The sequence below is a fragment of the Callionymus lyra genome, chromosome 15, assembly GCF_982586985.1.
Source record: "Callionymus lyra chromosome 15, fCalLyr1.hap1.1, whole genome shotgun sequence".
Taxonomy (NCBI): Eukaryota; Metazoa; Chordata; class Actinopteri; order Syngnathiformes; family Callionymidae; genus Callionymus; species Callionymus lyra.
The window spans coordinates 11792187-11848150 of NC_141832.1; the positions used below are offsets into that span (position 1 = coordinate 11792187).

The window sequence follows — 55964 nt, forward strand, 5'->3', positions numbered from 1 at the left end:
ACCGCGCAGGAAAAAAGATTAACATTCTGTATACGTCTTTCTGAAATGATTCCAGCTGGCCTCACCGAGGTCCGTCTGTGTCAAAAAGTCCATCGCATTTGTTCAAATAGACATAGTGTTTCTGGATCAGTGAAGCCTATTTGTGCGTCATTCGCTACACAATTAATGAACTGTACAATAATGGCGATCACTGGGTGGGGAAGAAAAAAAAAGCTCGTCTGACTGTTTCAGTGTCGACTAATGGAGTGTCTTGGCAGCCAATTACAGCTCATGTTGTGTAAGCGGGGAAGTAACTGACCACATGTTGTCAGTTACTCTTACTGAGAACTATAGTGCTTAACATATTCTTATAAAAGCAGAAGTGGTGAGGAAGTGGTAAAAGAAGAAGAACACGAGGCTTTAAGGCATTTCCAGAACTGGTCATTGAAAGAAAATGATGAAGGACGTTGTCAAGTGTTGCATCGATGTTTTAATTCTGTCTTTAGATTCACTTCATTGATCAGATCGACCTCTTTTACCGAGTTCGTTCCCCTTAATGTCCGTTAGGCGTCGTTGTGTTCTGAATTTAATGAGATTTGAATTATTCACTGTACATGATAAATGATTCATGGGCATGTTGTGTTCTTGCTCTGGCAGCTGACAGCAAGTGAGAAGATGAACGAGGATGTTCAACTGCAGATTGTTTTACGCTTTCCTTTACATAGTTTGGGTATTTAAAAAAAAATACAGAATCAGTCTTATCTTGACGCTATACATCCAGGTGATAGAAAGATAGAGAGACTACTTTGATATTGGCTTTACTATTAGGTGTAATTAATGTATTTTCTACCATTTGTTTTGCCACATTTTCTACAATCCAGAAATCTACAACAATTTAATGTTGTTAGGACCAAGGTTTCCGTCATTTCCTCGCTCTATTAGCATATTTGCTATATGTGCTACGTCACATGAATACCTAATGCTACACCAAATGTATATACTGTTGCTCCTAAGCTTTGGAACCATCTTACTCTCTCTTTGCGCTTGATGGATCTACTGACTCCTTCAAGAAACATCTTAAGACGTTTTTATTTGTTCAGGCTTTTCCTTGATTTTCTGGAACTCCTGTTGTGTTATCAGTTTTATCTTGATCTTTAAAGTATATACTTTATTGAGTATTGTTTTGATTGTTTAAGCGCTTTGTGACCCTGGTCTGGAAAAGCGCTCTATAAATAAAAATGACTTATTTACTTACTTACATTTGTATGAAGTTAAATACATATATCTACACATAGGAATACCTTTTATTCAATTTAAAATGTGAAAAAGGAAAATCTTTCTACTATCGTTCTGTGTTGTTGAGGCTTATAGACAGATGAGGCTTATATATGTACTCATTTTTCTTTTCATTTTAATGGTGTGGCTTGAATTAAAGGTGCACTCTGTAGGTCAGTCATTATTATTATATATATATGACTTGTTCTTGGAATATTGATTCAAGTGCGATAAAAAATAATTATATATTTTTTGTTGCCTCTTCCAAACAGGCTGTGACGTTGACTTTCAATGTCGGCAAACAAGTCAAGTGCGGTATGTTCAGGAGTTTTACCGTCCTTTTGTAAATACGGTAAATCATTATTGTGAACTCGGCAAATCATTACGAGAAGAATTACATGAAGAATACTCTACCCGAGATGTCCCGTTTATTGATTGAACCTCCTTCATAAAACTCCAACCCTGACCTTATTCTGACAGTTTTCTTGTCCTGACTCGCACCTGTGACTCCCACAGGAAATCCAATGCTAAGGTTGTCAGGAATACTTGCCCGGGTTTTTTTCTTCCTTTTTAAACAGAATGGCCTAGATTTTGTTTGTGAATTTCAAAGGCATACTTTTTATGCTCACAATACCATACCACAGAACTTGTATTATGTTAACTCAATGCTTGATCTTTCTCCTCTCTTACCTTCTTCTGGAAAGAGGATGCAGTTTATGGAGCATGTGACAAGGTCCTTTCGGTGAAACATTACCTTTGCACTCAACCCTTTTATCTGGACCTGATTGATGGTTCTCCAGGGAGGCTTGAGAGGCTTCTAAAGGTCCCGTGTTGCCCACTAATTTCAGATTATACTTCCACCATCTTTAGGGAAATGTCGGCGTTAATTAAGGAATCCGTCCGTAGCAGAACCCCTTGACCTCGCCGGGTGCTCGTGGGTTAATTGAGGAAAGAATGTTATTGTATCCATTTAAACTAATTCCGCGTTTCTGGAAGGGAGTTCTTTTGACTGGGTTTTTTGAAGTGCTATCAGTCAGGGTGACTGTGGCAAGACCCCGGGGTGCAAAGAAAAGAGGAAGCTTTAGATTTGAGCCTGTCAGCTTAGATTGTGCTGCACAGTGCAAGATTTAGCCGTCAAGAAATAACGGGGAAAATACATTCTAGCAGTGTGAAAAGATTGGGATTTACATCTGTAAAAAAAGGATAGAATCTTCACATGGATGTATATATCGAAATAAACATAGACATTTTGTTCAGTACCTGTCGATTTAGCTGGATTAGTGATGCCTGGAATGGTTTTCATTTTGGATGTTTCCAAATTTTCCCCTGGACTTGTTTGACACGATAAACGGAAGCTGAGTCCAAACAGTCCCTCGACGTTTTTCTTTTTAATCAGCCTCTGGTGAAACAGTTGGAAATAAGACAAGTTTGGTCTCTCGAGATGTATGTGGATTCTTCAAAAAAAACACATATCTGTGTCAAGTTCATGATTGCAAATGTGCTCAACTAATACTCAAGTACTACTCAGTTTACTACTTAATAGTAAGTACTACTCAGTTTAAAAATGTAGTTAGATAGTATATCACACTAAGGCATGTGTTTTTACTGTTGGTGAATTAGTTCCTAATTTTGACGATTGATAAGGTAAGGTAAGGTAAAACTTTATTGATCACTCAGGAGGTCTCCTTCGGGAAATTGTTTAAGTTATATATTATATATATGTTGATATTAAGTTATTTAAGTTAAGTTATAAGTTATCACTTATTGTATTAAGAAGAACTTTTTTTTTGCATTTGGCCCACGCTCTTTTTTTTCCCCCTGGTCAAAGGTTAGGACACCCCCCCCCCACGCTAATGATTCGTGCAATAATTCATTTCACCACTCACTTTATTTGGGTTAAAAAGGAGTCAAAAAAGTTGTGTTTTAATGCTGCTAAATAAAAAGAAGGTTGCAGGTTCGCGTCCAGGTCCAGAAGGAGGCAACTGTATGGAGTTTGTATGTTCTCCCTGGGTTAAGTGGGTTTACTCCGGGCACTCCGGTTTCCTCCCACAGTCCAAAAATATTGGTTGGTTGGGGAAATCTTCCTTTAGATATGAGACAGACTGGTGTCCTGTCCAGGGTGTCCCCCGCCTCTCACTCGATAACACTGGGAAACCTCCATAAGCGAATAAGAAGCAGAAAATGAATGAAAGCTAAAAAAATAATATATACATCAGAATTAAAAGGCTGTTTATATTTGTATGTTAGGTTAGGTTAGGTAGAACTCCCTCATGTATGTATGTGGTGTAGAATTATTATGTCACAAAAACATCATCATATTCCAGAACTGTATAATGAAAAACATATATTCTGCCCTGATGATGATCAAAGTAACTAAATACACTTTTATTTAACAGGATAGAAGTGGACTTCAAATGAATCGAATTTCAAAGCTTTGGCGACGAAGCATGATCGTGATGCATAAGGTGAGTAATGAGAGGCTGTTTTCTCTGTGTGAGTGTTGGTAAAAAATGACTAATCTTGATAAATTCCAGAGAATATTTGATGTTCAAATGTGCTCCCAGGGGTGAGACAGGACTTTAGGGAGACTTTAAAGAAGCTGTTTTTGTTTGTAATGAGTAAAAAATGACTCAAAGATTACTTTATATCAATATTAAATAGGGTTTTTTTTCAATGACAGTAAACAACATACATTTTAATTTAAATCCCCATTAAAATACCAAGTAGCTAGAAAGTAAGTAAAAAGTCGAAATTTTCTCTGTAAATAAAAAATAATAATAAAATAGACCCCAAATAAAGTGTCATTCTAACTTCCAATATATGAAAACTAAAATGTACATATTTTATAAAAGTTTTTTTTTTATAACTATTCGGATTAAAAGCTTTCAGGGAAAATAAATCTGTATATACTGTACATATATTTAATGTTTACATTGTGTTCCAAATTATTAATCAAATTATATTTTTCTCACATTTTTCTAAATATTCAATGCATGACAGTCATCATCATTTTCAAGTCATCAACTGTTATTTAATGAATAACAATGTTATTAAACAAACCTCCCAACAATAACTGTATTTTTTTAAGAAATCTTTTTTTTTAAATGCACTGTTGTTAATAACTAAAAATGCTTATTTATATATATATATATATATATATATTTTTAATTTGCAGCATTAGCAGGTCATAGTTACTGAAATCAAAAGCTATTTTCCATCATGACTTTAATTAAAAACAAAATATGTAATCTTTATAAAACTTGAATACAATTTTCGTAATAATTTGGAACACGGTGTACTAACAGACTTAAAAGCATGAACATAATACATAATAATATGTATTTTATTACATGAAATAAAATGTACTAGGAATTTGCCTGAAATATTGTGTTGTATATATTATTACACCCTAATATCCATTTTCCCGTTAAAAATATAGTTATATTTAGGGGTGTGAGAAAATATTTAACAGTACATCACAATATTTTTATTCTTGACATTTATACGAAAGTCAACAGCACTGTATACATTTTTTTATGTATATATATATATTTATATACATATATTTTTTTTACCATATTTCGAATGGTTTATATCTGTGTTATAGTACAAATAATTTGGTTTTCTTAATTTACAATTAACATACATATATTTAGGGAGTGCATTTCTGTGTTGCAATTACACTTGGAATATTGAAATCCTGTGCGATCCTGGTGATGTCTGGGTACGAGAGGATACAGTCAACTCCAGCAGCTTTTAAAGCTAAAGACATTTAGAGATATTTTGGTTTAAAAAACAAATGTAATCATACAAAAGTTGATTGGGGAACTTGGGGAAATTGTAAGTATGAGTGTGTGTTTGAATGTGTGTCTTTGGGTGCTTTGCGACAGATCCTTTTTAGGGTGTCCTCGCCCAAAGAAACTCCTCTGTGACCCCAATAGAGGGAATACACAGTGAATTGATGGATGAATGAATGAAAGCAGTTCGTCAAGAGTCATGTGGTCTGTAAACTCTGAAACACCGAAGACAAGTACTCGGCTGTAGTACAAAATATATGGTTACAGTATCACGATAAATTGAGTTGTTGACCCTGAGCCAGCCTTACACCCCAGCTCGGGCTCTGAGGTCTGTGGATCAGAATCTACTAATGGTTCCTGAACACGGTTCAGGACCAGAGGAGAGAAATCCTTCCAGACTGTTGCTCCTAAGCTTTGGAACGATCTTCATCTTCCTCTTCCTCTGTGTTTGATGATCCACTGACTCCTTTAAGAAACATCTTAAGACGTTTCTATTTGTTCAGGCTTTTCCTTGATTTTCTGGAACTCCTGTTGTGTTATCAGTTTTATCTTGATCTTTAAAGTATATACTTTATTGAGTATTGTTTTGATTGTTAAAGCGCTTTGTGACCCTGGTCTGGAAAAGCGCTATATAAATAAAAATGACTTACTTACTTACTTACTGTATCGTGATACAACTATCGCCCGATTCTTGCACAATACACACTCGTAGTAACTAGATTAAAAACCCCCAAGAATCTCCTACATGTTTGTTTAGTGTTAATAACGCCCTTGTACTACACGTTTATACATCATCCATGGACACCCCTACTATTAACTCTATTACCACATTTTACAGCTACAATTGTGGTCATAAACATTGGTTTAGTCGGTGCTATTATTAAAATAAAAGACTGTAATTTAGGGGCCATTTGGGATTTTGCTCTCTCTCTCTCCTGGGAACGTGAAGATAACGCTTAGTCACCACCGGTGTCCGGGAGCAGCAGCGCCCCCTAGCGTTTACACACCGGACCCGTTGATCTTGCCGGGGCGCTCCTCCACTCCACGGACGCGTCTCTCCAGGGCGGGGCTCTCACTTCTCCAGCTCCTCCACGAACCGGCCAACGGAGGGAAGGGGGAACTTCACGCCGGGGTCGATCCATGGAGGATCGTGGGAATGTCCTGTCTCGTAGGTTTGGGGGGAAGAAGCTCGCACACGCGGACCTGCTGGGCTTTGGGTTTCGGAACCGTGTTCGCAGTCCTTTTTCTTGTTTTTCTTCCGCGGCGAGCGGTGTGACTGAGAGCGGCGGCGGTGGCCGAGTTTGACAGCGAGGCGAGCGGCTGGTTCTGGACAACATCCGCGCAGAAGAGGAAGAAGAAGAAGAAGAAGAATATTCTTGCTATTGGACTGAAGTATGTGACTGAGGAGAGTCTGTACTGCTTTGAATTCTGACACCCACTGCTGGACGCCGTCTGAGCTGAGGTTGGTTTTAAGGGTAAGTTTTTTTTTTTTTTTTGGAATATTCTCAGGAATCTGGATCGATTGAGAGAGTGAATGATGGTCAGTTGTTTGGAGAGCAAACCCTGGGAATATATATATATATAGTAGTAAACATTGTGACACTTCTGGTGGTTCTATTTTAAAGTGTCATGGACGTGTGTGTGTGTGGGTGTAAAAAAAAAATGAGACATAACATACTTATAAAATGTTTAAAAAAAACAACAACCAGGTGCGTTTAAATTGACCTAAATATACATTTTCATGATGTTTTTTTTTGTTTTTAAAACTGTGGTGTTGAAGCAGTTGTGCAACAAATGATCTCGTCATGCTATGACTTCACCGTGTCTTGTCATCTTTCTTTTCTTCTGCTAATCCACATCCCACCCTCAACACCACTGGTGAGGATTGACATGTTTCTCAGAGGGGGGGGGGGTCGTTTTATAAAGAAAAAACAAAACGACTCAAAGTATAAAATCAAGCTTAATATTGTATTTTACATATATATATATATATATTAGGAGGGGAAGGAGTCTGACACTTCCACCTCTACAGTGGATAACAACACTCTGACACTTTCATCTGCAATAACGTAAAGTCACTTCGTTTAGTTTATTTTATTTTATTTATATTTTTATTTAAACTGTCGTTATATTCAGTTACTGTTTTGTTATTTAATGCTATCGCCCTCTTCTGTGTGCTTTTTGGTTTTTCTCTATTCCTTCTGTGCTACTGGAAAACAGAAATTTCCCTGAGAGTGTCATCTCAAAGGGATCAATAAAGTGCAGTCTAAGTCTAATATATATATATATATATATATATATATATATATATAATTCACTTAAAAAAAGCGTCATTACATACCTGTCCCGAAATGATTGACGTCCTAAAACAGAACTCTAAAGTCATATTTATTCACCGACTAGTAATAGAAAAGTAGAACTAAGTACAAAGAAATGGGTTGGTGACTACATGATCTTTGACCTCATGAGGGTCACATAAGTACAGTCAAAAGGCTGCAGGGGCACCTGGGCCACACTATCCCCAGGTCTGCTCAACAATCTCATCTTCAAAAAAAGTGTGATAAAAATTAAAGCATTTTTTTTAAATTAATGAACAATATGTTACTATTTTCCCACATATATATCATGTAATATTTACAAGAAGAACATCATGTTCTCACCTCAAAATTGTTGCGTATCTGCGTTTAATCTCAGACGAGACTTTTACTATAAGCATGTTAAATGTGCAGAATATCCCTCCGCTGCAGAGTCGTACGATAACCTGGACGGAGTGAAGCGAGAGGCGACAGACAAACTGCGCTAGAAACTGCTGAGTTATTTTGGCAGACGGGACATTAGAGCACATGGCCCAGTTTGTGTGCCCGGTATTCCTGAAACCTAATCACATGGCATGGAGTCTGAGAGAGGTGGGCTGGGCGGGGGGGGGGGGCTCATCATAACTGGAGGTGATGTAATCGCACCAATAAAGCTGAGCCCCTGATGTGTGAGAGTTGCATCGGCTCCAATTATAACCCGCGTTGGGAGTATTTCTCGATGTGCATGTTTGGATGTTTACGTGGGTACATGCAGGGTATATGTGATACTTGGACGGGGAGGCTGTGATGGGCTCTGCTGAGGCAGGTGGACCATTCAAGGCTAGCCAGTGTTGACTGGCGGGTATGTGAGTGTTTCAAGGGGGGCGGCGGGGTGGGGGGGCTACACTGTAGTCATGCCTGCATGACTCATGGCGTGCTGTCTGTCTGCGTCGCTCTCCGTCCGTCAAGCCAAACTTTTGAGTGTGTCTCAATACTAGAGAGGCTCGTCTTCAGCAGCACTGCAGTTATGGATTAAAAGCGAATTGAATATCGATGTACTTATATCGTTGTGTGCAGATGGGAGTCAATATTTTATCAGCAGTATAAGTCAACAGTTGAGTCATTTCATAGGCAGTTAAAAGTGAATGTACTGTAACGGTTTTCATCTTGTGAAGCGGTGTGTTCACAGTCAGTAAGTAAGTAAGTAATATTTGTATAATCGCTTTTCTAGACCATGGTCACAAAGCGCTTATACAATCAAAACAATACTAAAACGATCAAAACTGGAGTCCGGTCCCGTCGCTCCAATACGCCGTCACTTCCGGTTCTTAATACTTTGCTTTATGGAGAGAAAAGGTCAAATGCAGAGTGTAACGGGTTGTTTATTCGCCGCTTCAAGTCAAACAAAATACAAGCTTTACGATCGATCTGACACGCTCTCTCAGGTCGATGGCCCCGGGAGAGACGGGTCTCGAACTGTAGAAACATCGCTATTTTTAAGGCAAATTTCCGGGCCGAGAGGTCAACCCTCTATCGCCCTATTGGTTCCTTCAAGCTTCCTGTGCCACGATCTCCTGTGGAGATTCCTTACTAATTTGTTTCCTTTTCTAATCATTCAAATGTTCTTGGGTGGGGGTTCCTGTCTCCTAGCCCCCCACCCCCCTGACGGATGTGTCCCTGCTTCATTCTTTTGATCCACGACCCAAGGTGTGAAAAGACAGACGAACAGATGTTTAAATAATCCGGTGTCATTTCTCTAATTATGTTCCAAGCTTGCCTTGAGACAGTGTAAATCAGTCTGAGTGAAATGTTGATTGTGAATGTGTATTCAAACGTTTAAGCTCTTAGATGAAGCTAGTAATTTATACTTTATATTTTGATTATCTTATAGCATTCATTTAAGTATGGCGTATACGTATAGTGTATAATAATTTTTAATCTACAAATACCCAATAAAATATATGCTTAAAAGATCAAGACACCACTGAGACAAACACAGTATCAACACATAAGTTAACAGTGGGTTTGAGTCATTTCAGTGATAACATTGACCGACATACAGTACTAGAGTTCTGTAACGAAAATAAAAAAAAGTAACAAAACTAAAAAAAATAAGCGATTTTTCAATCGATTCTATCATATTGTTTTCGGATACGACCAATTTTTAAAATATCAAAACTTGTTTTCATGGTTGCACTTTCTTTCTTTTTCTCCATTTTTTTAAAAAATTATACACATTTAATATGTAATTCATGTTATTCAGCATTTTTATTGTTGATAAAAACTATTTCTTTAACAAATGTTGGTACTGGGTTGAAAATGTTTGTGTCATGATAACCCTAGTATGTACTGAACAATATGAATGTGCCACTTTTCAAAACAAAACAATTTCTGATTATACAAAACTAAACAAAAACATTTGGTCATTTTCAATCATATATCACAGGGTTAATATTATAGAAGTACGTTTTTTACGCTCATAATGGAAAATACCGATATTATTGTCAGGTTTTGTTGTTTGACGACTTGCTTGGTTTGTTGCTGTTGCAGCGAAATCCTGCAAAAGAAATGTTTTACACCTTTAAAGGTCATTAGTAAGGTTGAGATAATGTATTATGTTGTTTGTTTTTATCAACAACAGGGATGTTTCCTAAAGAACTAGAACACGGCAGTAAAACAACAACATTCATCCGAGATTATTAGAGCATGTTTATTAATCAAACACAAGGCCAAGGCAGTTCTAAAAACAATTAATACTGACCTAGTTTTTCATGAACTGTGGTGAAAAAGGAATCGTGTGACATTTCTTTCTTCCTATGTCATTTTAAGTAGGAAGTAGATCAACTTATAATCAGTAGCTCGACCCATCCACGAGCAAAGTGTCACTGTCCGATCTGATGTCATTCCCTGTTGACGGTATTAAAAACTGTAGCTCCGGCGATCGGTCCTAACGCTAATAATGTTTGATTTCTACTAATAAAGTCTGTAGTGGCAGGATTTGTTTGTCACTGTTGAAGATAAATTGCCTGCAGCCCCATCTGGAGCATAAAAATGTTTTCCAGATGTGGAATAATCACTGTAGCCTGACGTCTCCACCAGCTGGCCACTAGTATTCAAGGCTGACTGGATTCTTTATGTGTTCCTCTTATCACCCTCAGGCAGAATTGTCTAAAACAATCTGAAGAAAAACACTTTTATTAACCATCAAGTAGGTCAAACAGTTTGATCTGTAGATACACTTTTCACTCACGCATTAAAATACTATTAAGCAAATCCAGAGAAGCTAAAAAAAATGGCTCACTTTACAGTCTTATCTTCCTCCTAAGATAGCTCTTTCAGCACGAGTATTATGTAAAATTGATGTATGAATAAGTCATTCACACTCCGGGCAGGGTGTTAGTGCGGACTGTAGACACAAGTACAGAGATATTACACAGCCAGGATGTATTTCTGTCGTCGTATCCTTTATCCGTTTATATTTATATCTGTGAAAGTGACTTCACATTTGTTTATCTTCTTCGCCTCAGTTACACCATTAAGGACGGATTAATGTCTACTGTGTTTCCTTTAAGCAGCTCCAACCTTTACTAAGTCCTCGAGACATTATGTTTAAGAATAGATGACAAATGGTTCACGTTATTTGTTGTCGGGTAGGAAAACGTGTGATAATGGTGCTGATATGCCCAGAAAATAATTATATTTTTCAGTTTATTTTAGAGTTACTTTGAGCCCTTGTGTGACCTTACCTTTAATTAATGAATACTCAATTAAAATATTACACTTAATTAGTTAGGATTGTATACATTTTTTTAAAATTTAAAGTTATATTGCTTCTAAAAGTTTATTTAACATCATTTTAACTTCGATTTTGACCCAGAGGCAACACAAGGGACACCACGGGGTCACCTTGACCCTGAGATTACACAAGGGTTATTACAAGTATATAAACATCAGGACTTTCTTTTTATTAACCTTTTTACTTAATTAAAATATCATTTAAAAATGTTGTATGACAAGTTTATGACCATACCTGCCTTTAGAAAACACCTGCTTCCTGTTAAGAAGCACTAATCACTCAATAATTGCACACCGTAGAAACTTTAATCGGTTAAAAAAAACAAAAACGCATGATTTATTTTTGGTTTCCACTTAGCTTATCCTTCCTCTGGATGTGTGAATGTGAGGCGGGGCGACGGTTTTCTTTTTTCCCGAAGAGGTCAACCATGTACACCGACTCGTTCTGCCGCTTCAGAGTCGACGTGTTGACGGAGGTAAACGGATATATCGGTCACAACGGTTCTCACGGGCTAAACCCCGGGCCAGACGGTGGAAGCATGCCAGGTATGGTTTTTTTTTTACGAGGGATTGATGGCGAGAAAGCCCCAGGGCGTCGACTGATCCTTCGACTCTCCTCTGACTTTAAAGTGAATAAGTCATCAAAAACAGGAACTAGGATTCCTTATGTCAAACACTTGTGCTCCATTGTGCGGGGAGTCCTTGGGAGTCTGCAGCGCACATGTCAAGAGGAATGTTTCTTCTGGTCGTAATTATTTGATTTTAATTATACAGGATGTGGGTTTTTTTTTCCTGCCATCTTGGATCATCTTAATATACCTTCATGACAGGGTTTTTGTCGGTGCTGGGAAACCGCACACACATCAGTATTATCTTGCCCTTTAAAGTATATACTTTATTGAATATTGTTTTGATTGTTTAAGCGCTTTGTGACCCTGGTCTAGAAAAGCGCTATACAAATATAAATTACTTACTTACTTACAATTCTCGCCTTCACGTTGTGTATATCCGACCCCTGGTTCTAGTCATTCCCATGAATTGTGTGTCATCGCCGAATGGAAGTCATTTGTGACGTAATCTCTGATCTCATCGAGTCACCAATTCAGAAACAGAAACAGTCTCTGGAGTTTATACTCAAAAGGATGGCTAAAACATAACCCGCAGGTTAATATTTAGGGTTGATCTGACATGGTGTCTGTGGCTGGTTAACCCTTCGGGGCAAAGCTCATTTCCCGGGCTGTGGGAATGTTGTGAGATTCTTCCCGGAAGGCCGCTGCTAATAGAGAGGCACCAACTGCTTGTTGAACTTTGATCGTTGTCTTTGAATGTGGAAGGCTGTAGGTGTGTGTGTGTGTGTGTGTGTGTGTTTAGTACATATATTATTTCAAAGGGCACACTGAGACTGACTCCTTTGTTTTTATAGAATCAAGGAAATCCCCTTAAATGCATTTTTTCTATATATTATGGAAGTGGAATCTTAGTAAAGTAGTAAAATAGAAACATTTTTTGCTAATAGCTGGACTTTATTTACAAATATGATGTGGTAAAAATAAGTAAGTCATCATAAACCGTCAACATTATGGTATTAATACAAGAAATTCTATGATAGTATAAGTACAGGGAGTGTAAAAGTACACGGATACTCGCAGTGTTGCTTGTCAAATACTTGAGCTACAGGTTTGAAGTAAAAATGGAATCGACAACCAATTTCACAGCTTGTACAGCAGCTTCATCATCTGCATTATGTAAGATCATATTTGATATTCTTAGTGATCAAAAATGGCAGCTAAGCTCAGTCAGACATGCAGCAATCATAAATGACTGCAGACGTTCTACAAGAGTAGGTCGTAGTAGATTAGGGACTTAAATTTGACAGTGTTTGTGTTTTAAAAAAGAGACATGCCCTTTTCGGTCTTTAATGGTCCTTTTAACCACATTTTTTTTATATTTTACTCATTTTTAAATCAAGTTTAATGTTAATTTAATGGTTTAATTGAATTTCCTTTCGCTTCTTGAGCTCACTTTGAATTTGTGTGACATTCATTCTCAAAAACATTTTTGTGCTTAATTATATTTGGTTAAAATGGAAACAACCCGTCACACTCACCCTGACCCTTTAACATGAGTCGACACACACACACACACACACACACACACACACACACACACATACACAGTTCCCTCTGGATAGTTTCGGTTGTCCCACCAGCATTACATACCATCAGAAAAAACTCGAGCAGCTTTCCCAGAAACAAGGGTGTGCTTCAAACCCCAGTGGCTTTCTTAACTGCTTTTTAAACTGGAAGAGGTGGATTAAGATTGACTTTTCAAAGAAGATTTATTTAAAGCCTGACGCGTATGGAGGGAACTGTTTTGGATGCTTTGCTAAGCTTGTTTGCTGTAGGTTTCTCTTCACATTTTTGGGGTGAGATTAAATGGTTATAATAAATACGAATAGACTGTAGTGTTTATTTATTATTCTTTAACATGTTGAAGAAAAAGCCTGTTAAGCATTTCTCTCACTGTTGGAGTTTAAACTGTCGTGTTGCTTACGATGAACCCAACAGTCTAACATCTTCAGCTACAAGTAATTCATTTCTATCGCAGTTCCTGTTTCTTAATCTTTTTTGTAGCTCGACTCTAACACTATGTTAATCACACATAAAAATCCTTCCAGGATGTTGCTCCTAATCTTTGGAACGATCTTCCTCTTTCTTTGCGCTTGATGGATCTACTGACTCCTTTAAGAAACATCTTAAGACGTTTTTATTTGTTCAGGCTTTTCATTGATTTTCTGGAACTCCTGTTGTGTTATCAGTTTTATCTTGATCTTTAAAATATATACTTTATTGAGTATTGTTTGATTTTTTTAAGCGCTTTGTGACCCTGGTCTGGAAAAGCGCTATACAAATAAAAAATACTTACTTACTTACTTAAATAGGATGTTTTGTATGCATTCAGGACTAAAACCAGTTTCTAGATTTTGATCTAAACTCTTTTTTAACTCCTGACATCAACGTCTCTGATTCTCTTCAACTCAACTTTCCATCTCGCACGCCAGCGGACAGACCTTTGGAGGGTGGAAAAAAAAAGAAAAGAAAAAGGTTTCATTTATGTCGCCCAAATGTTCACGCCCGGTTTTAGTGCACGAGTCAATCTCAAGAACTTAATGTGTGGTGAAGTGAGTTTCGTGAACAATGAGGGAATTTTTCCCTTTTCGAAAGTCGCTCAGCTATGGCGACACGGAAACGGTTTCCGTCAGTTTCACTTCTCTCTTGTTCTCAGAAACAGACGTTTTGTCTCCCTCCCTTCTACACGGTTCCCTCATTATATTAGGATCAGTCGTCATCTATTTTTTCCTCTTGATCCGAGCAACAACCGACTTGTAGACTCCATCAGATTGATGCCTCACTGGGATGTGGGTCGTCCCCCCAAAGGACCAGACATGGGTTTCCTGTGCCTTTTGTCAGAAGCTCTTCTCAGATCTTTTGGCCCAGCTGTATCATGACTTTCTTCCTGCTTCCTCCTCGTCATTCTGCCTTTTACATCTCACTAAATACAGAGGCCTTCACCTCGGAGTGCTCTCAAGCTTCCGAAAGGTTCTATTTTAGATTCTGCAAATACGTGTCTGTGGTACAAAGCAGTGACTCGTTCTTTGATAATTATGTTACACAGCAGAGGCTTTAGTTAAGTATACACTTGATTTTATGTTTTTATTATCAAGTAGACCTTCTCGTAGGTCAGCAATTTAAAATATTGTAATAATGTTCAGATGACCCATTTAAATGACCACAACAAATAATTACTGTTATTTAGTGATGTATTTAGGGATATTTTAGGATGGTAGCCTTCATCTGATTCAGGTGTTAAAGTGGCTAAACTTTTCTATTAAAGGTGTATATTGGCAAGAATGTGGAGATACGATACGTATCACGATACAGGGTCAGTGAGAGGATTTATTGCAATAAATTGCAATAATGTAGGAACAAGAAAATGTGTAGTATTGTCTGAGTACTTGACTCCGGCGTTGAAGAATTTATAGACCGCATGACTTCCGACCATGTCGTAACTTCCCTCCTTTTTTTCTTTTAAATCAACAGTTGGATGTATCCTCTCGCCCTCAGCCATGACCAGGAATCATGCAGGATTTCATTGTTCCTTTTAGTTTCTTTCCAGTGTCCGGAAGTTAATTATTAACACAAACATGAACTTCTAACACCATGAATATAACGACAAGCAGGTTAATTGTAAACAGAAAATCAATTTATTTTATTTGATATACACATTATTTAAATATGAACCCCAAAATAACTATTATAAAAATAAAATATGCTTTGAAACCCATCAAAAATGTAAACAATCGATAGTGTTTTTGAATATCGATACAAAAAAGTGATATTTTGATGCATGTGTATCAATATCTTCTCTTACTCCTTGTTTCCACAGTTTTGCACTTTGTCTTATTTGTGTTCACTCAGCCTTATCTTTGAGGAAAAGGTTTGTCTAGTGAGAAAGACTGAGTTTGAATTCTGTCAGTATAGGTTTGGCTCTTATTTTCATCCGTCGTAACAGACTTTGTCAGTTGGTTTTGCCAGGAAAGTGCTGATGCAAGGGGAAAAGTGCGTGTTGCAATAATACTGTCATGAGTTTATTTTTTAATCCTTTATGAATGTTGGTATTTGACACATAAAGGGAAATGGCACCGACGTTAAAGTGAGGCACGAAATAAGGCTCCGAAATTGTTATTGAATTTTGGTCTGGTTACCACAGTGTCAGAACTGGTGCCATTATGGTTTATAAGTGAAGGTAAAATTAAAAATATTTAATCTGTTTAGTCAAGTCACATTTCATCTAAATTGATGTGGCCTGGAAAGGTTCCAAAGCGATAATGAATGTGTTTATACGCTTGCCAATGATCGTGAGTGACTCACGCCCGAGAATCCTCCTATTAATTTGAAGAAAACACACAGAATGCGTTACCGCCAGGGAACATCACTGAACTCCCTACTGGGGAGTCATATGTCAGATGATTAGATTTCATTCTTGCCCTTCGCTGAAATAATTCAGTGAGCATTGATTCAATGCATGCAGGATTGAGTCGTGCGCCTGAGCGTGACCACGAATACTTTATTTTGTTATTTTCATTCCATTTCTCTGACACTTGTTTTCAAAGGGACTTTTTTTTTCTCTCAGGAGTGTTTGCTTTCGTTTGAAGAGGCGACTTGAATGTGATTTGATTTAGTCGTCGTGTTCTGAGAGCGTTACCCGGCCGCTGACCTCGAGGTAACCTGAGGACTAAATGAGTTACTGTGTCTTGTTGCCTGCAAAACAAAAATCGAAACTCCTGATCTGCACGGCGTCGCATTTCTGCGCCCGTGACGAAGAATGTTACACTTTGTTTGTTTTGGTCCTCGCGGGAGCGGCCGGTGCAACGGCCGATATCCTGTCTTTCCTCATTATTTGTGTGACGTTAAGCTGCTCACACCTGAGTTTACCGCAGACATTTACCACTGACACCCGACGGGGTTGAAAATCAATGTGGCAAATCAATAATTGATGTGCAGGTCTTTAAAGAAGGCATTTTCAGAGAGACCTTTTGAAGATAAGCTGCCATCTGAGGCCAATTTGTGCAAGTACAGTATATAACAGAAGAGGTTGTTATGCTCTTGAAGTTGATAAACAAAGACATAAAATCTAATTTAATAATGGAATTAAGTTTAGTTATTAACTGAATTACATTAAGCTCTCTTGTGAGCAATGCTTGTCTTTCATTTTTTTTGCAGTTGAAAACGACAAACAATTTCCTATATTAGTTTTATTAAGGGGGATTTTCTCAAAAATATCGAACTTTGTGTAAGTTTTTGCTAATGCCGCTTCCTTTTTCAAATGTTTATTACAAAGATGGATTAAATATGGATTCACAGGCAGTAGTTCACCCAAAATTTGAATTGTAATCACCCTCATGTCGACTAAGGGTTGCAATTATTTTTTAAATAATCTGTTTCTTTTTAGAGTAATAGGCAGAAATTCAAGTCCTTTTTGACATAATGACTCTTTGTCTTAATCTTCATCCAAAGACACTCTTAAAAACATTCAAATACCTCAATACCTGTGACCTGTGTAGCATGTTAGCCTTTTAGCTTCTGCTACAAACCAGCGTAATATATAGAATTATTTTGTTTATTTATGTCAAAGCTTCAATGTAAGATGAACGTCACCGACGAGTGTGGAGTTACTTGCATGTTTCGTCAAGTTCGTCATTTTACACGAAGATGAAGACGACGACAACCTTTTCTCTTCAAAGCCAAAAAGAGATTACTCAAAATTAAATAATAATCCAAATCCTTTAACAGTTAAACCGTGTCCATTTGTGGCCCTTAAAGTAAGTAAGTAAGTAAGTAATTTGTATTTATATAGCGCTTTTCCAGACCAGGGTTACAAAGCGCTTAAACAATCAAAACAATACTCAATAAAGTATATACTTTAAAGGTCAAAATAAAACTGATAACACAACAGGAGTTCCAGAAAATCAAGGAAAAGTCTGAACAAATATGTGTCCAGCTGTCTCGGTTATAATCTGTACTATTTACCCAAAAATAAACTGATTTGTAAAAATCGGAAAACTTTTCCCTGTGCACTCGCTTCCTTAAATCTGAAGATATCTGAAGATAGACGTTTCTTTAAACATTAACATCCCAGATAAAGTTACTCTGAATAACTATTTCTAAAGAAGTTTATTTTGTAGATTTATTTGCATTGGCTTTAAACAGCAGTCAGTACTGGAGCCCCAATAAAACAAAGCAAAACAAAGAAGAGGAAGTGAGTCTGAAGTTGAGCAGGCAAATGTATAGAGAAAAAGTTTAGGATCCTGGATCCTCTTGTCATGATGAAGAGGCTGGAAGGCAAACCTCTTGACGTAGGTTCCCACACACAAAGTCATAAGACCTGGGTACAGAACAAAACAATAAAATTGCAGATTATAGCATCCAAAATTAGCTTTCTCTTCGCTCAGAAAAGGTTTAAAAGGGGGGGAAAAAAAACCCTTATCCTGCATGAGGTGAAGCCAATCGAGAAAAAAAAAATGGCTAGAGAATTGAATCAAGCTGCCCCTTTGGTTCTGCATGTACTGGCAGGAGGCCCTGGGGCAGACCCAGGACATGCCACAGAGTATTTATCTGTTGATGTGGAGTTTCCTTTGGAGTAGGTTTGCTAACGGAGGAAAGCCTATTGAGCGTCTGTACTGTGGCTTGAAAGAAAATGGGTTTACAAGGTTGGGTATAAATGAAGGGTTTGGATTCACAGAGTCTGGTGCTAAAAGTTAACGTGTCTGTTTCTAATGAATGGTTTACATTTTAAATCTCATGTTAGTATCAAGTATTTTTTCAATATTGCATTAGTTTGGGTTTTTAGAATACCAATTGTTCAACTCAATACCCATGAAAATATTCAATACTCAGATACCACAAGGATAAAAAAAGACGTCAAACAAGCAAAAGTATGATTAAAAACAAATGTTCCTTTCTTGGCTATGATTTACATGCATAACAATAAGTTAAAGGTCAATATATTCATCGATATCGTATCTATACCTTTTCAAAAATCTGTATTATATCCGGGTACAACATTTTATTATATCTGGTGACCCTTCTAATTCACTGTTCCATTGTAAGTCCATCTTTACTGTGATGTAATGGAATCTTTCTCGAGATTGTGCGAGCCAGCTCTGTGTTCCGACGTCGCACTGCAGGGACGACTGACGCTGGATGTGTCAGCAACTGCCCCGAGATAAACGGCTCCTATTATCGCCTGCCCCGTGACGCCCCCTGCACCGCAGTATAGGGGGATTTGTATGTTTACAAGTGTATTCCTGCGCACGTGAGTCCGTGCACGTCGTTTCCGCGGTCGTGTGGGCCGGACTTGAAAAAATGCCGTCTGTTTCCTGCCATCATTTGTCCCTCCTTCCCACCATCCCCCCCCCTTTTTTTTTTTGGCTGCACTTCCTTCCCTCCAGAAACTTGACCCCTCCATGCTGGTGGTCCGTCAGAGAGGATGTGAGTTGACAGGATTGATGTCTTGCCACTGTGAAGTATTTTTAAACCCCCGAGGATTGATTTGATCACCTGACGTTTTTTTTTTTTCGCAAACCAGTGTCGCCGTTTTACCTCTTAAGTCTTAAATTTGGACTTAATCCCTGTGTAGAGCATCTGCCAATTCACCTTCTCGCCGAATTTTTCCTTTAAGTCGGGAATCCGCTCACGCCGGCGTTTCCAATTGACGGCAGAAGGAACGTATACTGCTCTTTTCTTATACCGCCATCACAATGAACCCCAGTCCGATCGGGAGCCTACAATGTACTCTTTTGTAGGCTCGGATTTAGTCTGATATCATGCTGGAAACTATTTTAATGTCTGTGGCATGTCGGGGAACACTGTCTCTTAGATTCTTACTCTCTTCAGGAGGAGAATGTCAAACCTCACTCAGACAATGACACCCTTGTGTGCAGTCTCGGGACAATCCGGAGCGCCGTGGATAGTGGACGTCCATTGTTATTGTCCAGAAGTCCTCTCGTTTATTTTAACAGCGGGGCTGCGCAGTCTCAGCAAAAATTCAGATTAAGGCATGACACTGTGGATTCTGATTTTTTATGGGATGAGTACTGATACTTTGTAGTGGTTCTAAAATAATCGGGAGTAACCATGATAAAAAAAACATAGATTTTCTTTTTGGTTTTGGTGTCATTATTACCAGATAATCTTTTTTGTCTCATATCCAAATGTATTTTAAAATATTGTCACGATTGTGATTGTCAACATTCTCACACCGTATCAGAACTTAGTTACCCACAATCCATTTGAAATGGAACTGCCAGAATGCAGCGTTATCTGGTAGAATTTTCAAAGTTAAACCCAAAATAATACTGACAGAAAATAATTCAGACAAAGTGTAAACATTTAAAATATTGTAAATGTAATTTTGGCAAGAAAAAATGTAGTATTCTTTTAATTTTTTAGTTTTCTTTTAAAGTAGTTTGTCCCTGGTCCTCTTGTAACAATGTTATACTACTTTAGTTTTGAGTACGGAATGTAATATTAACAAAATTTAAATCCTAACCCAGAGGGGCAAAACTCAAGGGGCCAAAATCTTAAAGCAGTCCAAGTCATTGTTTTGTTTATATCCATTATATATTTTTATTTAACAGGACGTTGGAGAATATTGTCTTTTCTTTTTTCGGCTCAATTCATTGTCCTTCACCAAAAAAACCCTCTAGTTTTATTGTTTTTTCATCCATTATCTTATCTCTAACAATAGACTGAGTATAGGTCACTGTTTCAACATTAAACTGATCAATTTGTTGATTTTGATTTTCATAAAATGACTCGGTTGGTTGGCCCAGATTTTGCCCCAAGGACCATAAGTTTCAGATTCACGACCGTGATTGTTGCAGTTTTTTTCTACCAGGTTTCAATCTTTTCACAGTGTGTTTTGTTGAATGGTAGTTTTTACCAGGTAGCTCCCACTCACCCTTAGTAATTAGTCTAGTTCCTGCCACAAACACTGTGGAGGTGTGATCCAGATTACAGGAGCCTCTGGGTTTTTCCCACTGTGGGGTTGGCCCGGGGATTCTTTTTTTAAGTGAACGGCCCGGAGAAGATAAACCCTCACATCTGAGGTCTTGCAGCTGCAGTGTGTGTATAATTAACCCCTTATCTACCTCTTTTTTTTTTCCCCGAAAGCGAGGAGTTCACCGTGAGTTGACTTAACTTGGGTGTGACCACACGATACTGTCGTGGGCACAGACTTCCCTTTGTCACCTGCTTCCTCAAGATTACGAGCGCCACACGGCGTCGAGAGACAAGACACAGTCCCAGAGTCTGGAGAAAGACCTTCTTCCAGGTTCCACTGGGATGTTCTTTAACAAGATTAAAACACCACTGTGAAGGAGACCTCTGTCTTCGTTCCTATGCTCCTGAACGGTGTTGTAAATAATTCACCTGCAAAGACGGGTTGAATTATTTAGAAGCCAAATTGACATGGTGTTTTGAAATTCTGCCTTTTTGGCAAAAAAAAAAAAAAAAAAAATGGTTGGAAAATCTCACGGTTTTCTTTGAGATAAGAGCACGTTGATGAAGGTTAGCGCCGAGGTCAACGAGTTTGAGTTCATAATTGAAATACTTTAGATTCTTTCTGTTCTTCCTTCATACTTTGAGAGCGTCTGACTTTTCACAGGCGTCTCGAAATCCAACATTAAACACTTGACGCAACACGAGAGTCTGGACCAGAATAAAAATAGCTCAGAACTTCAGCCCAATCTTAAAGATCTCTTCATCGACGGATGGCATATTTTTTTATTTATATATTTCAAAGCCCTTTTTGATTCATATTTAATCTGCAGAATCAATAATTTGGTTTATATTTGTTTTTTATGTATTACTTTATATGTTTCTTAACTCATTTATTCTTTACAATTGCTCATAGGAATTGATACAGATCTTGTCGCCACTATGCTATATGCTATGTTAAAAATGATCATTTTTGTTAGCGTTAGCATTGGACTTAGCTTCATTTGGAACCATCATTGGACCAGCACATATTTCTTATCAGTGTCCTCTGGATTATTTTGGTCGGAGCCAAGATAGCATCTCATAATAATAATAGTAATAATATAATAATAACGGCTTTATATGTCATCCTGCATCCAAATAAACCATTTGGACTATTTGGCAAAAATCCAAAGTAAAGCATATTATTAAATAATAAAGATAAATAAATAAAACTTACTTACTTACTGTTAAATTATGTGCCACGGAAGCCTTAACTCTACAATAAAAGTATTAAACTTTAACTGTAAACACAATTTTTTTGTGGACGTTTCTTAAATAATTACCACCATTATATGTTTTTCCTCAAAAGAAACACATTTCTTCTTCTCACTGTTCAGTATAAAAGTAATTAAACTTTGTATGACACCACATTTTCACTCCTTTATTTCCTGCGGAGGATATTGCACTGCCTGAAGAGGTGTGACTGTGACTGATAAGTGAAGCAGGTTCTCCTTTTTTTTTTCTCTTTTTATTGTCACACATCCCGGTTATGAATACCGTCTTCGTTGTGCTGACAGGATATTGACAAAAATCCAATATATCGATCCAGGCAACATTTGATATTTTTCAAAACAAGTTTGTCCTTTATCTCAGGCAAGGTATTATTATTTTTTTAAATATTGTTTGTCTGATGTTTCAACCCGCAGCAAAAATATTCTATTAATAAACCACGTTGAGCCACAGGGCGTTTTTTACTTTCATGATCTATTCATGTCTCTGGCACTCATTTTGTAAACACTGATGTGACAGCGAGAGCCACACTTACAAGACACACAACCATCATTGTGTTCTGAAGATCTCAGCCGTTAAGAATGCATCATTTAAAAAAAAAAAAAAAAACACTGAAGGTGCAGGTTAGTGGAAAAAAGGGTTGGAAGAGGCTGCTCCACCCTTCTGGGCCACAGGTTTCCCCACTCGTGCGCACCCTCTCCACCACCCTCTCCACCACCCTCTCCACCACCCTCTCCACCACCCTCTCCACCACCTTCTCCACCACCTTCTCCACCACCCTCTCCACCACCTTCTCCACCACCCTCTCCACCACCCTCTCCACCACCTTCTCCACCACCCTCTCCACCACCCTCTCCACCACCCTTTCCACCACCCTCTCCACCACCCTCTCCACCACCCTTTCCACCACCCTCTCCACCACCCTCTCCACCACCTTCTCCACCACCCTCTCCACCACCTTCTCCACCACCCTCTCCACCACCCTCTCCACCACCCTCTCCACCACCCTTTCCACCACCTTCTCCACCACCCTTTCCACCACCTTCTCCACCACCTTCTCCACCACCCTCTCCACCACCTTCTCCACCACCCTCTCCACCACCCTCTCCACCACCTTCTCCACCACCCTCTCCACCACCCTCTCCACCACCTTCTCCACCACCCTCTCCACCACCCTCTCCACCACCTTCTCCACCACCCTTTCCACCACCTTCTCCACCACCTTCTCCACCACCCTCTCCACCACCTTCTCCACCACCCTCTCCACCACCCTCTCCACCACCTTCTCCACCACCCTCTCCACTACCCTCTCCACCACCCACTCTGACACTCGATCTCAAGGGGGTCAGCTGTGACCAGATATTTCTGCCGTCTGTGCGTGTCTGTGTTTTTAATGTCATCCTGGTTTGCTGTGACGGGCGGTCACATGTCGCGAGGGTCCAATCGGACGGCTGCGTCCTTCACTTGTGTCGCTCACGGGCTGTTGTCTGGCAGTGTGACGGGCAGAGCAGCGACACACACACACACACACACACACACACACACACACACACACACACAGCTTCATTTGTTGCAACAATCGGCGATTATGTGTGTAGGAGTGCTGCGAAAACCACTGGAAAATATGAAACACGTGAAAACTGTTTTCTATTAGTGGCAAGACTCCCAATTCTATTCACATTAACAAGCTTTTCAGCCAGATTATGATCCAATTATATTAGTTAAATAGGTGCTAATTTAGGTAGGTCTTAATAAACTCAAGTTTTAAATTAAAACACTTATGTATTCACTCGTATGGCACTCATGCACTGCCGCTACGGTGGCCCTGAATGGCAAAAACCCAAACGTATATAATCGAATCACTAAAATAAATAAACTTTAATATAACTTTCTTGTTCGTCAAACAATATTACAAATAGATCCAAGTTCCTACATTATCAAAATATCTCACAATAGATCGTATTGTTGCTCCTGTATCGTGATATGCATTATATCGCCAATTCTTGCCAATACACACCCAGTACAAGAACAATTTAAATCCATATTACCTCCATGTAAGGTGTTGGATTCCTACATTGTATTACTTTTTAAAAAGCATGAGAAACATTTTAAAGCAAAGGTTTTTTCTTTATATTAAAACGAATACAGCGCATTTTGTAAGGATTACACAGAATAACTAGAAAAGAAATACTACACTTTTTAAGTGTATTTTTTGAAAGTATATCATAGATTAAAATAATTTCTAGTCAATTTAACTTCATATTATGATGTTATTTTTTAATGAAAATATGACTATTTTGTGATTGAAATTTGAAAAATACAACCTAATTAATACATTATAATTATGTATAAGAAACATACACAAAACGTTATTTGTAGTTAATTATTCCGTATGTGAAGTACTGAACTGGTAAAATTGAATGTATTTATTTAAATATAATCTGGTCCTTGTCACCAGTTTTAGTTTAAGTTTTTAAACGATCCTACACATATTTGTTTTGTAAACACACATACACAAAAAATGTAGTATTTTAAACTACGACAAACATGTAGTCAACCAAATTATCATTTCCAATCAAACATTTTTTAATTCATCCAACCATTTTTTTTAGCTGATAAGAGAAGATGTTTTTAAAAAAAATAAAAACAGGACCTTGGAGAAGAACGATTCTCATTCATAACCAAGTGTCAAAATAATGTTTTAGTTTGAACTGAAACACGAGATAAAAGAAGAAGAAAAATCTGTAAAGTTGCATCATGGGTTTATATCGTAGCTCTTTATATTGCGTCCTTCTAAAAAGTCTGTTTGAAGAAGCACTATCGACTGAGCGCTTCTTTCGCAGATGGATTCATCTTTAAATACTTTCTATTTAAAGATCAAATGCAGCACGGAATTTCATTTTTAAAAATGGGTCGTGCGTGCTTTTACTGGTTAATAGGAAAATGGCGCCAAAGACCAAGTTCCTCTTTCACGAGCCATACACTTTTTAAAAAAGAGGAACAGGAATTAAAAGTAATTAGAAACTTTTTGTTTCATTTTTGTAATCATACTTTTCTTCTGTCGTTTCAAACTCTTGTGGATACTTGAGAGAGTGGAAAAGCTTGTAAGGCTCCATGTGAGCGGCGTAGTTTCCCTTCATTGTTTGCAGCGTCGCAGTTCGCCTGCAGCAGGCGGTGAGACACAAAAAACAATGGATAGTGGGAGAATGTAGAGCGGTGACTAACCTTTAGGGAATGGGGAAACCCAAACAAGATTTTTATTGTGCCATGACTTTTGCAGCAAGAGGAATCGCCTCCAAAGTGAAGTCGTTTTTAATGATTATTTAATCGGCTATAAACGCTGACTCAGCGGCTGGATTGAGCGAAAAGACGGGTTGCGGCTTCTTCTCGATAAAAGAGGGTTTCCTACATTAATGAGGTCGTACATCATCAAACCCCTCGCTATAGGAGCAGCGAGCGGGGGGTCCGGGTTGACCAGCCACCCACCCTCAAGTAAGGCTGAGGCCGCCTGCCGCCTCCACTATAGAGAAGAACACTCAGTACCCGGAAACCAGCCAGCTCCTGTCCGTAATGGTTAGTTCTTCATGTGGTTTCCTGCTCTGCCTTTTTTTAAAAGCTCGGTTTGAGCCAGGGATCGTTCGGAATGTGTGCGTGGCACGCCGTGTGATTAGAACCAGCCCCGGAGAGTAGAAGTCGACTAGTATCATCGTACTAGTTACTTATGGATTTGCAAATCAAACAGTCGCCGGATCTCCATGGTCTAGCAGCTTGTGCTGCAGTGTCCATGTTTAATTTATGATGCATGTTTAATAGCAGGAGCAGGATGAGCTTCACTAAACAGTTGCATCTTGTTTAGTTCAAGAGATATTTTACTTTGCAAAGTTTTTTTGGTTAAGCAGCTCATCTATGACGAGGCAAAGTTTTGTATTTCGCCCCCCCGTAAAAAAGGAAGCATACAATAATAATCGAATAGGAAAAAATTATAATAAGATACATTTTGTTATAGTTCAGGGGAGGGAAATTAAATGACCAAAAGGGCCAAAATGTGACTGTTAAAAAAAGTTTCCTAATATGATCAAAGATCAAATGTTTTAGGTAAGGATTTAAATAATTGTACCAGAAAAGTTTAGGTTAAAACTTCCTCTGATTGTATATTATTTCATTGTTTTTTAGAAAGATAAGAATTGAAGTAATCATGATAACTTTTGAAAAAAAAAAGGAAAATACTCACAGAAATTACATTTAGATTTCAGCCATTTATGACAATTTTTATTAAAAAAAGTTAAAATAATTCATTTCATTCTTACCTAACTAGGTCGACACTTTAACAAAAACAGTAAACTGGCTGCATGATGCCTCGATGCCACACACTATATATATATATATAATATTAGACAAAAACCTAATATTTGCTTCACAAATTACCCTGAAATCAATTGTCCTAATACCATTTAAAAAACTTTTTTTTGTCCCAGTTTTAATCGTTTCAACTTAACTTCAAGATCTTATTATAAAAAAAAAAGCATCCTGAATATAGGATGCAACATGGATGTTTATAAAATACACTCAAACATTATTACAACAAGACGAGACTAAAGATGATAGTACAAGTAGAATGGTATATTCATCTTAGTAAAACAATACTAAAAACTCCAAATAGGCTCTGAAAACCACTTACATTGTCCAAAATAATCGAAAATCCCTGGAGAAAAGCTAAAGCTCTTTATATTAGCAGTAAAACGCTCAATTATTTCCTTATTCTGCGACCATAACAATGGGAAGTCCGAGCTTATAAATACATTACCGTGGTTACAATAAAACTTTTTACACAAGCTTATTTGTAATCCATCCTGTTATTTGAGTCTGGAGTTGAAAGTTAAATCTTAAATCTTTGCTTTTCTTAAACAAACGTCGTGACAGCTTCATAGCCCAAGAGTTTAAGACGGCCAAGTCTTTTACATCTTTGGCTGCTGTCGGCGAAAGCTAGATTTATTGTCACGGCTCTCTTGAAAGTACTGGAGTACTAAGAAGTTGTACAAAACCTCCACTTCTGTCCTCACCTGGGACGGTGAGATGGTCTGTTGTCACGAGCCAGTGGCTTCTCTCTGCATGACTGGAGACCATTTAGCAAATAATTATATGAAATTATGCGGCCGGAAAAAAACTTCAGTGAGTTTGTGTCGGGGACACAATGGAAGAGATTGGTGCTCCCCAGACAGAGGGAGTTAGTTCTGCCTGTCCAACCCCTGTCTTTATGGACCCGGTGGACCTCTTTGTGCACCTGGAGGGACGTCATGGAGGGGTGGCCCTGGTGACGGCTCCACCAGAGATATTGTGTCTAAGATGGAAGTTTTGTCTTCTCAAGAAAAGGACAACAGGAAGCAGGACACATTAGTAGCACGGATTGGTTAGATGCGATTCTTCTCCCTTGCTCTGAGATAACAATCTTCAAGTCTAAACATTTTTGATAGAATCACAGGAGTCTCAAATCACCGGGGAATGTAAATAATGTGGGAAATGGTAACGTGCGTGAAATTGCTTGCATACAAGATAGCGGTCTGAAAAGAGACAAACTGCTGGAAGGTACGATAAGGGCTAGAGGCTTGAAGTGGTTTTTAAAAAGTCCCTTCATCCACGAGCATTGAACTCGACCATGAGAAGATAACACGAAGGAGCAAATCAAATAGCCTGGATTATTGCCAACGTTCACTCAGTCGGCTTCTCCATCTCTCAAGGATGTTCCTGCTGCTGAAGGTCTTTTGGTCTATGAAGTGCAATCTGTCCTCGATGAGGACTCGCCTTGAACCTTTCGCTGTGTTGCAAACGAGTGTACAGTGCAAGATATGAGTCTATATATTGTGGTCTTATCAACAAGATGGAATGCTAACCTGAATTATACATGCTGCAACAATCGCCTCGAGGATATTGTATTTATATGGTTCAAAAAAGCTTCTATCTTTCTCTGATTTACTTTTTTAATCTTGTTCCAGATGATCTAAGGAGCTACTGAGCCATATATATAGTCCAAAAATACCCTTATCTTTGATACCGGTTCCTGAATAAACTTTTTCGCAATACCAATTTCATAAAATTAATTTTAACAAAAATATAAAAAAGACATTACATAGAGTACAAAGTGAAATCCCAATTCAATTCGTTTTCTTACAGAGAAAAAACCTAATAATTTTCATTATATATACTGTATAATTAAGCACCTTTTAAAAAAAAAAGAAAAAAAAAAAGGCCTAATTTTAGAATTTAATTTCAAATTTAAAAAAAAAAAAGTAAAGTTCAGTAAAAACAATTAAATTCAATACTTATAATCTGGTAAATTTGGCATTGAAATGTGAAGCATGTTAACATACTCGGTACTACTGAAGTATTTCGGTCGGTGCCACAAAAGAACTGAAGCTTGGTACCCATCCCTATATGTGTTATGATACAAGTGCAACGACTGCAAAACTGTAAGAACAATGATATATTTGAAGTATTACCCGAGTTCCTTAACTCTGACGTTACAGACCGCATGACTCTTGACGAAGACTTAACTGCTTCCAAAATATGGCCAAACATCAGCTTTAAAAGCTGCTTTAGTCAATGTATCCTCTCGTCCCCAGTCATCGCTCGGATCTTGCGAGTTTAGTTGTAACAAAAAATGTTTGAACGCTATGAATATTTGCATGTGAATTGTAAATTAAATAAATCTCCATTATTTAAAATGCACTTTATTAAATACAATATTATTACCTATACAAGGTATTGAAGATGTCCTGTAGAATATAAAAAAGCTTATTTATGAAATGTTTTATCAAGACTTGTGATTTTAAGGAGCTGCTTAACTTTGACAGCAGGACAACAGAACAGATGCCTGCAGGTTTGATAAGAGACTAATACCTCAGTACAGGGTTAAATTCCATGCAGCAATGTTTGGTAGGAAACCTCAATCCAAGCCTTGGTAAATGAGCTTATTTGAATCTTATGAGTTGCACATCAGGAACTCTGATGTTTGAAACAAAAAAATCTTTAAAATCGGTTTGGCCTGAGGGCAACAGAGGGTAGCTGGGTGTTGTGCACCGGCTGTCAGATTATTCCTTGAAGGAAAATGTTCCGATAACAACAACACGTGGAAATCTACATCAAATCAGGCAAACCTGTGATAATAAAGTTCACCGTCCAAGATGACATTTTAGCTTTTTTCCATTGGTATCTCTTTGTCATGACAACTAATATAGATAAAAAATATTACATTTATTTAACGACCTTTGTGGAATAAATAATTCAAGCAGCATTATGTAACAAATAGACTATTTTTTTAATTCATTTTTCCCTGAAAAACACTGGGGGGAGCCATAAACAACATTTTAAATCTAACGTATTGCTGCTTTAGGTTCTTGTGATACATTTTTCTCAAATCTAGTCGGACATGTGAAGGTCAGAAGTTGAGTTTATTGTTTGAGAAAGGTCTTTGATTAAATGTCCGTCAGTAAAATAAAATAAAATAAATAAAATATTCCCATGATGCACTGCAACAGTTGGCTCGATTATTTTCATCATTTATTGCTACTGTGAATAAACAACATAAAATAGGAATAATATAGTGAATGTGTGCCGGGCCCAAGCTTTTATATATGATGGAGATAAATAAAATAACAAATATCTTTAATAAGTGTCGTGTTACTGGATTATGGATGCTCACAATTTCAAGATAGCAACATGTATTCGTCATCTTCGGATTCAACCTCGTAATAAATAATCTCACATTTTATTTTGAGGCGCCTTCCTTGTCAAAGCCATCTTACAGAAGATATATTATTTTAATGGTCAATTCAGTCAATTTGTAATCTAATAAAGAACATAATATCTATGAATACTCAGTCAGAGGACATTTTTTAACACAATAATTAAAAAGCAACTTTTTAAAAAACCTGTCACTTGGATCACTATCTAAACCGTCACAGTTGTCACTTCTTTTAAAATCACCTGCTGCTTCTGAGACATTCGCATTAAAATAAGCCGGCGTTTGACCTTTGCTGCCGCCTGACCTTTTTTTTCCCTTCCGTCGCCGCTGACAACACTTCCCATCATCGCTCGTGCTAAAACAGAAACCTGCGGTGCACGAAGTACGTGAACAACATGTGGTTGCAATCGACTCTGGAGCCACGAAAAGAATGGGACGTGACCTGTTTGTGTTCGGCTCTAAGCTCAGCGTTACCAGAGCCCATGATACCGTCCCACTCAGTGAGGCCCTCAAGAACCCACGAAGAGTTTTATTTTGTTTAATTTTGTTGAGTTATCTCAGTGGCTGTGAGAGATTGGCTGTTGGGTTCCTTTGCGGGGAACAAAGGGACAGGAAATGACTTCCCAGGTTTGGGACCCGCGAGGTGACGATCATGCGGGCCAGAGCGTCGGCGTTGTACGCCACCTGTGGTCAGCCCGGCTGTTTTAAACGAAACAAACACCAAGTCATTAGATGGATTTCATCTGGAAGCCGGTCAACTCTTAACCACTGAGGGGGTTTAAGGTTTGGTTTATGCTCCAAAATTAAAGGGATTAGTTTCAAAACCACCGACTTCCAGAACCAATGCGTATTGTATTTTCTTTAAATTGCTCTGTGGAGGGTTTCTGTGGAAAAGTTTAACAGCTGGAGATCGTTTTTGTGGGTTTTTTTTCTCATTGTAAGAGGGAAATATGTAGACGCCCAAGTTGACGTGAAAGAAGGCGCCTCAGCTCCCTCTTGTGTATGAACGCGGTATTACACCATAACTTCTTAAAAAAAATGTTCCTTAAAATGTTTTTTGTGTTCTAGCTGGCAGGCCTGGGGTGGGACAGAGAACATGGCTGAACTGAGGCGGGAGAGCACCAGCAGCCTGCAGAGGAAGAAGCCTCCATGGCTGCGACTGGACATTCCCACGACTCAGATGTCCCTGGACGAGCCTCCCACTTTCGTTCAGGTGCGCCTCAGGTGATCGTCTTGTGGAAAACTTGTCGCTCAAACACTTGGTCCCTTGTCTGTTGGCAGCCGGTGAAGAGGCAGGGCTTCCTTCGCAGCATCAGCATGCCGGTGGAGACCACCCATCTCCAGTCCCCGCCCAGGGACTTCTTCGACAGCCGGCGGCCTGTCTTACAACGCCAGTCGTCCATCACTCAAACCATTAAGAGGTAAAATCAGGTTAAAGACTCTTCCTCTTAAAGATGAACTGGTTAGTTTTTTTCTAGCTTTAATTTAGCGCTTATTAAAAATGATCTTATTGACTTAAACAAGTACAATTTGAAGTTGCTTTTCTTGTATGGTTTATTATTATTCATGTAACCTTTGCACCGAAAGTTTATTTTCTCTCCTTTTTTCAATTTTTTAAAATATAAAGTTTTATATTATATACCTTTTACCCAATAAATTGTATGGTTTTACCAGAATTCTATATTTTGAAGTTTAGATTGTTCATCTTTGAATTATTATGTTAAATACATTATTACTTATACTTTGAAATGCAATCCTTCACTTCTTGAGGTATAATTACATAAAATAAATATTACAAAATGATGAGGGGAAAATGTATGTGAGTTTTACATAAGTAAACACTATTATATATAATAAACATATATAAACATATATATTATATATACTGTATATATATATATATATTTTTTTTAATAATTCATGTTTTATGTGGGTTTTATTTTAAAAAAATGTTTTGATTAAAAACGGTCATAAATTAGTTTTTATTTAGTAAACTATTATTATATTTAAATATATATATATATATATATATATATATATATATATATATTACGATTATCATTTCATGTTAAATTTTACAATAGTTTACTAAATAAAAAGTTTTTAATCTTCATTGATTTCCAAAATGTGGAAAGCGTGTCCCAGGGGCCCCATGAGGTCAGATTTAAAATATAAAACTGACTACGTAGAAATTTTGGACAGCTTACTTAAAATCCAATATTATTGATCACTATTTCAATTCTAAATAGATAAAAAATATATATTTTTTTCTCCTTCAACTAAATAAAGTATTTTTAAGTTTAAGTTTTAAATTTGTATTATAAGAATCCAATTCTTAATAGATTATTTATTGTAGGACTTTATTAACAGTGTCTATCAAAAGAATTAAAAGGAAAATACTTAAATCAATTGTTTTATGTCATATTGTAATCTTTTTTGCATATATTATTTTTTTATGAAAATATATATTAAAATAACTTAATTATATAGTTGTTTTTTTTTTAAATCAATATCACCTGATTTGATCCTTATCTATCTATAAACGTTATGGTCATTTTATCATACTTTTATTGTTATTTTTCCTCGTCCTGATTATTTAACTGTCATAAAAAATGAGGAACTTAATATACTTATTAAAAAATAACTTAAATTCAGTTTTTTTTAGCTTCTAAATATGAACAGAAAGGTTGAATAAAGCAGAATTAATCGAGAAATAGTGACGACATTCAACAGTTAAATTGAATATTTTCACCTTCACCTACTTTTCAATTCCTTCCCTTGTTTTTTCTTCTTACTTTTCACTAACAATCTTTGCTTCTCCTTCTCCAGTTGCACTTTCCTATTCTTCACCGTCTGTCTTTTTTTCCCCCCTTCTTCCTCCCCCTTTTTCTTCCTCTCCTCCGGTGCCCACCCCTGCCTGGCCTCAGCAGCAGGAGGGTTCACTTTGAGCGGATTAACACGGTGCCCATTAAGGGCCAGCGCGCTGCCCGTCGCGGCCCCAGGAAGCACCACTCCCTCTCCAGAACCCTGCTCAGGTACGACGGGCGGAATGTTAATGACGGCAGCGACACTCCTGAGAGTCCTTCCTTAATCCTGAGCAGCTTTAATGGGAAGTGACTCATTAAGTCTGAAATGGATTTTCACATTTTCAATCAAATGTTTTTTTGTTTTTTTTTATTAAAACCAAGTGCAGCCTCTTAACAAATGTGAAAGAAACAGTTTAGTTTAACTAGGTTAGTAAACTAAGCTTAAATAAGTCTTTGAAAAACATTTTAAAAGATGTGATTTTGAAAAAACAGTAGAGCCACTTTAAGTTTGTTCATTTATAAACGCATTTAAAACCCAAAATACAGATTTACTTGAGCAATAATTACCTCTGCCAAGGAGCGACAAGCATTAAATACATCATTCAATGTATGTTTTTTATTCAAACTAAGTGCAGCCTCTTAACAAATGGGATAGAAAAAGTTTAGCTTAACTAGGTTGGTTAACTAAACTCAAATTAGTAATAAAAAAACATATTAAAATATGTGATTTACAACAAAAAAAGGGTTTAAAAAAGAAAAGGTAAAACAAAATCAGTAGAGCCACTTTAAGTTTGTTCATTTATAAACACATTTAAAACCCAAAATACAGATTTACTCGGGCAATAATTACCTCTGCCAAGGAGCGACAAGCATTAAATACATCATTAAATGTATGTTTTTTCTCATTCAAGTCATCTTAAATGAGCTTCTTGGCAGAGGTATGTGCAGTCTCAGTGTTTTTTTTCCCCATAAACTTATTCAAAACATCTTATAAGTTTGTTCATTTATAAACGCATTTAAAACCCAGAATACAGATTTACTCGAGCAATAATTACCTCTGCCAAGGAGCGACAAGCATTAAATACATCATTAAATGTATGTTTTTTTCTCATTCAAGTCATCTTAAATGAGCTTCTTGGCAGAGGTATGTGCAGTCTCAGTGTTTTTACCCAATAAACTTATTCAAAACATCTTATAAGTTTGTTCATTTATAAACGCATTTAAAACCCAAAATACAGATTTACTCGAGCAATAATTACCTCTGCCAAGGAGCGACAAGCATTAAATACATAATTAAATGTATGTTTTTTCTCATTCAAGTCATCTTAAATGAGCTTCTTGGCAGAGGTATGTGCAGTCTCAGTGTTTTTTTTACCAATAAACTTATTCAAAACATCTTATAAGTTTGTTAATTTATAAACGCATTTAAAACCCAAAATACAGATTTACTCGAGCAATAATTACCTCTGCCAAGGAGCGACAAGCATTAAATACATCATTAAATGTATGTTTTTTCTCATTCAAGTCATCTTAAATGAGCTTCTTGGCAGAGGTATGTGCAGTCTCAGTGTTTTTTTTTTTTTTTTACCAATAAACGTATTCAAAACATCTTATAAGTTTGTTCATTTATAAACGCATTTAAAACCCAAAATACAGATTTACTCAAGCAATAATTACCTCTGCCAAGGAGCGACAAGCATTAAATACATAATTAAATGTTTAAATGTACGTTTTTTCTCATTCAAGTCATCTTAAATGAGCTTCTTGGCAGAGGTATGTGCAGTCTCAGTGTTTTTTTCCCAATAAACTTATTCAAAATATCTTATAAGTTTTTTCATTTATAAACGCATTTAAAACCCAGAATACAGATTTACTCGAGCAATAATTACCTCTGCCAAGGAGCGACAAGCATTAAATACATAATTAAATGTATGTTTTTTCTCATTCAAGTCATCTTAAATGAGCTTCTTGGCAGAGGTATGTGCAGTCTCAGTGTTTTATTTCCCAATAAACTTATTCAAAACATCTTATAAGTTTGTTAATTTATAAACGCATTTAAAACCCAAAATACATATTTTCTCGAGCAATAATTACCTCTGCCAAGGAGCGACAAGCATTAAACGCATAATTAAATGTACGTTTTTTCTCATTCAAGTCATCTTAAATGAGCTTCTTGGCAGAGGTATGTGCAGTCTCAGTGGTTTTTTTTAACCAAAAAACTTATTCAAAACATCTTATAAGTTTGTTCATTTATAAACGCATTTAAAACCCAAAATACAGATTTTCTCGTGCAATAATTACCTCTGCCAAGGAGCGACAAGCATTAAATACATAATTAAATGTATGTTTTTTTCTCATTCAAGTCATCTTAAATGAGCTTCTTGGCAGAGGTATGTGCAGTCTCAGTGTTTTTACCCAATAAACTTATTCAAAACAACTTATAAGTTTGTTCATTTATAAACGCATTTAAAACCCAAAACATAGATTTACTCGAGCAACAATTACCTCTGCCAAGGAGCGACAAGCATTAAATACATAATTAAATGTATGTTTTTTCTCATTCAAGTCATCTTAAATGAGCTTCTTGGCAGAGGTATGTGCAGTCTCAGTGTTTTTACCCAATAAACTTATTCAAAACATCTTATAAGTTTGTTCATTTATAAATGCATTTAAAACCCAAAATACAGATTTTCTCGAGTAATAATTACCTCTGCCAAGGAGCGACAAGCATTAAATACATAATTAAATTTACCTTTTTTCTCATTCAAGTCATCTTAAATGAGCTTCTTGGCAGAGGTATGTGCAGTCTTAGTGTTTTTTTCCCAATAAACTTATTCAAAACATCTTATAAGTTTGTTCACTTATAAACGCATTTAAAACCCAAAATACAGATTTACTCGAGCAATAATTACCTCTGCCAAGGAGCGACAAGCATTAAATACATAATTAAATGTATGTTTTTTCTCATTCAAGTCATCTTAAATGAGCTTCTTGGCAGAGGTATGTGCAGTCTCAGTGTTTTTTTCCCAATAAACTTATTCAAAATATCTTATAAGTTTGTTCATTTATAAACGCATTTAAAACCCAGAATACAGATTTACTCAAGCAATAATTACCTCTGCCAAGGAGCGACAAGCATTAAATACATAATTAAATGTATGTTTTTTTCTCATTCAAGTCATCTTAAATGAGCTTCTTGGCAGAGGTATGTGCAGTCTCAGTGTTTTTACCCAACACAGTTATTCAAAATATCTTATAAGTTTGTTCATTTATAAATGCATTTAAAACCCAAAATACAGATTTACTTGAGCAATAATTACCTCTGCCAAGGAGCGACAAGCATTAAATACACAATCAAATTTTTTTTTTTTTATTCAAACTAAGTGCAGCCTCTTAACAAATGTGATAGAAACAGTTTAGCTTAACTAGGTTGGTTAACTGAGCTTCAATTTGTCATTAAAAAAACATTAAAAGATGTGATTTACAACAAGAAAGGGTTTCAAAAATAAAAGGTAAAACAAAATCAGTCGAGCCACTTTAAGTTTGTTCATATAAATGTATTAATATATATATATATATATATATATATATATATTTAGTAAAACTGAAAATACAGATTTACTCGAGCAATAATTACCTCTGCCAAGGAGCGACAAGCATTAAATACATAATTAAATGTATGTTTTTTTCTCATTCAAGTCATCCTAAATGAGCTTCTTGGCAGAGGTATGTGCAGTCTCAGTGTTTTTACCCAATAAACTTATTCAAAACATCTTATAAATTTGTTCATTTATAAATGCATTTAAAACCCAAAATACAGATTTTCTTGACCAATAATTACCTCTGCCAAGGAGCGACAAGCATTAAATACATAATTAAATGTATGTTTTTTCTCATTCAAGTCATCCTAAATGAGCTTCTTGGCAGAGGTATGTGCAGTCTCAGTGTTTTTACCCAATAAACTTATTCAAAACATCTTATAAGTTTGTTCATTTATAAATGCATTTAAAACCCAAAATACAGATTTTCTCGACCAATAATTACCTCTGCCAAGGAGCGACAAGCATTAAATATATCATTAAATGTATGTTTTTTCTCATTCAAGTCATCTTAAATGAGCTTCTTGGCAGAGGTATGTGCAGTCTCAGTGTTTTTACCCAATAAACTTATTCAAAACATCTTATAAGTTTGTTCATTTATAAATGCATTTAAAACCCAAAATACAGATTTACTCGAGCAATAATTACCTCTGCCAAGGAGCGACAAGCATTAAATACATAATTAAATGTTTAAATGTACGTTTTTTCTCATTCAAGTCATCTTAAATGAGCTTCTTGGCAGAGGTATGTGCAGTCTCAGTGTTTTTACCCAATAAACTTATTCAAAACATCTTATAAGTTTGTTCATTTATAAACGCATTTAAAACCCAAAATACAGATTTTCTCGAGCAATAATTACCTCTGCCAAGGAGCGACAAGCATTAAATACATCATTAAATGTATGTTTTTTCTCATTCAAGTCATCTTAAATGAGCTTCTTGGCAGAGGTATGTGCAGTCTCAGTGTTTTTACCCAATAAACGTATTCAAAACATCTTATAAGTTTGTTCATTTATAAACGCATTTAAAACCCAAAATACATATTTTCTCGAGCAATAATTACCTCTGCCAAGGAGCGACAAGCATTAAATACATCATTAAATGTATGTTTTTTCTCATTCAAGTCATCTTAAATGAGCTTCTTGGCAGAGGTATGTGCAGTCTCAGTGTTTTTACCCAATAAACTTATTCAAAACATCTTATAAGTTTGTTCATTTATAAATGCATTTAAAACCCAAAATACAGATTTACTCGAGCAATAATTACCTCTGCCAAGGAGCGACAAGCATTAAATACATAATTAAATGTTTAAATGTACGTTTTTTCTCATTCAAGTCATCTTAAATGAGCTTCTTGGCAGAGGTATGTGCAGTCTCAGTGTTTTTACCCAATAAACGTATTCAAAACATCTTATAAGTTTGTTCATTTATAAACGCATTTAAAACCCAAAATACATATTTTCTCGAGCAATAATTACCTCTGCCAAGGAGCGACAAGCATTAAATACATCATTAAATGTATGTTTTTTCTCATTCAAGTCATCTTAAATGAGCTTCTTGGCAGAGGTATGTGCAGTCTCAGTGTTTTTTTTCCCAATAAACGTATTCAAAACATCCTATAGTTAGATGAGAAATCAGTCACTTCCTTGTCAATCGCTCGATTTGTGTCACACGCCCCGCGACGCTAAGTGTAAAGCGACTGGTTTTCCTAATTTCCCATCCATTTGAGCCGTAATGAGTGTTTTCGGAGGTCGATGCTAGCTAGCGCCGCGGCGCTGCTTCTAATTAGTCCAGATTGTGTCTCCGCTCTTGCTTTGAAGAATGTTTTCCACTTCCTGTCCCGCGGCTGTTTGCTCTGGTGCTTGTTAGGGTTCTACTGCGAGTGTGACTGCATGTGCAAACAATCATCAGCCCTGCAGGAGTCTCGTCTCAACGCTCTCGTCTCAACGCTCTCCAGCAGAAACCCAGCATTGTTGAGCGAAACGCTGTGACGTGATAAGAAACTTATGCTGTTGATGCCTTTGAACTCCAGCTGATTACACTGTGTGTGTGTGAGTCTGTATGTGTCTGTATATGTATGTGCTTATAAATGTGTGTATTCATGTATTTATGTTTGTGGGCATTTCTGTGTGTGTGGATAGGTGCGTTTGTATGTGAGTGTGTGTATATATGTATATATGTGTGTGTATATATTTGTGTGTGTGTGGCTGTGTGTGTTTGTATGTGTGTGTATATATATATATATATATATATATATATATATATATATATATATATATATATGCATACGTTTGTCTGTGTGTGCCTGTGTATATATGTGTGTGTGTATATACTGTATATACAGTATATATATATATATATATATATATATATATACGTACGTGTGTATGTGTCTTTGTGTGCGCGTGCATGTGTTTGTATGTGTTCGCACATGTGTGTGTGCATGTGTGTTTGTGTGTGCCTATGTTTGCGTGTATATATGTGTGTGTATATATATATATATATATACGTACGTGTGTATGTGTATGCACACATGTGCGAACAGATATATATATACTGTATATATATATATATATATATATATGTACGTGTGTGCATACACATACACACGTACATATATATATATATATATATATATATATATGTACGTGTGTGCATACACATACACATATATATATATATATATATATATGTACGTGTGTATGTGTATGCACACATGTGCGAACAGATATATATATACTGTATATATATATATATATGTACGTGTGTGCATACACATACACACGTACATATATATATGTACGTGTGTATGTGTCTTTGTGTGCGCACACTTGTGTATGTTTGTCTGTGTGTATATATGTGTTTGTATGTTTACGGACGTGTGTCTGCGTGTGAGCACGTGTGTGTGTGTGCGCATGTGTGTTTGTGTTTATATATATATATATATATATATATATATGTAAGTGTGTGCGAATATGTGTCTTTGTGCACATGTGCGCATGTGCGCGTGCACATGTGCATATGTGTGTCTTTGTGCACATGTGCGCGTTTGTGTTTGTATGTGTATACACCCGTATACACATACAAACACATGTGTGTTTTTGTGTGTGTGCGCACGTGTGTGTGTGTTTTTGTTTGTGTGTATAAATGTGTGAGCGCACATGTGCGCGTCTTTGTGTGCGCGCATGCGCATGTGTGAGAGAGAAACTCTACCTGTCCTCTACTGTGGAGCAGAAACATGTCCAGGCCTGTCCCTCACGAGCTCCAGACCTCAGTTCCACACGAGACTCATTATTGTGGATCATGATCTCACTCAAGTTCTCACTCAAGTTCTCACTCAAGTTCTTTCTGGTGAACTTCACTCAAGTCCAGCTCTGCTCCCCAGGGGCACTGCAGACTGGTTCGGGGTCAGCAAGGACAGTGATGCGACGCAGAAATGGCAGAGGAAGAGTCTCCGCCACTGCAGCCTGCGCTACGGGAAGCTGAAGCCGCAGGTGATCCGGGAGATGGACCTGCCGAGTCAGGACAACATCTCGCTGACCAGCACCGAGACTCCGCCCCCTCTCTACGTGCCCTCGTCGCAGCACGGCATGCAGAAGGTAAACTCATGCACTAATGTATGGATCCTTTCTTTTTAAAGTTTATTTTCTCTACTTTTTTTCAATGTTTTATAATGTAAAGTTTTATATTATATACGTTTTACATAATAAATGGTATAGTTTTTATCAGAATTGTGTAGTTTGAAGTTTAGATCGCACATCTTTGAATTATTGTTAAATACATTAATATTGATCTACTTTGATAAACTTCTTAAGGTTTAATTACATAAAATAATTATTGCAAAATGATGTCTGGAAAATGTATGTGAGTTTTACATTAAGAAACACTATTATATATATATATATATATATATATATATATATATATATATATATATATATATATATATAATAAACACTATAATATATATATATATATTTTTTAATAATTCACGTTTTATGTGGGTTTTATCTTTAAAAATAATAATTTTGAATAGTTTTGAAATAGTTTTTTTTATTTAGTGAACCATTATAATATATATATATATATATATATATATATATTTTAATAATGCATGTTTTATGTGGGTTTTATATTTTTTTTTAAATATTTTTTTGATTAAAAACAGTCATAAATGTGTTTTTTTTAATTAGTAAACGATTATTATATATATATATATATTTATATATTTTACATTATATTATGATTATAATTTCATTTTAAATTTAGTTTACTAAATAAAAAAAGGTTTTTAATGTTCATATATTCATACTTCATACTTTAATACTTTGATATATATATATATATATATATATATATATATATATTTTAATAATGCATGTTTTATATGGGTTTTATATTTTTTAAAATATTTTTTTGATTAAAAACAGTCATAAATGTGTTTTTTTAAATTAGTAAACGATTATTATATATATATATATTTATATATTTTACATTATATTATGATTATAATTTCATTTTAAATTTAGTTTACTAAATAAAAAAGGTTTTTAATGTTCATATATTCATACTTCATACTTTAATACTTTGATATATATATATATATATAAAAACATATACTTGTATATATATATATATATATATATATATATATATAAGTAACAAAATACCATTGAATCGTTCTTTATCCGTCAAACACCTTTATTATTAAGTGATACAGTTAAGGAATGTATTGTCCTAAAATAACTTGATTATTACAGCAACAATTTGATGTAAATGTGATCATTTGTTTTAGCTTACATTTCAATTCAACAGTATTCCCAGCTACCTAGGGCAAGAGGAGAGGGGTGCCCTGGGAATGTCGCTAGTCGGCACAATCGTACTATAACTAGTTACAACATTTATATGAGGAAGCAGTGATTTGATCGAATAAACGGTGGAATGTATGTTTTCTTCCCAGATCGTGGACCCGTTGGCAAGAGGACGAGCCTTCCGTATGGTGGAGGAGATAGACGGTTACAGTGTACCCCAGACCCCCATCACCCCGGGCGCCGCCTCGCTCTGCTCCTTCACCAGCTCCCGCTCAGGTCTGAACCGGCTGCCTCGCCGGCGGAAGAGGGAATCCGTGGCTAAGATGAGCTTCCGGGCCGCCGCCGCTCTGGTTAAGGTCAGTGGACCCCCGGGGTCAGGGTTCAAGTTTTTAAAAAAAATCTCTAACGTGTGATTTTTTTCACACGTCAGGGTCGATCCATACGAGAAAGCACCTTGAGACGGACCAATCGACGCAGCTTCACGCCCGCCAGCTTCATGGAGGAGGACATGATCGACTTCCCAGACGAGCTGGACACGTCCTTCTTCGCCAGGGTGAGGATCTCGGCCTCACTCTTTTACCAAAGTCAAAAAGTTGACCTGACTGTGTTTTTTCGAAAAAACAAGGACATCATGATGCACGAGGAACTGTCCACGTATACCGACGAGGTGTTCGAGTCGCCATCGGAGGCGGCCATGAAGGAGGCGGAGTCAGGCGGCGGCGGCGGCAAGGATGATATCGAGCTGACGGGCAGCGCTCTGGACAAGACGCTGCTGGAGAGAAGTCACCTCATGCTGTGAGTTCAAATGACAACTTTTCCTGTGAAAAAAACCAACAACATGTACTATATTTTATTTAAAGTACTTGTTTTTAACACATGTCCTTGTTAAATTAACTCTGAAACAAGAACCTATATTTGAATTATTAGGAAATAAAACATTGTGAGAAATAAATTGCCCCTCATTCATTCAAAATAATGTTAATTATTTTCTTTTTATATATATACATTTTCGATTTTGGATTATGAAGTATCCTGAAAGCAAAGATTTTGCATTCAACGGTTTTTGTAAAGGAAAAATAGATTACATTTTCACATGCATATTTCACATTTCCCAATGAATTGCTTTTACTTTTTAATTATAAGATAAATCATTTTTCATTTTGATGTTGTGGATTGAATTTATTTTGCTATATAGATATTAATGTGAGAGTTTTCCCGTTTTTACATGTTTTAATCAACAATAGACTTGTTCCCCCCGTGTCTTATTTTGTAATGCTATTTGCACAAGCTGGCCTTATAGATTGTTTCAAAATAGTTTGTATGACTCATGTTATATATTTGATATGGTGAATGTGCAATTTAGGGATTTTCACACTCAATTTATGAAGCAGAACATTTTTACTAAATGCACCTATTTGCTTTGTTCAATCAATCAGTATATACTGTATGTGTAATTGTGCACACATTGGCTGCAGTGATTGCAGTAAGAGTTGGAAAGTTAAGTTGGAAAACCTTTCGATGATTCCATAAAAACCCAAATTGAATACTTAAATACTTTCATATTTGCTTGTTAACTGATTATTTCTGCTTCATTACGTTAAAAAATATATAAATGAAAAATGTTAAGCAATTAACCATGAAAAACAGTCAAATATATGCAGCAAGAATGAGATTTCTTTATTGCAATAAAACAGGATGAGTCTGGTTTTGCTCAAGGATTCTGCCTCTTAAAAATAAGTATTTGCTCATTTTAATTCGCTGAGACCCGTTTTTTGTCTCCACTTATATAGTTCTTTATGAACTTTAAGGACTATTGAGATAACTTTATTATTATTATTATGACATTTTGCAATAAATACACTGATTTTCCCCGTCAGACCCCTGGAGAGAGGGTGGAGGAAAGCCAAAGAAGGAACTCCGGGGCCGCCGAAGGTTCCGCTGCGTCAGGAAGTGGTGAGCGTGGATGGACAGCGACGAGGTCAGAGGATCGTGGTGCCGGTCAAGAAGCTGTTCGCCCGAGAGAAGAGGCCGTACGGGCTGGGGATGGTCGGCAAACTCACCAACCGGACCTACCGCAAGAGGATCGACAGTTACGTGAAGCGGCAGATCGAGGACATGGATGACCACAGGTGCGAAGACCTCCTCGTCTCTGTGATCCCGACCATCTAATGACGTCCGTCGTCTTCTTCTTCTTCAGGCCGTTCTTCACGTACTGGATCACCTTTGTCCACTTGCTCATCACCATTTTAGCAGTTTGCATCTACGGCATCGCACCGGTGGGCTTCTCCCAACACGAGACGGTTGATTCTGTGAGTTACCCTTCATTAATTCTCATTTATAATCATTAAAAATATATATATTAATCGTGTTTTTTTTCTTCTGCAGGTTCTAAGAAACAAAGGAGTGTATGAAAATGTTAAGTTTGTACAGCAAGAGAACTTCTGGATTGGGCCAAGCTCAGTGAGTTAACATCCTAAATATATTTTTAAACATTAAGTGAACATTTTAAATGCTTATTCAAGGTTCAAGAGCAGCTTTATTCGCCAGTACACTTCAATGGATTTTTTTGTGGCTGTGGACATTCCGGAATTGTTTTTTAAAAAAATGTAGAAAATAAAAATAGATACATTTAAACAATGTATACAATAAAATACACAATACAAAAGATAATAAACACAGTGCAAAAAATTAAAGTCTATGATTTTTTCTATTTTAAGGCACATTGTGTTTCAATTTATCGTGAGAAAACTCAAATAATTAATTTTTGAAAGTTAGTGTTCTGTAGATGAACTAATAAAGAGATATTGCTTTGAATTTTTTTTTAAACTGTAAAAAACAATTAATATTTATAGTATTCCCAATGATTTTAAGCAGTCAAATAGTGAAACACACCACACAGTTTTCTTTTAAATGTAAAAAATATATATTTTTTGTTAGTATTTTATAGATTAACAAGGAAATTAATATTATTAATAAGTATTTTTCTTTAAAACAACTGCACAAAAAAAGAATAATATTTATTGTATTAAGATTTATTCTAGCAAAAAATATATTTTGAACAACTGTAAATATTTATTTATATATATAGTATTAAAATATTCATAATTGTAATTAAATATAATAATTATTATTATTATTATTATTTATTGATGATATTTTTTCCATTTATGAGCCTACAAAATATATAAACGGCAACAGTAACAATTTTTTGTTGTAAATGTCTTAAAATATATATTATTGGAGTAAATTGGGAGTATTGTATACATAAACAAGTAACGAAAAAATTGTAAAAACAATGTATATTTATTTGGTAAAGTTCATTTTGGCAGTGGTATAAACAGACACTTGTTTTAGTTATAAAAGCCCTTTTTTTTATAAGTGGAGTTAGTATTTTATAGATAAAAAGAATATTTATATTTATTAAATTCATAATTATACCAGATTAGCGCTGATGTAGGTCAAGAAATGTCTCCTTGAAAAATCATTTTAAACACATTTCTGTGTCGCGCAGGAGTCTCTGATCCACTTGGGGGCCAAATTCTCTCCATGCATGCGTCAAGACAAGGAAGTGCACGAGTTCATCAGGGAAAAAAGAGCCATTGAACGCAACTCGGCCTGCTGCGTACGCAACGATCGCTCCGGCTGTGTCCAGACCTCAGAGGAGGAATGCTCGGTGAGGCAGAAAAATCTTCGACTCTTTTTCCTCTGCTGCGACTCTACTTGAACTCCATCTGTGTGTGTGTGTGTGCGGCTTCTAGAGTACCCTGGCCGTGTGGGTGAAGTGGCCTAAGCATTCCAGCACCGCGCTGCTGAACGGTAAACCCAGACAGTACGGTTCAGTGTGTCGTCAAGATCCCAGGTGCTTATGGTCCCGATGGTGGATGGGAAGAAAATCAAGCCTTTTTTTTCTCACTAATGGCTCCATTTGCAGGATTTGTCTGGAGCCCGCCTCACTTCCGCCTCACGAATGGCCCGATGACATCACCAAGTGGCCGGTGAGTGCCACTTCGAATCCTCCAGGGAGACCCCCCCCCACCCCCCGAGGGGTCTCTGAAGTGCTGCTACGATTTGTAACTCTTTTTTTTTCCCCTCCCTTGTCTCAGATCTGCACCAGGTACACCCCAGGGAACCACACCAACCTGCCTCACATCGACTGCGCCATCACGGGGCGACCCTGCTGCATCGGCACCAAAGGAAGGTGAGCGGCGTGAAAAAAAAAAGGAAGAAACCTGCTCAAGTGTCAAGTGGCACCACAACAACCCACTCTCACCCTTGTTCTGACAGGTGTGAAATCACTTCCCGGGAGTATTGTGATTTCATGAAGGGCTACTTTCACGGAGATGCTACTCTCTGCTCCCAGGTAAATGGCTCTTTATGTCGCACTTATTATTTGGGGCTCTCGTGTCGGCTTGAAAGATAAAATATGTGAGGTTTTCGGGCGTCACAGGCTCTCCGGGGAGAAGATTTCACTCACAGCTGTTGGTTGTTGAGAAAATAAAACAATCCATGTTTTTATAAAGCTTTGTTTATCACAGTCTAATTAAAAATGTAGTCGTTTAATAGAATAATGTACGGTTCGGCCTACCTTTTATAGTTTTTACAGCATTTGTTTCATCAACAATTCCATGAATAGAATAGAATAGAATAGAATAGAATAGAATACGTTTATTCATCCCCAGAGGGGAAACACACTTTTAAAACAGCACAATGAGAATAAAGTGCAAGGAAAAAAAGAAATAATAAAAGAGATAATAAAATAAAACGATCTTAAAAATATACAAATTATTTACAATATTAAAAAATTAACACTATTAACAGAATAAAATAAAATAAAATAAAAACACACAAGAAGAAAAACACACTACGGATTAACATCAGGATATTTAAAGTAAAGAGTTAAATACCCTGACACCAGTTGGGATGAAGGACCTTCTATAACGCTCCGTCCTGCACTGAAGCTTAAGTGCTCACAACTGTTGTGATATTTTTGTAACAACCTTTTTTAAATCATACAGTGTGTTTTTTGACCTTCCAACCTGGCGGCACAATGTGTATCACGATACAGGGGCCAAGTCGTAACTGTTTTAATTGATTTTGAAACCAAGACATGAGCTTTAAAATCAGCTGGAGTGGACTGTATCCTCTGGTCCTCAGTAATAGCTGTGTTTCTCCCGGGACTTCATTGTGCCTTATTAAGCTGCGGGGGAGTAGTGGCCACTGCCACCTAGCGGTCTGACGTTCAATTGCAACACAGATCTAAACCAGTGAATATTTACATGTTAATAAAAATTAAAATAGAAATCATTTTATGTTATACAAACTATTGAAATATAAATGCTAAAAGAAATATAAAAAATAGGATATAGAATAAGATTTAAATACAAAAAATAAAAAACGATGGAGTGCTGTTGAATATCAATAAGTTACGTTTTGTTATGAACAGTACAATAAAGTTTGTTTGAAATAAAACATTTTTTTATGTACACTTCACATGAAAATATTCACTGTGTTCATTCTTTTTTATTGCAATTTAACTTTGGATCGTAGATGCAGAAATGACATCCTCTGTAGCTAAAGGAACAATGCAATCCTGCGAGATCCTAGCGGTGACTGAGCACGAGAGGATACAGTCGACTCCAGCAGATTTTAAAGCGGATGTTTGGACATTTTTTGGTTTCAAAACAAATGAAAGCAGTTACGACTTCGTCAAGAGTCATGTGGTGCAACACCAGAGTCAAGTACTCGGGAAATACTACACATATATACTCGTTCCTACAGTATCGCAATATATCGTATCGTTGTCGCTGTATCGTATGTATCGTTCTTGCCGATAGACAACGTTTGGTTTGTACCTTCATTTCCTCAGTGAGTAAATATAATGTCACCTACAGGTGCACTGCATGGATGATGTTTGTGGACTGCTGCCTTTTCTCAACCCTGAGATCCCAGATCAGTTTTATCGACTCTGGCTGTCACTTTTCCTCCATGCTGGGTGAGTCTGGATGCTCGTAGAGAACGTTCAAGTTGAGTTTTGTGTCATGTATTTAAAGCAGCTTATCTCACAAATGATGTTTTTTTGTTATTTTTTTTTACAAAAAGCATTTATATGTTGTTTCTTTATAAGGTAAGGTAAGGTAAGGTAAGGTAAAACTTTATTGATCCCTCAGGAGGTCTCCTTCCGGAAATTGTTTTTTACCAATAGCCAGCAATTTTTCATAAACAATAAAAAATAATACATAAAAAATAAAAAATAAAAAATAAAAAATACAATAAAATAAATAAAAAATAAAATAAATAAAAAATAAAAAAGAAACCCCAAATTATCGACCCCAAATTTACAGCTGCTCTTGTTACATTTAATCCTCATTTGAGCTCATAATCCTGTTTTATTTGGTTTGTAATCTTTAGTTTTTTCGGACCTTATAGGGATTTAAATGCGTCATAAAAATGGGTTTAAATAAACTCAAAGTAGCACTTATTGAGGTATTGTCAATGGATCGTAGCAGCATTATTTTCTAATCCCTTGCCTGGTAATTCATTTATTTATATTATATATATATATATATATATTAGATTATGTTATATATTTATGTCTCCTGATGATTTATTTTGAAGTTTATATAAATGTGTCTAAGTGTTGTTCAAGCAGAATCCTGGTCGATGGTTAATAAAGTGAACAAATAATAGTTATAAAGCATAATTTCCTCTGATAGTCTTGATCATATAATCATACATCGCTGACCTCAGCGCCTTATCTTCAAGCCGCCTCTTATCCGCCGCACAGGTGATTAAACAGAGTGCCGACCACCTCGCCGACTCATTAGCAATTCCGTTGATCGGTGGAGTCGTCTCCGTCAGCCGTGGAGAGCTCGCCCTCGCCGGACACGGGCGGATAATCTCCCTTCGGCACGTGAGGATTTTCAACTCCGTCCTTTTTCGTCCTTGCAGAATCCTCCACTGTCTGGTGTCCGTGGCTTTCCAGATGACCATCCTCAGAGACTTGGAGAAGCTGGCGGGATGGCTTCGCATCTCCATCATCTACATCCTCAGCGGCATCACGGGCAACTTGGCTTCTGCCATCTTCCTGCCGTACAGAGCTGAGGTGAAGCAAGAATCCTGGGCGTCAAGCGTCTGTTGAAACAGTCCCTGACGCAGGGATTTAATCATCAACTCAAAATTTGTCCAAAAACTTCAAATACAATTCGTTATTTCTAAATGTATAAAATATCTCTGGACCTGAGTGATGCGAATCACAGTCATTTCTACGTTTTTAAAATGTTGGATTTAAGACAAAAAGGGGAAATAATGTCTTGAAATCCTCATTACTTTACTACAGTACGTCGAAACAAGTGGAACCGAGTATCAGTAGATAACATTCTCTGAAGTCAACTGAATTATTACAGAGGTGTTTTATTAACTGACTTTACGTGCATCAAATTATTGAAATAAATGGAAATATTAAAAAAAATGCATTTATCTAAATGAATAAATAAAGGAATAAGAACATTTATATGTATAAAATAAATTCTGTTTCTGCCAACAACTGAATTATTTTTAAATTAGTAAGTAAAACATGATTAACTTAACGAATCTATTTTTACTTCCAAACTCCCCAATTTAAATTCAAAACGCTACAATTTGTAGCCCTCTAAAATCTTAATACAAAGCAACCCTGTTTTAATTTAATTTAATTAAAAAATGTCCTCATTGATTTTCATATGTTATAAACTTAGTCTTAAAATGTCTTCAATTCAGATGCATTGAAATCTCTCAGAGAAATCATGAAGGCAAAAATACTTTTCCAAAATAAGTTCAGAGTATAGAAAGGTTAAAATGTGAAAGAGCTTTGAGTAAGTAAGTAAGTTCTTATACTTTGCGATAGTTTTACTTCCCCTTTGTACAGTCTTATGAATATCAAGAGTACCAACTATGAAGACGTGTTGATAATATGAAACAAAAAAGGCCCATTCAGTGTAGCCCTCTTCTATTTCTACTGCCATTAACTTTTAAAACTTCATTGTTATTTAATGTTTATAAGAAAAGATCCACTGTTAGCTATTCAGCATATTTATTTAAAAAACAAAAAAACAAGCAAAAACAATTTTACCCAGGGGTCTGAGAAAATAAAGTTATGCCGATATTTCGCCATGTTTTTTGTCATGATCCTGTATCAATATGAACAGCACTGTATTGATTCTTCTTTTTTTTATGTTCAAATCATATTTTATCATATCATATAGTTATTTTATAGTTTTAATTTCAATAAAGTGTGTTCAAATGGAACTCTTTACTCAACATTTTATTAAAAAACATAATCAACATGCAAATATTCACTGCGTTTGCTCATTTTTGTGTTGCGATTAAATTTTCGGCCCGCTAGAGGCAGCAGTCAATACACCTCCGCAGCTAGAGGAACAATGAAATCCCGGCGATGACTGAGGACGAGAGGATACAGTCGACTCCAGCAGCTTTTAAAGCTGATGTTTGGACATATTTTGGTTTCAAAACAAATTAAAAACAGTTACGACTTCGTCAAGAGTCATGTGGTCTGTAAATACTGCAACACCAGAGTCAAGTACTCGGACAATACTACAAATATATCCTCGATCTATTGTATCTCGTGATACGTATCACCAGATTCTTGCCAATACACGCTCTTTTTTTTTACCCCTGTATGACCTCACAGTTCTCAAACCGTTTATAATTGACTTCTCCTCGCTCTTCCAGGTGGGTCCAGCCGGCTCTCAGTTCGGGATCCTGGCCTGCCTGTTCGTGGAGTTGTTCCAGAGCTGGCAGATCCTGGCGCAGCCCTGGCGAGCCTTCACCAAGCTGCTGTGCGTGGTGCTATTCCTCTTTGCCTTCGGCCTCCTGCCGTGGATCGACAACTTCGCCCACATCTTCGGCTTCATTTCCGGCTTCTTCCTGTCGTTCGCCTTCCTGCCGTACATCAGCTTCGGCCGGATGGACATGTACCGCAAGCGCTGTCAGATCATCGTCTTCCTGCTGGTGTTTCTGGGTTTGTTCTCGGGCTTGGTGGTCCTCTTCTACGTCTACCCCATCACGTGCGACTGGTGCGAGCTCCTCACCTGCATCCCGTTCACGGACAAATTCTGTGAAAAGTACGACCTCAACGCTCACCTCCACTGACGAGTGTGGAGGTCAAAAAAAAGGTTTGGACTGACGAGACATTCGCCTTTTTTTTGTGTGTGTGTGTGTCCACTCTCCCCCCTTGTGTGTGTGTGTGTGAGTGTGTGTGTGTCTCTCCATCTCTGTGAAAATGAATGTTTTTTTTACTTTGTGTGTCAATTTCCACTCATCCTTGAACCCTGGCGGTTTCTGTTCAGAGTCGTCACCGATGTACAGCCGCGATGTTTCCAACGTTCCGTCTTAAGGTCTTTTACGATGAGCACTTCAGCTACGTTAGCACTTTAGCTTCAAAACCCTACACATATTATCAAGTTAATTCCATCACAAACCTAATAATACATCTTTTTAACTACATTATTTTTATATACAGTGGTCCTTTGTTTATTCTGCATAAAAACCAGGGCCGGGTCTAGACAGGCATGTATGAGGGGGCAGCCACAAATTTTGAGGGGGCATTGTGCTGTTACTTACTTACTTACATGTAAGTTTGAGGGGGCACAACATTTATTTGAGGGGGCCAGGCCCCCTCTTGCCCCTGCCTAGACCCGGCCCTGATAAAAATAAATCCACAAAGAATCAACTGTTTAATTTAAATGAACAAATTCTATAAACTAAATGTATATTCTCTGGATAACCTTACTCAGGATCAGTGACAATGCTCCCATAATGCTTTGCCGCCCAGCCAACCAATCACAGATGACTTTTTGACATAGCGACATCTAATTTAAGCCGTCACTAAATAGAGCAGTGTGTAGAAATGCATCATGGGAGTTCACTGTCTGTAGCAAGGGACCACTGTTTTCTTTTCTCATACAACGATAGTACATTTAAAAAATGAATCGTGAGAAAAATAGGCGAAGACTCCGGCTGTACATCTGTGTCGCTCCGGACAGAGTCACCGCCAGTCGTCCACTGTCCAGTGAACCAAAGGTATGACACTCGTCGAAGCTCCCAGCTGCTCTTCTACTCTCAAACTCAGTCAGCCAGCGATGGTACACAGGAAGAATCTTTCTTTTTTTTTTTTACAATCGTGCATCTAAAGACAGATTTTATTAATATTCAGGCAAACCTCACAGAAGCAGGGAACTTTAAAAAGAAAAAAAAATCAGATATTAATACCTTTGGTGCCTTGTTGATAAATGTAACAACTACTGCCATATTTTTGTTACAGTATGCTGAGCACTCTTGATGTTATCTTTTATTTTGTTAACGGCTTCTCAAGAAGTGATGATTGTTTTTTGAAACCACGGTAGTGTTTTAACTACCCGTCTACTCACATGTAACTGAGAACAGTAAAAAAAAATGTAAACAAAAAACCGTCTCGCCTCTTGTCTTTTTATTTCTCAAAACATCTTTTCACCTGAAAACATCTTACATTGGTAACAAAAAAGTATTTACAAACAAGAATTCACTTCACATCATCCATGTTACAATCCGGATATCATCCATTTTTAGTCCTTTTTTTTTTGTAGCAAACTAGCAGCCGCTGTTCCTCCTCGTGTACGCCTGTCCGCAGAGCATGTGCTCCATCTCCTGGAAGTGCATGCTGGAGACGGTGATGGCGGACGGGCCTCTCCCTTTGAAACCGGCCTTGTTGTAGAAAGGCACCAAAAAGTCCTCGCAGATCAACACGGCCCGGCGGAGGCCCGGCACGCAGCGCAGGTACTGCAGGTAGCGCCAGAGCAGGATGGAGCCCTTGCCCTGCTGGCGGCAATGGCGGTGCACGGAGAGCACGTGGATGTGGACGGTGGAGCTTCCTGGCACGTGTTGGGTCATGGCCTCCTGTGGAAGTACAAATTTTAATTTAAAATCAAAGAATCTTTAGAGTGTTTTGAGCTAACAAATCGTGGTGGTTTTTTACTGACCTGCGAAAGCCGCTCTTTGTCCCAGCCCGACCCGATGATGAAGGCCACCAGCTGACCCTCCTCGAACCAGCCCAGGGACAGCTCCGGACACTGACCCAGGAAGTTGAGGACCTCGTCCAGCGTGAGGGGACACTCTCCAGACACCGAGACGAACGCTGAGGGGCGAAAAGATAGAAATATTATTATCTCTTTAAATATGTTTCCTTTTAAAAAAAAATGTAAAACACATGGTTATGTATCTTTATAAGAAGGTAGTTTATCTTTTGGTGTTATTTTTAATCACAAATAAAAGTTGCTTCAGTTAAAATAAAGGTGTTATTTCAATAGAAAGAAACATTTTTAGGTTCCTTAAATAAATGAAAACAATTGAAAGAAAAAACGTTTCCCCCCCTTTAATTATAGTAATAATGAGAATAAAAACTTGCTTTTTTTGTAGCTACAGTTTCATTAAATCGTTTGAAAATATATGTTTTAACTGAAGCAATCTTGTTTATTTTAAGTTTATTTTTTTAATTTTTTTTTAAAGAGTTTTTGATTGAAATAACTCGATTTTATTTGACGATAAAGAATAAAACCTCTTCAATATATTTATAAAGTAAATAAAAATCGAATCTTTTTTAATACAAACTGTATTTGTCTACAAATAAAGGATTCTGATTCTGATTCTGATTTGTCACCTGACCGCTTACGTCACAAATATGCAAACAGTCAAAAATAGTCGCGTTAGTTTAGTCTGAATTGTGTGATTTAGGGTAAATTTTACGACTTGTACATTTGTTCAAGTCAAAGAATAATAAACCGAAAACACAACTGAATACTAAGTCGTCTAAAAACGTCTCCAATTGATCCAAAATCGATCAAATCCAAAGACGATAACAACAACTTAGCTAGCTGCTATCAGCCATCTTAGGGAACACCTGTTAAGTAAGTAATTTATATTTGTAGAGCTGTGTACTTTATACAAGATTCATTCTTTATTTGTGTTGTATGTATTTAAAATAGGCGTTTAAGTAAAATAAAACGATATTTTAATAACCAATAAAAGTCATAGATAAATGTAAAAATTGCGAAAAAAAAACTGTGTTTAGTAAAAAATATGTTTATAGTCACAGAAACCAAAAAAAGAATTGTTTAGTTTTGTATAACAAAAATATACAAACAATGTTCTTAACTACTTGGGTAATGCTAAAAAGAATTTTATTTTTTTCAAAAATATGCATTGTGATTCTTAAAGAAAGAAACCAGACGATACTTTATAATTGTTTTTTCCCAATAGCCACAGAAAATACAGCGATTTCTTCATAAAAAATAAATCAAAATAAAATAAGAACAAGAACAAAGAGAAACAAAGAGAAAATGATACAATCTAAGTCTAAAGATAAAGATAAAGACCATAGTAGCTGTCCATCGACCATCTAAAATGATTAAAAAACGGTCTATATGTGTAAGTCAACACAGACTTTCTGTACTTCTTCCCCTGCAGTCGATCTTACCTTCTCGTTCGATCTCAAACACGCTGATGGCGTCCTGCGGCGTCAGGTTCCTGAACTCGCTGGCCGGCAGAGTGTGTCGCCTTCGCCTCAGGGAGCTGAGCCCTCGGACCGGCGCCCGGAGGAAGAAGGGCTTGAGGAACGGAGACCCGCTGACCTGCTGCGTCATGGTTGCCTTGAGGACTTGGAGCTGAGAAGGTCTGACTGTCTCTGTGAAGCTTGTGTTTCAACCGATGCTGCTGCTGTGAAGCCGACCCTCTCTTGTCTCCTCCTCTCTTTCGCTGATCTGGGGTCTGAACCGGTCCCTTCAAAGTAGGATGAAGTCCTGCACGTGTTTCTAAACTCCACAAATCCTTTGCAAATGTGGACTCTTGCAGAATTTACAGACCACATGACTCTTGACGAGGTTCCAACTACTTTCGTTTGTGTGTCGAAACGTGAGTCCACTGTATCCTCTCGTCCTCAGTCATTGCTGGAAAGGTCCCTTCAAAGTAGGGTGAATGCCTGCACGTGTTTCTAAACTCTACAAATCCTCTGCAAATGTGGACTCTTGCAGAATTTACAGACCACATGACTCTTGACAAGGTTCTAACTACTTTCGTTTGTGTGTCGAAACGTGAGTCCACTGTATCCTCTCGTCCTCAGTCATTGCTAGAAGGGTCCCTTCAAAGTAGGGTGAATGCCTGCACGTGTTTCTAAACTCTACAAATCCTCTGCAAATGTGGACTCTTGCAGAATTTACAGACCACATGACTCTTGACGAGGTTCTAACTACTTTCGTTTGTGTGTCGAAACGTGAGTCCACTGTATCCTCTCGTCCTCAGTCATTGCTGGAAAGGTCCCTTCAAAGTAGGATGAATGCCTGCACATGTTTCTAAACTCTACAAATCCTCTGCAAATGTGGACTCTTGCAGAATTTACAGACCACATGACTCTTGACGAGGTTCTAACTACTTTCGTTTGTGTGTCGAAACGTGAGTCCACTGTATCCTCTCGTCCTCAGTCATTGCTGGAAAGGTCCCTTCAAAGTAGGATGAATGCCTGCACATGTTTCTAAACTCTACAAATCCTCTGCAAATGTGGACTCTTGCAGAATTTACAGACCACATGACTCTTGACGAGGTTCTAACTACTTTCGTTTGTGTGTCGAAACGTGAGTCCACTGTATCCTCTCGTCCTCAGTCAATGCTGGAAAGGTCCCTTCAAAGTAGGGTGAATGCCTGCACGTGTTTCTAAACTTTACAAATCCTTTGCAAATGTGGACTCATGACTCTTGACGAGGTTCTAACTACTTTCGTTTGTGTGTCGAAACGTGAGTCCACTGTATCCTCTCGTCCTCAGTCATTGCTGGAAAGGTCCCTTCAAAGTAGGATGAATGCCTGGACGTGTTTCTGAACTCTACAAATCCTTTGCAAATGTGGACTCTTGCAGAATTTACAGACCACATGACTCTTGACGAGGTTGTAACTACTTTCGTTTGTGTGTCTAAACGTGAGTCCACTGTATCCTCTCGTCCTCAGTCATTGCTGGAAAGGTCCCTTCAAAGTAGGGTGAATGCCTGCACGTGTTTCTAAACTTTACAAATCCTTTGCAAATGTGGACTCATGACTCTTGACGTGGTTCTAACTACTTTCGTTTGTGTGTCGAAACATGAGTCCACTGTATCCTCTCGTCCTCAGTCATTGCTGGAAAGGTCCCTTCAAAGTAGGGTGAATGCCTGCACATGTTTCTATACTTTACAAATCCTTTGCAAATGTGGACTCATGACTCTTGACGTGGTTCCAACTACTTTCGTTTGTGTGTCGAAACATGAGTCCACTGTATCCTCTCGTCCTCAGTCATTGCTGGAAAGGTCCCTTCAAAGTAGGGTGAATGCCTGCACGTGTTTCTATACTTTACAAATCCTTTGCAAATGTGGACTCTTGCAGAATTTACAGACCACATGACTCTTGTCGAGGTTCCAACTACTTTCGTTTGTGTGTCGAAACGTGAGCCCACTGTATCCTCTCGTCCTCAGTCATTGCTGGAAAGGTCCCTTCAAAGTAGCCTGCACGTGTTTCTAAACTCTACAAATCCTTTGCAAATGTGGACTCTTGCAGAATTTACAGACCACATGACTCTAGACGAAGTTCTAACTACTTTCGTTTGTGTGTCGAAACGTGAGTCCACTGTATCCTCTCGTCCTCAGTCATTGCTGGAAAAGACTTCTGCCAATTGGAGAGCAGAAGATTAATTGCAGCAGAAAAATGAATAAATGCTATTTATAGTTCTTGACTCTATATATATATATATATAAATAAATAAATAGAAAATATATATACAGTAATTAAAATTTGATATTATACACATTTGATTTTAACAACCCTTTCAATAACTATCATACAATTAAAACAAGATTTGAAAGAAAAAAACACCCAAAACAGTACACTGCTGTTGAATATTGATACAGTATCATCGAAAAAAATACACCGATGTATCGTTTCTATCAGTATTTTCCAACACCCCTTGTTTTTAGTTGTATTTTCTCACTGAATGGC

At 37.1% G+C, this 55964-nt stretch overlaps 2 protein-coding genes across 3 annotated transcripts; one reads left to right on the top strand and one right to left on the bottom strand.

Moving 5' to 3' along the window:
• The first annotated feature begins 6115 nt into the window (after window positions 1-6115).
• On the top strand, window positions 6116-51388 carry rhbdf1a (rhomboid 5 homolog 1a (Drosophila)). Of its 2 annotated transcripts, XM_087809756.1 has the most exons (19): window positions 11595-11686; window positions 30779-30923; window positions 30992-31131; window positions 32638-32745; window positions 39500-39713; window positions 41075-41281; window positions 41356-41478; window positions 41551-41720; window positions 42803-43054; window positions 43123-43234; window positions 43311-43385; window positions 44437-44598; window positions 44684-44784; window positions 44857-44920; window positions 45029-45123; window positions 45210-45285; window positions 46817-46917; window positions 47874-48027; window positions 49653-51388. In XM_087809756.1, exons 2-19 carry the CDS (start codon window positions 30807-30809, stop codon window positions 50070-50072), a joined length of 2691 nt encoding a protein of 896 aa, XP_087665882.1. In that variant the 5' UTR covers window positions 11595-11686; window positions 30779-30806; the 3' UTR covers window positions 50073-51388. The 2 variants fall into 2 exon arrangements, with proteins under 2 accessions (XP_087665883.1, XP_087665882.1); XM_087809757.1 differs by lacking the exons at window positions 11595-11686; window positions 32638-32745 and adding an exon at window positions 6116-6526.
• Window positions 51389-51548: 160 nt separating this feature from the next.
• On the bottom strand, window positions 51549-53596 carry aanat2 (aralkylamine N-acetyltransferase 2). The gene is made up of 3 exons (XM_087808826.1): window positions 53431-53596; window positions 51938-52092; window positions 51549-51854 (listed from the first exon to the last, which is right to left on the bottom strand). The coding sequence occupies exons 1-3, from the start codon at window positions 53594-53596 to the stop codon at window positions 51549-51551; spliced, it is 627 nt and encodes a 208-aa protein (XP_087664952.1).
• Window positions 53597-55964: the final 2368 nt, after the last annotated feature.

Bases quoted from the DNA above. Each gene is read 5' to 3' on its own strand.
- rhbdf1a (XM_087809756.1), top strand. From the start codon at position 30,807: ATGGCTGAACTGAGGCGGGAGAGCACCAGCAGCCTGCAGAGGAAGAAG. The intron at 32,746-39,499 runs GTACGACGGGCG...TCTGCTCCCCAG, and splicing joins CTCTCCAGAACCCTGCTCAG to GGGCACTGCAGACTGGTTCG. The intron at 39,714-41,074 runs GTAAACTCATGC...TTTTCTTCCCAG, and splicing joins CGCAGCACGGCATGCAGAAG to ATCGTGGACCCGTTGGCAAG.
- aanat2 (XM_087808826.1), bottom strand. From the start codon at position 53,596: ATGACGCAGCAGGTCAGCGGGTCTCCGTTCCTCAAGCCCTTCTTCCTC. The intron at 52,093-53,430 runs GTAAGATCGACT...TTCGCCCCTCAG, and splicing joins GTTTGAGATCGAACGAGAAG to CGTTCGTCTCGGTGTCTGGA. The intron at 51,855-51,937 runs GTCAGTAAAAAA...GTACTTCCACAG, and splicing joins ACAAAGAGCGGCTTTCGCAG to GAGGCCATGACCCAACACGT.